Here is a 72,089-nt window from a genome sequence, read left to right on the forward strand (position 1 = left end):
GGAGAGACCATGCAAAGGATGGGCAGGGTCCCTCTCATTGGAAAGGGGGGGTAAGGGTAAACAGGGGGAGTTCTCTAAATGGCCCCAAACTGATTTCCAGGGTAAGGATTCCCAACCGCCCAGTGAGAAGAAGCCATGGTTCTCCAAAGGGAAGCCAGTGGCAGATGGTCCCTCTGCAACTGCTATGCATGTGACCAAGTGGGAAATGTGAGGGGGGACCTCAAATGCCCCAAAAGTACACTGGCACCCACTGGTGCGCCGTTCCAGGGTTTGGCCAGTGTAGCGCTTGGGGAGGAGCTGGTTTCAGGTGGGTGGGAACCAGCTGAGATGACCCTTGTCTCACTAGGGGACAGTGAGATGGTCCAGAGAACCCTAGTGCCTGAAAACACTAAGAAGTACAGGAGGTGGGTGACCATCAATGGAGAGAGGGTGGAGGCTCTAAGAGCCACAGGAGTCAGCGTGACTACAGTGAGGAGTCAGCTGGTGTCTGAAGAGCATATTGATCCCCGGGTACTTCACCAAGTAGTTGCAGTAGACAACTCAGAGCGCCTGTGCAGAGTGGCACAGGGTCCCTATGAATGGGGGGGGGTCAGGTTCCTTGAAGGTAGCTGTGAGTCCAACCATACCTCTTGATTGTTTGCTAGGAAATGACTTGGAGGATTCCCCTTAGAGGAGGTGGAACACAGGTCTCACTCGGAGATGTTGGGTCTGCCTGGGTGGGTATGCATATCCACCCGGTCAATGGCAGCCCATCAGGGTAATCAAGAGCCCCTGGAGCCTGAAACAGTGGGCCAGGGGACTGCCAAGAAGAGGAAGGGCAGGGGGCTCTGGAAACTGGCCCTAGAAGTTCCCACAGTCCGGGAGGAGGTGGAGCCTTAGGGTGACGCCCTGGAGCCTACAGGGGAACAGGTGGCTGAACTGGGGGAGGTCCCTGAGCTGTCACAGTGGCAGCAGAAAGGGGGCCCACCAGGGAAGCATTCTGTGTAGCACAGAAGACATGCCCTACTTTGGAGGGTTTGCGGCAGCAGGCTGCAGACCAGGCATCTGGCAAGGATCCAGGATCACACCTGATTTATTGGGAGGATGACCTCCTGTATAGTGATCCTAAGGTTCATCAGCCTGGGTCAGCCCATGTGCTGGCAGTAACCCAGTGCTTCAGGGCCTTCCTACTGGGGTTGGCTCATGATGTGCCTTCAGCTGGACATTTGGGGCAGGACAAGACCTTTGAGAGGCTTGTCACCCACTTTTACTGGCCCCTAATGTGCAGGCACTCAGATGCACATTGCAGGCCTTGTCAGACTTCCCAGGCAAGTGGCAAGAGTGGGGGGAAATGTAAGGCTTCCCTCCAACCTTTACCGGTTGTCAGTACTCCCTTTGAGAGGGTAGGCGTTGACATTGTGGGGCCTCTGGATCCCAAGACAGCCATGGGCAACAGGTTTATCCTGATCTTGGTGGACCATGCCACCAGGTATCCAGAAGCCATTCCTTTGGCATCAATCATTTCCAGTGTGGTGAGTCGTGCTTTGATGGGCGTTTTTACCCGCATTGGGTTCCCCAAGTAAGTGGTATTTGATAGGAGTACCAACTCCATATCCACGTATATGAAGTCTCTGTGGAAGGAGTGTGGGGTAACCTACAAGTTCACCACCCCTTACCACCCCCAAAGTAATGGTCTGGTTGAGAGATTCAACCGCACCTTAAAAGGCATGATCATGGGCCTGTCAGAGCCCTTGAGGCGGAAGTGGGACTTCCTCTTGCCATGCCTTCTGTTCGCCTACAGGGAGGTGCCTCAAAAGGGACTTGGGTTTAGTCCTGCTGAGCTGATTTATGGCCACCCTGTGAGGGGACTTTTGAGCCTGGTGAAGGAGGCTTTGGAAAAAGCTCTTAGTAAACCCCAGGATGTATTCAGTTACATGCTGGCTTTGAGAAACCAGACTGCCCACTTCAGGAGTCTCGCACAGGAGAACCTAGAAGCAAGCCAGGAGGACATGAAACGCTGGTATGACCAGAATGCCACTCTGGTCGAGTTTCAACCTGGACAAAAAGTGTGGGTGATGGCACCAGTGGAGCCTAGGGTGCTCCAGGATAAGTGGACTTGGCCATTTGAGGTGGTGGAACGCAAGAGTGAAGTCACCTACCTGGTGGACTTGCGGTCTCCAAGGAATCCTTTAAGGGTCCTGCATGTCAACCGCCTCAAACCTCACTTTGAGCGGACTGAACTGTCCATGCTCCTTGCAACAGATGATGGTGTAGAGGAGGAGAGTGACCCTCTTCCTGACCTCCTGTCTGCAGGAGAAAAAGATGGGTCAGTGGAGGGAGTGATCCTCTCCCCCTCCCTGACTGAGGAGCAGCAAGGTGACTATCGCCACGTGTTGGGACAGTTTTCCTCACTGTTTTCCCTGATCCCAGGAGTCACCCACTTGTGCACGTATGATGTGGACACTGGGGACAGTACACCCATTAAACAGAAGTTTTACAGGGTGACTGACAGGGTCAGGGCATGCATTAAGGATGAGGTATCCAAAATGCTTACTCTAGGGGTTATTGAGCACTCCAGCAGTCCTTTGGACAGCCCAGTGGTATTGGACCCAAAGGCTGTTGCACCTGGTGCCACTCCAGAACTCAGGTTCTGTGTGGACTACCTGGGACTCAATGCAGTCAGCAAGACTGACGCATACCCATCCCCTGAGCTGATGAGCTCATTGACCGGTTGGGAGCTGCCAAATACCTCAGTACGTTTGATTTAACATCTGGGTACTGGCAGATCGCCTTAACTGAGGGGGCCAAGGAGAGGTCAGTGTTCTCTACCCCAGATGGACACTTTCAATTTAAAGTGATGCCATTTAGGATGAAGAATGTCCCTGCCACCTTTCAGAGCTTGGTTAACCAGGTGTTGGCTGGAGTGGATGAGTTAAGTGGCGCCTACCTGGATGACATTGCTGTGTTTAATTCCACATGGGAGAAACACCTGCAATACTTCTGGAGACTGTTAGAGGCCCTGAGGAAGGCAGGCCTCACTATTAAGGTGAGCATGTGCCAAATAGGGCAGGGTTCTGTGGTGTACTTAGGACACCAGGTGGGGAGTGGCCAGGTGGCACCCCTACAGCCTAAGATTGACACAGTTCTGGCTTGGGAGCCTCCTAAGACCCAGACTGAAGTGAGAGCCTTTTTAGGTCTCACAGGATACAATAGGAGGTTTGTTAAGGGATATGGTACCATTGTTCCCCCCTTAACTGAGTTGACTTCAAAGAAGCAGCTCAGGAAAGTGATCTGGACAGAGGCTTGCCAGAACGTTTTTGATGCCCTGAAGGCTGCCATGTGCACAAAACCTGTTCTGAAAGCACCTGACTACTCCAAGGAGTTTGTTGTGCAAACAGATGCCTCAGAGCATGGTATTGGAGCAGTACTCTCACAGCTTAATGAAGAGGGCCTAGATCAACCCGTAGCCTTCATTAGCAGGAGGTTACTACCCATGGAAACTAGGTGGAATGACATAGAACGTGAAGCGTTTGCTGTGGCCTGGTCACTGAAGAAGCTAAAACCCTACTTGTTTGGGGCTCACTTCCGAATTCAGACCGACCACAGGCCCCTCAGATGGTTAATGCAGATGAGGGGTGAGAATCCAAAACTGTTGAGGTGGTCCATTTCCCTACAGGGGATGGACTTTACGGTTGAACACCGTCCAGGTACAGAACACGCCAATGCTGATGGTCTGTCCAGGTTCTTCCGCCTTAGTGATGAGAACTCCCATGAGGTTAGGTAGTTGCTCCCCACATTCAGCTAGGGGGGACACGTGTTAGACTTTTCATCCTTGACATGGTCTCCCTTAACTTTTTCCCTCTGTTTCCCAGGTTGTTCATGTGTGCTGGACTCTGATTTTGCTGTTTTTGTTACTTTGGGCACTTGACCACTGCTAACCAGTGCTAAATTGCAAGTGCTCCTTTACAAAATGTGTATGTAATCGGCTTATCCATGATTGGCATATTTGATTTACTAGTAAGTCCCTAGTAAAGTGCACTAGATGTGCCTAGGGCCTGTAAATCAAATACTAGTAGTGGGCCTGCAGCACTACTAACCTATGAGAGGGACAAGCCTTGCAACAGTGAAAAAAGAATTTAGCAATATTTCAATGTCAGGACATATAAAACACATTACCATATGTCCCACCTTAACCATACACTGCACCCTGCCCTTGGGGATACCTAGGGCCTATATTAGGGATGTCTTACATGTAAGAAAAGGGAAGGTTTAGGCCTGGCAAGTGGGTATACTTGCCAAGTTGAATTTACAGTTAAAAGTGCGCACACAGACACTGCAGTGGCAGGTCGGAGACATGATTACAAAGCTACTTATGTGTGTGCTGCAGGCCCACTAGTAGCATTTGATTTACAGGCCCTGGGCACCTCGAGCGCACTGTACTAGGTACTTACTAGGGACTTACTAGTAAATCAAATATGCCATTCATGGATAAACCAATTACATACAATTTACACAGAGAGCATATGCACTTTAGCACTGGTTAGCTGTGGTAAAGTGCTAAGAGTTCAACAGCCAACAGCAACAGGTCAGAATAAATAGGAGGTAGGAGGCAAAAAGAATGGGGATGACCCTGTATAAGCAGAAAAGTCCAACAAGGAGATAAGTAAGACAATACAGGATTTGGTAGAGGCAGGGGTAGTGGCACCAGTCACCACTGCTTGGAATTATCGTGTGTGGCCCTTGTGCAAACCTGGTGGGAGCTGGAGAATGACAGTCGATTACCAAAAATTGAACAAATGCACAACACTTTGACCGCTGCAGTCCCCGACACCATCAAATTGATTGAAAGGATACAAAAACACAAATGGACCTGGTACGCAACAATTAATATTGCCAATGCTTTTTTCACTATAACATTGGCCGCTGAAAACCAAGAGCAATTCAGTTTCTCATGGTTTGGGAGACAATTAAACATTTTAAAATTGCCTATGGGGTATGTACACAGCCCTACCATCTGTCACTGGCTGGTGGCAGAACACCTGACTGAAGTACCTGTCATTCCAGGCATGCAGCTGTCTCATTATATTGATGAGGTGATGATTCAGGTAGAACCACAAGAACAGGTGCAGCCTCACTTGGACAGGGCTGTGGAACATTTGCAAAGGGTGGGTGATAAATCCAGACAAGATGCAAGGACCCACTCAAAATCTGAAGTTTCTAGGAGTTCAGTGGAACCAGGGACATAGAGATGTGTTGCCGCAGGTGAGACAAAAGGTACTGGAAGTTGCAACACCCCGTAATAAGCAGGAAAATCAGCAATTCATTGGATTATTTGGCTTTTAGACACAGCATATCCCTCACTTGAGTCAGATTTTCACTCCTTTGTACAAGGTGAATCAAAAGAAACATGAGTTTGAATGGGGAGAGCAGTGTGCGTTTGAATTAGCAAAGGAGGTAATTCAATATGCTTTAGGCTTGTGGCCAGTACAGGGGTGAGATATTAAGTTGCATGTGACCGTCCAGGGGAAATATGCAAATTGGAATATGTGGCAAAAACAGGGAAGACAGAGAGTGTCCCTAGGATTTTAGACTAAGAAGTTGCCAGGTTCTGTAGAGTGGTACACTCCATTTGAAAAGCAGTTACTGGTGTGTTATTGGGCTCGGGTGGATACCGAGCAGATGACAATATGGCATAGTGTGATTCTGAGACCTGAGATCCCAATTTTGCAGTGGGCGATGAGTTCACCCAAAACTCACTGAATAGGACATGCACAAGAAGCAAGTATCATTAAGTGGAAATGGTACATAGAAGACAGGGCCCAAGTAGAACAAGCAGGAACCGTTGCGCTGCATGAAAAGGTGGCACAGGCCCCTGTGTAGGATGAAGAGGTGTTACAGGAGATGCCAGAGGTAGCAGAGTCACATGTGAGGTGGGGTGAGCCATTTGAGTCCAGGTCCCCTGAGGCTAGGAAGCATGTATGGTTCACTGATGGTTCAACAAAGTATGAGACATTGGAAGGCAATGTCATATAATCCCGTAACCAAGAAGCTGCTTTCCACTACGGGAGAAGGGAAGAATAGTCAGTATGCAGAATTGAATGCTGTATGTCAAGCTCTAAAACAAAATTACCTGGGAAATGTCACATTTACATTGAATCAAGATCTCTGCCAATGGGTTAGCCACCTGGCTCCCCACATGGTATGGTCACAACTTGCAATACATTCTAAGAAGGTGTGGGGCAAAGAATTGTGGCAAGAAATTTGGGAAATGCTAGAGCAAAGTACAGTCACTGTATATCATGTAGATGCCCATTGACTCACTAGAATGATGGTTCCATTCCCTTGCAGACGAAAAAGCCAAATTTTGGAAGCAGAAGTCGCAATACAGGATTCTGACTTGGTGAGGATGGCTAAATGGGCTCACCATAAATATGGACACCTGGGAGAGAAGGCCACTAACAGATGGGCAGAGATGAAAGGGGTGCCCATTCCCCTAGATGTGATAAAGACAGTCATCATGCAATGTCCTATTTGTCAATATACACAAAAGAGATCTGTTCCACAGACCATCGAAGGTCAGCTGGGGAGAGGGCAGGTATGGCAGATTGATTATCTTGGACCACTGCTGAATAGTCACAGGTGTCAATACACCTGCATTGTGGTGGATACTTATTCTGGCTATTTGATTGCATGTATATGTAAACGTGCTACTCAGTGCAATACGGTTAAGACACTAGACTTGTTGATGTTGTACAATGGGGTTTCACTCCAGATCCAAAGTGATAACAGATCCCATTTTAAAGGTAAGTTGGTGCAAGACTACTGTTCACAGCACAATATAGAGTGGATTATCATATTCCATATACCCACAAGCTGCAGGATTGATTGAGAGAATGAATGGATTGTTGAAATCTCAGGTGCACATGTTATCAAATGGTTCACTGAAAAATTGGAGAGCTCATTTAAATGAAACATTATAAATACTGAACAATAGACCTTTAACAAATGCAGAAACTCCTTTAATGCAGATGCGGACCCCAGCCTTACAGATACAACTTCATGTAATGACTAATGCTATTATGTATTGGGAGACAAAGACAGGGGCTCAAGCTGCAAATCTGCAGGTCTTGTTTTGCATGCTCTGAACATGTACAGATTGAAGCCAAGAGATATGGTACTCACTGAAACAGGTGTTGGGATATAGATCCCCTCAAAGCATTTCTGATTGATTGCCCCTCAATCTGGGCTGGCACTCAAGGGTATTCAGGTCTTGGGGGGAGTAATTGATGAGGACTACCAAAGTGAAATTAAGGTGCTATTACTAAACAGTGGAGACACTGATTTGATAATAAAACCTGGAGATAAAATTGCCCAAATTGTCATTATTTCAGTGTATGGAGGAGTAGTCCCAAAGGGAACTGCCCCAGCCCTTCTTACAGGGCGTGGAGAGGGAGGCTTTGGTTCCACTCACAAGAATTCCAGTGCTAAGGTGTGGGTAGAATCCCCAAATCGTCCCCCTGAACCAGCAGAAATCATAGCAAAGGGCAAAGACAACCAGGACAAGAAAAATGGGAACAAGTACGAGCTGATAAATGTTATTTGAGAGAATAATCATACTTGTCTCTTTTACAGATCATTCTACGAGGTGTCTTTGTGCTGATTGCGCTGTATGGAGCATTTTCGAACGTTTCCGAGCAGAGTTGGGAGGGACCGAAAGCCCGCAGCTCTGAAGTGACTGCCCGTCAGGCCGATCAACACCTCTGCTGAACCAGACGGAAAATGTCTGGATCTACCTAGTGCAAACTGTGCTTAACAGGTTGGATTTCTACATGACGAATATGAAAAGCACCACCAATGGTATTTCCACTTGCCTAGTTGCCATACTGACCCCTGCCAGTGTCTTGCTGCAAATATTCAAAAGTACAAACGCTGATGGGGTGGTGGATAAAAGTGATGTATTAACTCATCTATCTCCCTATGAGTACTGTTGGTTTAGCCAAGAAACTACTGACGATAAATGGAACAACCTAACACACATCGTTGCTTACAATGTCACCTCAGGTGACATTTGTAATCTAACAAGTGACTTCAAAAAGATCGGGAAGTGCACTCAAATGCGCCTCGAAGCGATACCGGTTTCCCTTCGAGAGATCTCAAGTGTTATGTCAGAAACGAACTGACAAAACCTGCAAAAATATAAATAATAAATAATAGATTTTCTTGCAAGAATATAGGTGGTCATTATGATCCTGGCGATGTGCCTCCTTAGATAATGATCCCTAAGCCTCCAGCCTTTCCCTGGCGGGTTTCGCCGCCAGGGAAACTCTGGCAGAAGGGGTGCACCGGGGCACCCCTAGGGTCCCCTGCACTGCCCATGCATTTGGCATGGGCAGTGCAGGGGCCCCTGTGCAGTGCCCCATCACGCAGGTCACTGCCCGCGCGATGGGTGCAGCTGCACCCGCCGCACAGAGGCATTGGCGGGTCAATGTCCAGGCCAGGCATTCATGTGGGCCGGCGGGCAGAAACCTGGCGGTATAGTGGAGGGGCCGGCGGTATGGCCGTGTCCAATGCACCACGGACATAAGACACTGGCGGAACACCGCCAGCCTGTTGGCGGTATTACCAGCAGTGTTCCGCTGGCCGCCAGGGTCGTAATGACCCCCAAAATATTTTCTGTTTAACTGGCTACTAAAGTTTCACAGACATACAGTTTTACTTATAAAGCTATATTGCACACAAATGTGCATTATTTGTGCATCACCAAGAAAAAATGTCTTAATTTGTTTTGATCCTATTAACATCTTTGCTTCCATCATGCTTCGTAAGTTTTAAAAATGTGCTTCATTTTTGCTGCACAAATTGCTGAATATGTAGAGTTATTATACAGTTTGTTGTATGTGCCCTCTCTGTACCACAACAAGATTGCCAATAATTTGCTTAACTTTTCTTTCTCTGACTGAAAACTGAGAGGAGTTTGTAAGCACCAATCCACATGTTAAAAAATAAGCAGGAGTTTGTCATAAGACATAGCCTGACATTTGACCTCTATTATTGAAGCGCAGCGAATGTAACATGCGCAGCACAGCTAATGTGTTACTTGGACTTTCCTGACCAATGCAAAATCGTCTCACACGGTTAAGATTTTTAAAATTTGGACTTTGTCACTTCTGTGGAATTAAAAAATCTCCAGTGGGACGAAGCTGCAGCCTGTAGCCAGCGAGGGTTCCATGAGGCCTGACAGTGTTGGTCAGAGGTCCTGCTGAACAGAATTTGCTGCTCTGGAGAAGAACGTTGTGGGAGCTACCAGAATGTCAGGTCAACCAGCGATACACCTCTGGCAGATCGGCGAGAAGGTAGGTTCAGGTCTCCTGTTCGTTCTCAGGCCACTTTCTGATGAAAACTTTTCTAGGTCCCAAGTTTCAGGTTTTGGCAGGTGTAGCACCTTTAGCAACACTTAGAAGCATCCAGGACTGGATGGCTACCACTTTGGTGGTCAGAAATCACTCAAGGTGGAGGCCAGGTACAAGGCGCAAGGTCCACAGAGCTTGTTACGCCCCTATAGCTCACACATGAGGCCAGCCAACTAGCCCTTGGAGTCACTCTAGTGTTCCAGAGTTCGAAGCAGTAAGGCTGGTCTCAGGCATCAGGGCAGCCCTCTGGTGGCAGCTGGACAGTCCTCTGAAGTACAAATCAGTCCATCTGGGGAACCTCCACAGGTCCAGGAATGTACTGAAGAGTTGGTTTTATGGTTGGAAATTTATAACTGACACCAGCCTTTAAAGTGTGGTAGACTTCTAGGTTACCCCCACATCTGGTTCTGGAAAATTCCTTTCTTCCTCTGCCCAGGCTCTAAGTAGTCTAGGTGGACAAAGGCCTGATGTCAAGGCCCTTTGTGAGTGTGCTAGAGGCAGCCCTTTAAATGAAAGTGAGGTAAGGAACAGCTCCGTCCCTTCCATCCTGGCAGGATGGTCCTTCATACCAGCAGCTAGCCCCCCTTTGTCTCACTGCCTCAGAGGAATACTCCCAAGCTGTTCCCAGTCATGTGACCCAAGGCACAATTTGCAGACACCCATTGGTTCAGGCAAGTAAATGCCAACCTTCTAAGTGTAGTATTTTTAAGAATTGTTACTTAAAATCCAACTTCATCATTAATGAGGATTTTAAATTACAATTAGTTTGAGATCAAAAATGACACTCCTATATCTTCCCAATCAAATGTTAGCACTTAATAAATGTCATAAGGTAACCCAATGTTATCCTATGGGAGAGGTAGGCCTTACCATAGTGGAAGACAAATTTGAGAGCTTTTCACTTTCAGTATATGTAAAACTTAAAAATGCATGTCCTACCAGTTATGTACAATGCACCCTGCCTTATGGGCTGGTGAGGGCCATCCTTAGGAGTGACTTATATGCATTAAAAAGGGAGGTTTAGGCCTGAGATAAGGTTTAAGTTGACCGATCGAATTAGCAGTTTAAAACTGTGCAAAGGCCACAAAGGCAGGCCTTAGACATGTCTTAAGGGATTTAGTGGGTGGCACAAAAAGTGCTTCAGCCCCACTGTCAGCATATATTTTACAGGCCTTGGGTGAACATGATTCCACTTTACTAGGGACTTATAAGTAAAGGTTGTTAGAAATGGGGTTTTTGGTTGGCAGTTAGGTTGCCCTCTGTCCAAGCAAGAACACTCACTCTAGTCAGGGTAAGTCACACACAATCCAAAATCAGCCTGTGCTCACCCTCCGGTAGCTTGGCACGAGCAGTCAGGCTTAACTTAGAAGGCAATGTGTAAAGCATTTGTGCAATAAATCATACAACACCATAGTATAACACCACAAAAATACACCACACAGTGTTTAGAAAAATATAGAATATTTATCTGGATAATTGTAGGTCAAAACGATCAAAGTTGCAATACGAATTTGTAAAGATATCACTGAAAAGTGATATTCAGAGTCTTTAAGTCTTTAAAAAGCAATAAAGTGTCTTTCAAGCACAGAGTACCTGGTTTCTGGTGGGAAATCTCCTCAGAGGGCCACAGGAGAAGAGATGCGTGGAAAAAGGGGTGTGTGCGTCGATTTCCGCTCAGCACACACAGACTTGCGTCGTTCTTTTCCACGCGGGGAAGTCGGGCGTCGTTTTCCGGCGCGCAGACAGTCTCTTTTTGTGGATCGCGAGGATTACCAGATGTCCCGGGTCTGTGCGTGGATTCTCCTGCTTATTTTCCGGCTGCGCGTCGTTCTGCGGGGCTGCGCGTCGAAGTTTCGATCTCACGGTAGGCGTCGCGTCGATTTCTCCTTGGAAGTCGGGCGGCGTTGTCCTTGCGAGGCCGTGCGTCTAAATTTTGGTCTCACGGCAGGCGTCGCGTCGATTTCTCCTTGGAAGTCGGGCGGCGTTGTCCTTGCGAGGCCGTGCGTCAAAGTTTCGCACTCACGGTAGGCGTCGCGTCGATTTCTCCTTGGAAGTCGGGCGGCTTTGTCCTTGCGAGGTTGTGCGTCGAAGTCTCGATCGTCCCGAGGGCGTCGCGTTGATCAGCGTCGGTGTGCGGCGTTTTTCTCGCCGCGAAACAAGCTGTGCGTCGAAATTTTCGGCGCACGGAGCGTCCACGTGAAAGGAAGAAGTCTTTTTGGTCCTGAGACTTCAAGGAACAGGAGGCAAGCTCTATCCAAGCCCTTGGAGAGCACTTTCACAGCCAGACAAGAGTTCAGCAAGGCAGCAGGGCAACAGCAAGACAGCAGTCCTTTGGAGAAAGCAGACAGGTGAGTCCTTTGAGCAGCCAGGCAGTTCTTCTTGGCAGGATGTAGTTTCTGGTTCAGGTTTCTTCTCCAGCAAGTGTCTAGTGAGGTAGGGCAGAGGCCCTGTTTTATACTAAGTTGTGCCTTTGAAGTGGGGGTGACTTCAAAGAGTCTCTAAGAAATGCACCACGTTCCCTTTCAGCTCAATCCTGTCTGCCAGTGTCCCAGTAGGGGGTGTGGCAGTCCTTTGTGTGAGGGCAGGCCCTCCACCCTCCCAGCCCAGGAAGACCCATTCAAAATGCAGATGTATGCAAGTGAGGCTGAGTACCCTGTGTTTGGGGTGTGTCTGAGTGAATGCACAAGGAGCTGTCAACTAAACCTAGCCAGACGTGGATTGAAGGGCACAACAAGATTTTAGTGCAAAGAAATGCTCACTTTCTAAAAGTGGCATTTCTAGAATAGTAATATTAAATCCGACTTCACCAGTCAGCAGGATTTTGTATTACCATTCTGGTCATACTAAATATGACCTTCCTGCTCCTTTCAGATCAGCAGCTGCCACTTCAACAGTGTATGAGGGCAGCCCCAATGTTAGCCTATGAAGGGAGCAGGCCTCACAGTAGTGTAAAAACGAATTTAGGAGTTTTACACTACCAGGACGTATAACTACACAGGTACATGTCCTGCCTTTTACCTACACAGCACCCTGCTCTAAGGGTTACCTAGGGCACACATTAGGGATGACTTATATGTAGAAAAAGGGGAGTTCTAGGCTTGGCAAGTACTTTTAAATGCCAAGTCGAAGTGGCAGTGAAACTGCACACACAGGCCTTGCAATGGCAGGCCTGAGACAAGGTTAAGGGGCTACTGAGGTGGGTGGCACAACCAGTGCTGCAGGCCCACTAGTAGCATTTAATCTACATGCCCTAGGCACATGTAGTGCACTCTAATAGGGACTTACAGGTAAATTAAATAGTCAATCATGGATAAACCAATCAATAGTACAATTTACACAGAGAGCATATGCACTTTAGCACTGGTTAGCAGTGGTAAAGTGCTCAGAGGTCAAAAGCCAACAACAACAGGTCAGAAAAAATAGGAGGAAGGAGGCAAAAAGTTTGGGGATGTCCCCGTCAAAAAGCCAGGTCCAACATGACCCCCCACCAGCCTAAAGCCAGGGGAGAACAATCACTATCCTGATGTACTTCCCTGTTTGAGGCGACAGAACAAGGACCCAGGCCCACAACAGCAGGGGCATGCTCCAGTTCTTCGCCTTCCTGACTCCAATTGGATCCCTCTGTCCATACTCTCAGGGCCCACTAAGCCCATCCATGGGGAACCTTTCTCCTTTCCTGCGGATCTCATCTGTGCAGCACCTAACCTTACATTGCTCACAGATGTATCCCAGGAGCAGGATAGTACCACCAGGACCAACCCAGTGGTGTTGCCCATTCTATCCCCGGGGTGTGACACTTGTCCCCTCCCCAGGGATAACTCTGTCCACCCGGACAGCAAGCCACTGTGGTTACTGACAGTTGTCAGGGATGAGAGCCAGGCCCCAGGCCTCTCAAAGCTCTCCCACCACTGTGGCTGTGGAGAGTGGGGGGCGGTAGCCCCAGGTGCTGGGCACCCTTTAACCACTCTCCCTTCCACCAGGTCAGGGATGACAGCCTGAACCGGGTCCTCCCCTCTGGGGCTCTGTACCCTCCCTCCTGGAGCGGTACCCCCCAGAGTCCACCATGGTCAGGGTGCTTATAGAAGTCGCCCTGTACCATTCCTCCACCAGTGCAGGGCTGTTAACCTGCAACTGGCCCTCCAACCTGGGGTCTGTACCTTCAGGTTGGACTAGGGCCCGGGGTGAGGCTTCCCTCCCCCTGCCCTCCCTTCTGGGGTCCAGCACCCTCCAACTAGGAGTGGCCTCCTCAGAAGACAATAGGGTAGGGGCACTGTTATCAGTAGCCCCTCTCTCCAGGTCCGGGGGGACACCCTGAACCTGGTCTTCCAGCCCAGGGTCTGTACCCTCAGACTGGATCACTGCCTGGCAAACCAGGACTTTCTGGGAGGCACACCTACCCCCCACCAGGTCAGAGTTTAACCTCTGCACCTGACCATTCAACTCAGAGTCGCCACCCTGAAGTTGAACAATTGCCTGGCACGCCAGGACTTCCTGGAGGGCACACTGATCCTCCACCAGGTCAGAGTTTAACCTCTGCACCTGACCATTCAACTCAGAGTCACCACCCTGAAGTTGAACAATTGCCTGGCGCACCAGGACTTTCTGGGAGGCACACCTACCTCCCACCACGTCAGAGTTTAACCTCTGAGCCTGGTTCCCCAACCCAGGGTCACCACCCTGAGGTTGGGCAATTGCCTGGTACACCAGGGCTTTCTGGGGGGCACACCTACCCCCCACCAGGTCAGAGGTTAACCTCTGAACCTGGATATCCAACCCAGAGTCACCACCCTGAGGTTGAACCATTGCCTGGCAGGCCAGGACTTTCAGGGAGGCACACCTACCTCCCACCAGGTCAGAGTTTAACCTCTGAGCCGGGTTCTCCAACCCAGGGTCACCACCCTGAGGTTGGGCAATTGCCTGGCACCCCAGGACTTTCTGGGAGGCACACCTACCTCCCACCAGGTCAGAGTTTAACCTCTGAACCTGGCCATCCAACCCAGAGTCGACACCCTGAGGTTGGACAACTGCCTGGCACGCCAGGACTTTCTGGGGGGCACACCTACCCCCCACCAGGTCAGAGTTTGACCTCTTCACCTGGTAAGCCAACCCAGAGTCACCACCCTGAGGTTGAGCCATTGCCTGGCATTCCAGGACTTTCTGGGGGGCACATCTACCCCCCACCAGGTCAAAGTTTAACCTCTGAACCCGGTTATCCAACCCAGAGTCACCACCCTGAGGTTGAATCTTTGCCTGGCATGCCAGGACTTCCTGGGGGGCACTCTCACCCCCCACAAGGGACACGCCGTCCCCAAGGGCCACACAAGAGTCTGGTTGGCGCAGGTCTCCCGACCTCTGCCCATCCGGCAGAGTCTGGGTTTCCCCCAAACCAGAAACGGTCTCACCTGGGTCATTCCTGGGGGGCTCTGCTCTCAGAGCTGACCCCTGACTTTCAAGATCCTCCACTGGGGTCTGCCACCCCCTCTCAACCCTATGTCTGGACTTCTGCACCCCCTCACTAGGAGTGGTACTGCCAGACACCAGAACTGTTGGGATGCTGTCTACAGTCATCCCCCCAAGTTCTTCTGACACTGCGGGGCTTCCCTCAAAAGGTGGCCCTACGGTACAGGTTAGGCTCTGAGACCTACCTGGGACACTACAATCCTCTCCCACCTCACTTGGTCGGGAACCACCTAGACCACTCCCTTCAGGAGCACCCCCAAATGCCTCTTCAGACTCTCTGGTACTCACCCAAAAGTCTGCCTCCACTGCAAGTTCCCTGGGGTCAGAGAACTCACACTCCACCTGGTGTTGGCGTAGCTCTGGAAAATAAGGACCAGACATATGCTCTCCAGCAATTACATCACTCTGCCCTTCACATGTATTAACCACAGTACCCTTCACCCAACCACCCAGTAACTCAACCTTGGAAAAGCACTCCACTTCACCCTCCTGAGACTGGTGAGACAGTATCTGTCTGTCCCTGACACTCAACCCAAACTCTTCTGGGATGTCTCTACACATATCCAGGACGTCCACCAGGGGGGAACCCTTTTCTCTGTCACTCTCTGCTAGAGTCAGTAAAGTGTCCCTCCCCCCAGTAGGAATATGACTCCCTGTGCCAGTTCCCCAATCCTTCTCCGGGACCCTGTGCATAACGGGAACTACCTCATACCCTTGAACTGCCTGGGGTGTGTCAACTCCCTTCTTCAAGTTGGGCACCACATCTCTGGGCTTGTGCCCTTCTTCAGCAGTACTAGATGCAAGATTTTTGCTGCCACCATCTGAACTGGACTCAGCCCTTCCGGCCTCCAGTTTCAGCTCTTTACAGCTCAGCTCTTGAGCTGCAATCTTTTCTTCTTCCAGGGCTAAGAGACTTGCTGCCTCAGCCTTTTCAAGAAACTCATCTAGCTCTTCCATCCACCGTGCTTGAGCCATGAGCCATTCTTTTTTCACTGGGTCTCTTTCCTCATCTGAGTCGTCTTCCTCCTCATGTGAGTAGTCCTCCTCCTCCTCTGAGGGGTACTTAGTCATTTGGTTTCTTGCTGTCTCTCTCTCTGCCCATCTGTCCTCCTCCCAGACTATGTAGGCATGTAGCATCTCTGCTTTAGTAGATCTCTTTGCTACAGGAAGGCCACATTCTCTGCAAAGCTTCCTTAGGTCAGCCTTAGTGAGGTGGTCAGTAGGCAAAAAGAATAAGTAGGTAAGCGATCCCATTCTGATAGGATCTTACCAGCAAAAACCAAAATCCAAAGTCCAAAATATCAATAGTATATCCAGGAGGACATCAGAGACCAAAAGTCAAAAGAGATGAAAAATCAAGTTGACCTTCAACTGTGGGTAGGTAGTGAAATACTCAGCTACTGTATGTCACTGCACAAACACAAGTCCTATCCTCACCGCTGATCACCAATGTTAGAAATGGGGTTTTTGGTTGGCAGTTAGGTTGCCCTCTGTCCAAGCAAGAACACTCACTCTAGTCAGGGTAAGTCACACACAATCCAAAATCAGCCTGTGCTCACCCTCCGGTAGCTTGGCACGAGCAGTCAGGCTTAACTTAGAAGGCAATGTGTAAAGCATTTGTGCAATAAATCATACAACACCATAGTATAACACCACAAAAATACACCACACAGTGTTTAGAAAAATATGGAATATTTATCTGGATAATTGTAGGTCAAAACGATCAAAGTTGCAATACGAATTTGTAAAGATATCACTGAAAAGTGATATTAAGAGTCTTTAATTCTTTAAAAAGCAATAAAGTGTCTTTCAAGCACAGAGTACCTGGTTTCTGGTGGGAAATCTCCTCAGAGGGCCACAGGAGAAGAGATGCGTGGAAAAAGGGGTGTGTGCGTCGATTTCCGCTCAGCACACACAGACTTGCGTCGTTCTTTTCCACGCGGGGAAGTCGGGCGTCGTTTTCCGGCGCGCAGACAGTCTCTTTTTGTGGATCGCGAGGATTACCAGATGTCCCGGGTCTGTGCGTGGATTCTCCTGCTTATTTTCCGGCTGCGTGTCGTTCTGCGGGGCTGCGCGTCGAAGTTTCGATCTCACGGTAGGCGTCGCGTCGATTTCTCCTTGGAAGTCGGGCGGCGTTGTCCTTGCGAGGCCGTGCGTCGAAATTTTGGTCTCACGGCAGGCGTCGCGTCGATTTCTCCTTGGAAGTCGGGCGGCGTTGTCCTTGCGAGGCCGTGCGTCAAAGTTTCGCACTCACGGTAGGCGTCGCGTCGATTTCTCCTTGGAAGTCGGGCGGCTTTGTCCTTGCGAGGTTGTGCGTCGAAGTCTCGATCGTCCCGAGGGCGTCGCGTTGATCAGCGTCGGTGTGCGGCGTTTTTCTCGCCGTGAAACAAGCTGTGCGTCGAAATTTTCGGCGCACGGAGCGTCCACGTGAAAGGAAGAAGTCTTTTTGGTCCTGAGACTTCAAGGAACAGGAGGCAAGCTCTATCCAAGCCCTTGGAGAGCACTTTCACAGCCAGACAAGAGTTCAGCAAGGCAGCAGGGCAACAGCAAGACAGCAGTCCTTTGGAGAAAGCAGACAGGTGAGTCCTTTGAGCAGCCAGGCAGTTCTTCTTGGCAGGATGTAGTTTCTGGTTCAGGTTTCTTCTCCAGCAAGTGTCTAGTGAGGTAGGGCAGAGGCCCTGTTTTATACTAAGTTGTGCCTTTGAAGTGGGGGTGACTTCAAAGAGTCTCTAAGAAATGCACCACGTTCCCTTTCAGCTCAATCCTGTCTGCCAGAGTCCCAGTAGGGGGTGTGGCAGTCCTTTGTGTGAGGGCAGGCCCTCCACCCTCCCAGCCCAGGAAGACCCATTCAAAATGCAGATGTATGCAAGTGAGGCTGAGTACCCTGTGTTTGGGGTGTGTCTGAGTGAATGCACAAGGAGCTGTCAACTAAACCTAGCCAGACGTGGATTGAAGGGCACAACAAGATTTTAGTGCAAAGAAATGCTCACTTTCTAAAAGTGGCATTTCTAGAATAGTAATATTAAATCCGACTTCACCAGTCAGCAGGATTTTGTATTACCATTCTGGTCATACTAAATATGACCTTCCTGCTCCTTTCAGATCAGCAGCTGCCACTTCAACAGTGTATGAGGGCAGCCTCAATGTTAGCCTATGAAGGGAGCAGGCCTCACAGTAGTGTAAAAACGAATTTAGGTGTTTTACACTACCAGGACGTATAACTACACAGGTACATGTCCTGCCTTTTACCTACACAGCACCCTGCTCTAGGGGTTACCTAGGGCACACATTAGGGATGACTTATACGTAGAAAAAGGGGAGTTCTAGGCTTGGCAAGTACTTTTAAATGCCAAGTCGAAGTGGCAGTGAAACTGCACACACAGGCCTTGCAATGGCAGGCCTGAGACAAGGTTAAGGGGCTACTGAGGTGGGTGGCACAACCAGTGCTGCAGGCCCACTAGTAGCATTTAATCTACATGCCCTAGGCACATGTAGTGCACTCTAATAGGGACTTACAGGTAAATTAAATAGTCAATCATGGATAAACCAATCAATAGTACAATTTACACAGAGAGCATATGCACTTTAGCACTGGTTAGCAGTGGTAAAGTGCTCAGAGGTCAAAAGCCAACAACAACAGGTCAGAAAAAATAGGAGGAAGGAGGCAAAAAGTTTGGGGATGTCCCCGTCAAAAAGCCAGGTCCAACAAAGGTAAATGTGCTATTTGGGTATGGGTCAATTTTACACACCTTAGCAGTGGTTAGCAGAGGGGAAGTGAACAGAGTCCCACTGCCAATGAAAATTAAATCCAGAAAACAGGATGGAAGAAGGCAAAAGTTTTGGGGAATTCCCCACCAAGGATCTCAGGTCTAAAAAGTTATGTTTCTGCTCATTTTATTTAAGTGGTATAGATTGACTATTGCAAATGTACTAGTAGTTCAGTAATGGAATGTGAACATATGGCTCTGTGTTAGAAATTAGGTTATTGATTGGAGTGTGAGCAATGGTCAAGCAACAGCCACAATCTCTTGCAGGGTGAACCACAAAAATCACTGAAAGAAATTGTGCTTTACCCTGGGTAGCTTCGCACAAAATGCAGTCAGGCTTAACTTAGAGGCAATGTGTAAAGTATTTATGCAACACACAGTAATGAAGTAAAAACACAAAACAAAATCAATCCACACCAATTTACAAACATGGAGTACATTTCAATACCACATTTGACACCAAAACAGCAAAAAAACCAATCATTAGAACTGGAGATATGATTTTCAATTTTTTTTAGTAAGAACTTGCACCTAAAAGGTCAAAGTGCCAACCGTGGAAATCTAATCATGTGAGACCAGGTCAAAGGAAAGGAATATGGCCAACTGCGATGGAGCGCTGTTTGAATACAAGAAGTGGGTTGGGCCAGGTCAGCGCTTATTTAGAAATAGAAATATTTTTGAGAAAAAAGTTCTTAGAAGGTAAAGTTCAGTGGGCAAGGCTCAGGAGGTGTCCGAGGAGGGAGCTTCATCGTCAAATAGCCTTGGGTCTGTGCCTTGGTGAAGATTTGAACATTTAGCCTCTGAAATGGAAGTCGAATATCTTCAATGGGACGAGGTAGACAAAAGTAGCCGAAAACAATTCAATGAGGCCAGATACCCCTTTGGAGAAGGACCACAGAAAATAATGTACTGCTGCAGAGATGAACATAGTGGGAGAAGCTGGGAAGGCAATCTGACTGGAGGTGCACCTCTGGAGGATAGGTGAACAGATTGGACCTGGTCTCCTCCTGGTTCGCAGAGCAGTTTTTAGCCAAAAAAAGTCTTAACTTCCCACTTTTGGATTTTGGCTATCTGGTCACCTTTAGCACCACTTCAAAGGGTCCAGGGCTGGGGGCACTCCTTTGAGGATTAAGACTCACTCAGGCTGGGTTCAAGTGTGGGAACAAGGTGAAGGGAGCCTTTTGTGTCCCTGAGGCTCAGATCAGGAGTCCAGCAAACCAGCCCTTTGGAGTCACTCTAGTGGTCATGGGCAATAGGGCAGCAGGGCAGAAAGAAAGAGATTCAGCAAGGCAGCAGCAGGTCAGAAGACCAGCAGAGTGGCAGTCCTTTCAGCAACACAGCAATCCTTTGTTCTGACAGAGTATCCACAGGTCCAGAAGTACACTAAAGTGTTGGTGTCTGAGGTCTTACTTTTAAACACTGATTGTTTTGGAAAGTGGGAGAGGCTTCTAGGCAGTGGCATTTGAAGTGCATGTAATTTCCTGACTCCTCTGCCCCGGATCTTAGCTGGCTGCAGTGATAATAGGTAGATGTTAGACCCTTTGAGTAAAGGGGCAGAGCTCTTCCTATTCTGTTGCAAGTGGGGTTGTGCTCAGCTCTGCTGCCTCATTCTGCTAGCAGATGGCCATTAAGGTACACCTAATCCCTCTATTCTTTGACTGTCTAAGAAGAATTCAAAAAGTTTGTCAATTACACCCAGTCATAGAACCCAGGACAGGCACAAAATGGCAGTAAAATGTCAACCTTTTAAAAGTGACATTTTCAAAATTGTAATCAAAACCCCGACTTTACGATAAAATTGGGTTTTTCATCACAATTCCAAAGACACCAAAATGGCATAACTATGAGCTCCCAATTGGAAATTACAGCTTATTAAATGTAATAAGGAATCCTCAATGTTATGGTATGGGAGGGGCAGGCTTCTCGGTAGTGAAAAATGAATTTAGAAATGTTTCACCACCACAACATGTTCTTAAAAGTAAGTCCAACCTTTTAATTACACAGTACCCTGCCCCAAGGACTACATAAAGCACACCTTAGAGGTGACTGATATGTAAGTAAAGGGGAGTTTAGGGCTGCAACAAGAGGGATTAATGCCAAGTCGATATGGCAGTTAAAAACTGCATTCAGGCTGCAGTGGCAGACCTGGGACATGTTTTATCGTGCTACTTAAGTTAGTAGCACAGTGAGTGCTGCAGACCAACTGGTAGAATTAAAATGTATAGGACCTTGGTATATGGTATACAACTCTACAAGGGACTTCGAAGTAAATTAAATATACCAATTGGGTACAAACCAATGTAACCATGCTTTAGGAGGGTGAGAACAAGCTCTTCAGCACTGGTTAGAAGTGGTAAAGTGCACAGAGTTCTAAGGACAATACAAATAAGTTCAGCAAAATGGAGGAGGACAGCCCAAACCTTTTGGGGAAGACTACACTAAGGCTGACAGGCCTAACTTACTTGCAGGCCATGCTCTCATGTTAAATAATAAGGCTGGACTGCAAACTGATATTAGTCATGATACAAATGCCCAAACCAGCCGCACAATGAAGAGGGTGGAGCTAGAATGGTGCAATGGGTTTAGTCATGGCAGCTGATCAAGCTCTGAAAGAGGCCATTTAGCCTGCAGCCATTGCAAAAACTATCCTGAGTGGCGGCAGTACATCCAGTCCTACTTTATGGAATAGTAGGTTAGCGGTGGAATTAAAGTTTCCTGCTGGTTGAAACTCGACTGTATTGGGCTAGTATTCCCCACCACGCCTGTTAAATAACTGTATCACAGTGATCTAATGGAGACTCAGTTTAGATCAACGACAATATGGTGGGCACACCCTAACCGCAAACAAAAGAGGGCATTTGTAACTACCGAGTTACAAGTATATTTCTTGTAATTCACACTTCACATGTGGCAAGGTTTTGCCTTCTGCAAAGAGGGAAGTGCATGGCAAAATACATATAACAAACGTGATTTTTTTGTTATATTTATGCTGTTTAATTTTGCGCAAATATAAATCATTAGTTTAGAGCCCAATCTACCTCAAACCTCCGTGGTTAATTTGGTGTGAGGTGGGGGTTAGGACGCAGACTGTTTGTATCACAAAGTCAAAATAATTGTGACGCTCGTTTTCGTAAAACTGCAGCACTACAAAATTGATTTCAGTAGTATTATTCGTTGTATCATTTTTTATAGTTAGGTTTGTCTTCTTAAAAATGTAAATGCTATTTTCTTGTCTTCAAAAAGACAAAAATATATTACGATTAATTTACAGCCATATGGTCCAGAAGGAAAACGAAAATAGCAGATGATGAATTTGCAAACAGTGCAAAGTATTGATGAGCCTGTGATAAATCAAGGGAGAAATAAAATAACATTCTGTTTACGAAAGCCTTCAGTGCCTGATCTCAGAAACGATCACAAAATCGACTGAACATACGTAAAAACAGATATCCGGATAGTCATGCCATACAGAAGAATAATCAGCATGGATCCCTTGCACTTCCTCATTTTTCATCAGTCATTGAGGGTGGGGTTGCATACAGATTTTGGAAAAGGTTGTTTTTGTCCACAGCGAATGTAATGACAAAATAGGGAGCATATGCTAAAGTGCCGTGAAAGTCCTACAAGAGAAGAGGTAAAGTTGATCATAGATTTTCTGCAGGTAGAAAACCTTTTCATAAGAAAATGGAAAAATGATCAAGTATTGACAAAACCAAAATGTTTGCCTTTTGTGGAGTGCCTGCACACAGAGGTACCTAGCATTCAGGCACATATGATGCCACGGTGTGCATGCATTCCACAACACAGGGGGTGAGGGGTGGTTCAATAAAAACATATATGTGGTAATTATCACATGGCAAGTTGACTTGTTAGAGTTAGGCATAAACTTTCTAATCTTTAGCATCCAATGGCATTATTCATCAGTGAAAAAATACAACAAATGTACTTAATGTATCAGGAGACAGTCATTTCAGCTTTTTTTTTCTGTACCTTGAAAGGCAAATTAAAGACATAAAAAATAATGGCTAATGCACAGAAACAATGAAAATAAGCATTAGCAAAACCAATAGGTTGCCTCTGACTTTTTAAAGCCGCAAGCTATTGGTTTTGCCGATACTTTAAAAAAAATTCTGGTAGGTGTGAAATGCAAACCAATGATTACAATATATGCCTCCTCCCATCATAGTCTTTGTGAAAATTGAACCTGTTGAATATCACGCACCAATGGCATAATTAAATGAACATGGCAACAGCTAAGTTCGCATGTCATACTCATCAAGCACCTGTAGGAGGCTGGCCTGGCTTGTAGTGGGTACCAAGGGGTACTTACACTCTGTACCAGGTCCAGTTATCCCTTATTAGTGTAGAAGAGGTGTTTCTAGCAGCTTAGGCTGATAGAAGGTAGCTATAGCAGAGCAGCTTAGGCTGAACTAGGAGACATGCAAAGCTCCTACTATACCACTGGTGTCATATGCACAATATCATAAGAAAACACAATACACAGATATACTAAAAATAAAGGTACTTTATTTTTATGACAATATGCCAAAAGTATCTCAGTGAGTACCCTCAGTATGAGGATGCCAAATATGCACAAGATATATGTACACAATACCACAAATATGCAGTAATAGCAAAAGGAAGTAATGCAAGCAATGTAAAGTTACAGTAGATTGCAATAGGAGCACATAGGTATAGGGGCAACACAAACCATATACTCCAAAAGTGGAATGCGAACCACGAATGGACCCCAAACCTATGTGAGCTTGTAGAGGGTCGCTGGGACTGTAAGAAAACAGTGAGGGTTAGAGAAATAGCCCACCCCAAGACCCTGAAAAGTAGGTATAAAGTGCACCTATATTCCCCAGAGAGCACAGAAGTTGTGATAGGGGAATTCTGCAAGGAAGACCAACACCAGCAATGCAACCAAAGTGGATTTCCAGACGTGAGTACCTGTGGAACAAGGGGACCAAGTCCAAGAGTCGCGACAAAGTCGAGAGTGGGCAGATGCCCAGGAAATGCCAGCTGAGGGTGCAAATAAGCTGCAGTGAAACCCCGGGAAAGGCAGTTTGGCAGTACCAGGGTCTGTGCTAGAGACTCGGGGGATCATGGAATTGTCTCCCCAATGTCAGGATGGCATTGGGGTGGCAATTCCATGATCTTAGACATGTTACATGGCCATGTTCGGAGTTACCATTGTGACGCTATACATAGGTAGTGACCTATGTATAGTGCATGCGTGTAATGGTGTCCCCGCACTCACAAAGTCTGGGGAATTTGCCATGAATGATGTGGGGGCACCTTGGCTAGTGCCAGGGTGCCCACACACTAAGTAACTTAGCAACCAACCTTTACCAGATAAAGGTTAGACATATAGGTGACTTAAAGGTTACTTAAGTGCAGTGGTAAATGGCTGTGAAATAACATGGATGTTATTTCACTCAGGCTGCAGTGGCAGGCCTGTGTAGGAATTGTCAGAGCTCCCTATGAGTGGCAAAAGAAATGCTGCAGCCCATAGGGATCTCCTGGAACCCCAATACCCTGGGTACCTCAGTATCATATACTAGGGAATTATAAGGGTGTTCCAGTATGCCAATGTGAATTGGTGAAATTGGTCACTAGCCTGTTAGTGACAATTTAGAAAGCAGAGAGAGCACAACCACTGAGGTTCTGATTAGCAGAGCCTCAGTGAGACAGTTAGTCATCACACAGGGAACACATACAGGGCACACATATGAGCACTGGGGCCCTGGCTGGCAGGGTCCCAATGACACATACACTAAAACAACATATATACAGTGAAATATGGGGGTAACATGCCAGGCAAGATGGTACTTTCCTACACAACCCCCCCCAAACGAAGGACAATAAGACTAGCCATGACCTGATGAGTCTTCATTGTCTAAGTGGAAATATCTGGAGAGTCCATCTGCATTGGAGTGGGTACTCCTAGATCTATGTTCCACTGTATAGTCCATTCCCTGTAGAGATATTGACCACCTCAACAATTTAGGGTTTTCACCTTTCATTTGTTTTAGCCAAAGTAGAGGTTTGTGGTCTGTCTGAACAATGAAGTGAGTGCCAAACAGGTATGGCCTCAACTTCTTCAGTGCCCAGACCACAACAAAGGCCTCCCTCTCCATGGCAGACCAACGCTTTTCTCTAGGGGTCAACATCCTGCTGATAAAAGCAACAGGTTGATCCTGGCCCTCAGAATTGAGTTGTGATAAGACTGCCCCTAATTCAGATGCATCAGTTTGAACAATGAATTTCTTGGAGTAACATGGGCTTTTTAGGACAGGTGCAGTGCACATGGCCTGTTTCAGCTCCTCAAAAGCTTTCTGACAGCTAGCTGTCCACAATACCTTTTTAGGCATTTTCTTAGAAGTGAGGTCATTAAGAGGGGCTGCAATGGAGCCATAGTTCTTAATGAACCTCCTGTAATACCCAGTGAGGCCTAAGAAGGCTCTCACCTGGGTCTAAGTTGTAGGGGGAACCCAATCCATGATAGTTTGGATTTTCCCCTGAAGTGGTGCAATCTGTTCTCCACCTACAAGGTGTCCCAGATAAACCACTTTCCCCTGCCCCATCTGGCACTTTGAAGCCTTGATAGTGAGGCCTGCCTTTTGCAGGGCCTCCAAAACTTTCCACAGGTGTAAAAATGTAAATTAGCACTTGTATAGCGCACTACTCACCCGTTAGGGTCTCAAGGCGCTGTACTCATACCGCTATGGAACCCCTCCTGGCTTTTCCCTGTGAGGCGCCCACTCCTGAGCACCTCCAGGGTGAAGCCAGGCATCCAAGCGCTGCAGGTGGACCAGGTGATCATCCCAGGTGGAGCTAAAGATAGCTATATCGTCAAGATATGATGCACTAAAAGCCTCCAACCCCTGCAGGACTGTACTCACCAACCTCTGAAAAGTGGCAGGTGCATTTTTCAAAGGGCATTACTGTGAATTGGTAGTGCCCTCCAATAGTCGAAAATGCAGTTTTTGCTTTAGCATCCTCTGATAACTTGATCTGCCAATACCCTGCAGTCAAATCAAAGGTGCTTAGATACTTGGCAGATGCCAGTGTATCTATTAGCTCATCTGCCCTGGGTATAGGGTGAGCATCAGTTTTAGTTACCTGGTTGAGACCTCTGCAATCTACACAAAACCTCATCTCTCTTTTCCCATCTTTTGAGTGAGGTTTTGGTACAAGCACCACAGAAGAGGCCCATGGGCTTTCAGAATGCTCAACCACTCCCAGTTCAAGCATTTTCTGAACTTCTTGTTTTATGCAGTCTCTGACATGGTCAGGCTGCCTATAGATCTTACTTTTGACAGGCATGCTGTCTCCAGTATCTATAGTGTGCTCACACCAAGAAGTGATGCCTGGCACAGTAGGAAAGAGTTCAGAAAACTGACCCAGGAGATTTATGCAGTTGTCTTTCTGCTCAGCAGTAAGACAGTCTGCCAAAACTACACCTTCCACTAGAGCATCTTGTTCTGTGGAAGAGAAGAAATCAGGGAGAGGGTCACTCTCTTCTTCCTGTCCTTCATCTGTTGCCATAAGCAGGGTGAGATCAGCCCTGCCATAGTAGGGTTTTAGGCGATTGACATTGAGCACCCTAAGGGGACTCCTGGCAGTGCCCAAGTCAACCAAGTAGGTGACTTCTCCCTTCTTTTCAACAATGATGTGGGGTCCACTCCATTTGTCTTGGAGTGCTCTTGGGGCCACAGGCTCCAAGACCCACACCTTCTGTCCTGGTTGGTACTGAATCAGAACAGCCTTCTGGTCATGCCATTGCTTTTGGAGCTCTTGGCTGGCCTGAAGGCTTTTACTGGCCTTTTTCATGTACTCAGCCATTCTGGATCTTCGGCTGAGTACATAGTCCACTATGTCTTGCTTAGGAGCTTTTAAAGGTTGTTCTCAACCCTCCTTTACAAGTGTTAGAGGACCTCTTACAGGGTGTCCAAATAGGAGTTCAAAGGGGCTGAAGCCCACTCCTTTCTGGGGTACCTCCCTGTAAGCAAAAAGGAGGCAAGGTAACAGGACATCCCATCTCCTCCTGAGTTTTTCAGGGAGTCCCATTATCATTCGTTTGAGAGTTTTATTAAACCTCTCTACCAGTCCATTTGTTTGTGGATGATAAGGTGTGGTGAATTTGTATGTTACACCACATTCCTTCCACATGGCCTTCAAGTATGCAGACATACAGTTGCTACCCCTGTCTAATACCACCTCTTTTGGGAAACCCACCCTGGAAAAGATTCCCAAGAGGGCTTTTGCCACTGCAGGAGCTGTAGTGGTCCTTAGAGGAATTGCTTCAGGATATCTTGTGGCATGGTCCACTACCACCAAGATAAACCTATTGCCTGAAGCAGTAGGAGGGTCAAGGGGGCCAACTATGTCAACCCCTACCCTTTCAAAGGGAACCCCAACCACAGGCAGTAGAATAAGGGGAGCCTTTGGGGTGCCGCCAGTCTTGCCACTGGCTTGGCAGGTCACAGAGGACTTACAAAAGTCTTTTGTGTCCTCTGACATCCTAGGCCAGTGAAACAGGGGGACAAGCCTTTCCCATGTTTTAATTTGACCCAAATGTCCAGCCATGGGAATGTCGTGGGCTAGAGTTAGGAGGAACTCTCTGTATTGCAGGGGAATGACCAATCTCCTGGCTGCTCCAGGTTTTGGGTCCCTTGCCTCTGTATACAAGAGGTTGTCCTCCCAGTAAACTCTATGTGAGTCACTGACATCCCCATTTTGCTGTTTGACAGCTTGCTGTCTTAGACCCTCTAATGTGGGACAGGTCTGCTGTGCCACACTCAGCTCCTCCCTGGCAGGCCCCCCTCCACCCAAAAGCTCAGCAGTGTCTGCTTCCAGCTCCTCTGGTGAAGGTTCTGCACAGGGGGGAAATTCTTCTTCCTCAGAAGTAGAATCATCTGTAGAGGGAGGGATAGTGGGTAGGGATTTACCCTTACTAACCCTAGCTTTAGGGAGCACTTGGTCCATTGTTCCAGGATCCAAGTTACCCTGTACTTTTTGCTTTTTGGCCTGAGTCCTTGTCAAAGCAAACATGTGCCCAGGAATGCCCAGCATTGCTGCATGAGCCTCCAACTCCACTTCTGCCCAAGCTGATGTCTCTAAATCATTCCCTAGTAGACAGTCTACAGGTAAATCTGAGGCAATCACAACTTTCTTTGGACCAGTAACCCCCCCCACAGTTGAGATTCACAACAGCCATGGGGTGGCTAAGAGTGTTGTTATGAGCGTCTGTCACTTGGTACTGGTGACCAAGTAGGTGTTGTTCATGGTGTACCAGTTTCTCTATTACCATAGTAACACTGGCACCTGTGTCCCTGTAGGCCTGAACCTCAACACGATTGATTAGGGGAAGTTGCTTGTACTTATCCATATTAAGGGGACAAGTAACCAAGGTGGCCAAATCAATGGCACCTTCAGAGACTAACACAGCCTCTGTGGTCTTCCTAACAAGACCAACCCCAACTAAATTACCAAAAGTGAGCCCAGCTACTCCCTTGGATTGGCTATTAGTAGGTTTGCTCCCACCACCACTGCTATTACTAGGGGCACTAGGTGTAGCAGTAGGGTTTGTGGTAGTGGGAGGCTTGGTGCTTTTCTTTGGACAACTGGCATCAGTTGTCCAATGGCCTTTTACTTTACATAAATAGCACCATGGTTTCTTTACTTGATTAGAAGAGGATTTGGACCCACCACCCCCACCAGAGTGTTTTTGTGGGCCTGATGAAGACTCATTTTTAGATTTGTCCCCACCCTTGTCTGAAGACTTACCATCCTTCTTCTTGCCATCCTTGTCACCCCCTGTATGAACTTTTCTGTTCACTCTTGTTCTGACCCATTTGTCGGCCTTCTTTCCCAATTCTTGGGGAGAGGTCAGATCTGAGTCCACTAGATATTGGTGTAACAAATCAGACACACAGTTATTCAGAATATGCTCTCTCAGGATCAGATTATACAGGCTTTCATAGTCAGAAACTTTACTTCCATGTAACCACCCCTCCAAGGCCTTCACTGAATGGTCAACAAAGTCTACCCAGTCTTGTGAGAACTCTTTTCTGGTTTCTCTGAACTTAATTCTGTATTGTTCAGTGGTTAAGCCAAATCCATCCAAGATTGCATTCTTCAAAACTGTCAAATTATTGGCATCACTTTCCTTCACAGTAAGGAGCCTATCCCTACCCTTTCCACTGAAAGATAGCCATATGATAGCAGCCCACTGCCTTTGAGGAACCCCCTGTACAACACAGGCCCTCTCAAGTGCAGCAAACCACGTGTTAATGTCATCCCCCTCCTTGTAAGGGGGAACTATCTCATGCAGATTCCTAGAATCATGCTCTTTCACAGGATTACTATCTGGAATACTGCTGCTGCCACCGTGGGGTCCTAACCCCAACCTCTGTCTCTCTTTCTCTAAGTCTAAAGATTCCCTGTCTAGGGCCAGCTGTTGCTGTTTAAGCTTCAGCCTGGACTCTTCCACTCTCAATCTATTGAGTTCCCTTTCTAACAATCTGTCATCAGGGTGGGTGGGTTGGGCATGCTTTGACACAGAAGAATGATGTGAATAAACAGAGGGAGACCTGTCCCTAACAGTTGGCACTCTAACAACCTGGCCTGCAGGAATAATATCCCTACTGCGATGTGACCTCACATTACTACCAGCTATGCTAGGTGGTCTGCTAAGGGGCAGGTTGGGAAGGTCACCTTCTAACACTCTTACTGGGGGTGCCCCTGAGTCTGAGTGTGAACCATCTCCTAACTTCTCAATGGATGTGCCAGCTAAGGCCTTATCATTCTCAATAAGCATGTTAGATAACAATTCTCTAGAGGGATTCTTTCCCACCCCTAAACCTCTATCAATGCAGAGACTCCTTAAACCCTTCCAGTTAAGCTGGTCATAAGCTGAGCTGACCAAGTTAGTTGAAGTTTCTACATCAGACATGATAGAAGAAAGGTTTAGGGACAGATAAAAGAGGGAAAAAGTTTCAGGATTTTTTAAGGAAACAGATAAAAAAACGTTTTCAACTTTTTACAAACTTTTTGAAAGTTTAGAGGTACTTTTCAGCACTTAGCAGATAGTGTAAGAGAAGAAAAGCAAAACTTTTTGGTTAGGTGTACATACACTGAACTTGTCTTGTATATTATTCTCTTATGAAAAGTACACAATGACAAAGTGGTAAGTAGTTGCAAGTACTTATCCCACCGCTGCACAACCAATGTAGGCGGCTGGCCTGGCTTGTAGTGGGTACCAAGGGGTACTTACACTCTGTACCAGGTCCAGTTATCCCTTATTAGTGTAGAAGAGGTGTTTCTAGCAGCTTAGGCTGATAGAAGTTAGCTATAGCAGAGCAGCTTAGGCTGAACTAGGAGACATGCAAAGCTCCTACTATACCACTGGTGTCATATGCACAATATCATAAGAAAACACAATACACAGATATACTAAAAATAAAGGTACTTTATTTTTATGACAATATGCCAAAAGTATCTCAGTGAGTACCCTCAGTATGAGGATGCCAAATATACACAAGATATATGTACACAATACCAAAAATATGCAGTAATAGCAAAAGGAAGTAATGCAAGCAATGTAAAGTTACAGTAGATTGCAATAGGAGCACATAGGTATAGGGGCAACACAAACCATATACTCCAAAAGTGGAATGCGAACCACGAATGGACCCCAAACCTATGTGAGCTTGTAGAGGGTCGCTGGGACTGTAAGAAAACAGTGAGGGTTAGAAAAATAGACCACCCCAAGACCCTGAAAAGAAGATATAAAGTGCACCTATATTGCCCAGAGAGCACAGAAGTCGTGATAGGGGAATTCTGCAAGGAAGACCAACACCAGCAATGCAACCAAAGTGGATTTCCGGACGTGAGTACCTGTGGAACAAGGGGACCAAGTCCAAGAGTCACGACAAAGTCGAGAGTGGGCAGATGCCCAGGAAATGCCAGCTGCGGGTGCAAATAAGCTGCCACCGGACGGTAGAAGCTGTGAATTCTGCAAGAACGAAGAGGGCTAGAAACTTCCCCTTTGGATGATGGATGTCCCACATCGTGAAGAAGCTTGCAGAGGTCATCCCACGCAGAATGACTGCAAACAAGCCTTGCTAGCTGCAAGGGTTGCGGTTAGGGTTTTTGGATGATGCTGTGGCCCAGGAGGGACCAGGATGTCGCCACTTGGACGAGGAGACAGAGGAGGCTCCCAGCAAGTCAGGGAGCCCTCACAGAAGCAGGCAGCACCCGCAGAAGTACTGGAACAGGCACTTGGAAAAGGAGTGAACCGGAGCTCACCCAAAGACACAAAAGGGAGTCCCACGACGCCGGAGGACAACTCAGGAGGTTGTGCACTGCAGGTTAGAGTGTCGGGGACCCAGGCTTGGCTGTGCATGAAGGAAATCCTGGAAGAGTGCACAGGAGCCGGAGCAGCTGCAAATCACGTGGTACCCAGCGATGCAGTCTAGCGTGGGGAGGCAAGGACTTACCTCCACCAAACTTGGACTGAAGAGTCACTGGACTGTGGGAGTCACTTGGACAGAGTTGCTGAGTTCCAGGGACCATGCTTGTCGTGCTGAGAGGGGACCCAGAGGACCGGTGATGCAGTCTTTTGTTGCCTGCGGTTGAAGGGGGAAGATTCCATCGTCCCACAGGAGATTTCTTCAGAGCTCCTGGTGCAAGAAGGAGGCAGGCTACCCCCAGAGCATGCACCACCAGGAAACAGGCGAGAAAGCGGCAGGATAAGCGATAAAAGGTTGCAGTAGTCAGCTTTACTACTTTGTTGCGGTTTAGCAGGCGTCCTGAGCAGTCAGCGGTCGATCCTTTGGCAGAAGGTGAAGCGAGAGGTGCAGAGACCCTAAATAGCCAGAAAAGGAGGTTTGGCTACCTAGGAAGGAGGATAGGCTAGCAACACAGGTAAGAGCCTATCAGGAGGAGTCTCTGACGTCACCTGCTGGCACCGGCCACTCAGAGCAGTCCAGTGTGCCAGCAGCACCTCGGTTTCCAAAATGGCAGAGGTCTGGAGCACACTGGAGGAGCTCTGGGCACCTCCCCTGGGAGGTGCAGGTCAGGGGAGTGGTCCCGCCCCTTTCCTTTGTCCAGTTTCACACCAGAGCAGGGCTGGGGGATCCCTGAACTGGTGTAGACTGGCTTATGCAGAGATGGGCACCATCTGTGCCAATCAAAGCATTTCCAGAGGCTGGGGGAGGCTACTCCTCCCCAGCCCTGACACCTTTTTCAAAAGGGAGAGGGTGTAACACCCTCTCTCTGAGGAAGTCCTTTGTTCTGCCTTCCTGGGCCAAGCCTGGCTGGACCCCAGGAGGGCAGAAACCTGTCTGAGGGGTTGGCGGCAGCAGCAGCTGCAGTGAAACCCCGGGAAAGGCAGTTTGGCAGTACCCAGGTCTGTGCTAGAGACTCGGGGATCATGGAATTGTCTCCCCAATGTCAGGATGGCATTGGGGTGGCAATTCCATGATCTTAGACATGTTACATGGCCATGTTCGGAGTTACCATTGTGACGCTATGCATAGGTATAGTGCACGCGTGTAATGGTGTCCCCGCACTCACAAAGTCCGGGGAATTTGCCCTGAACAATGTGGGGGCACCTTGGTAACTCCTCCCCAGCCCTGACACCTTTTTCCAAAGGGAGAGGGTGTAACACCCTCTCTCTGAGGAAGTCCTTTGTTCTGCCTTCCTGGGCCAAGCCTGGCTGGACCCCAGGAGGGCAGAAACCTGTCTGAGGGGTTGGCAGCAGCAGCAGCTGCAGTGAAACCCCGGGAAAGGCAGTTTGGCAGTACCCAGGTCTGTGCTAGAGACTCGGGGGATCATGGAATTGTCTCCCAATGTCAGGATGGCATTGCGGTGGCAATTCCATGATCTTAGACATGTTACATGGCCATGTTCGGAGTTACCATTGTGACGTCATACATAGGTAGTGACCTATGTATAGTGCACACGTGTAATGGTGTCCCCGCACTCACAAAGTCCGGGGAATTTGCCCTGAACAATGTGGGGGCACCTTGGCTAGTGCCAGGGTGCCCACACACTAAGTAACTTAGCACCCAACCTTTATCAGGTAAAGGTTAGACATATAGGTGACTTATAAGTTACTTAAGTGCAGTGGTAAATGGCTGTGAAATAACGTGGACGTTATTTCACTCAGGCTGCAGTGGCAGGCCTGTGTAAGAATTGTCAGAGCTCCCTATGGGTGGCAAAAGAAATGCTGCAGCCCATAGGGATCTCCTGGAACCCCAATACCCTGGGTACCTCAGTACCATATACTAGGGAATTATAAGGGTGTTCCAGTATGCCAATGTGAATTGGTGAAATTGGTCACTAGCCTGTTTGTGACAATTTAGTAAGCAGAGTGAGCATAACCACTGAGGTTCTGATTAGCAGAGCCTCAGTGAGACAGTTAGTCATCACACAGGGAACACATACAGGGCACACTTATGAGCACTGGGGCCCTGGCAGGCAGGGTCCCAGTGACACATACACTAAAACAACATATATACAGTGAAATATGGGGTTAACATGCCAGGCAAGATGGTACTTTCCTACAGCACTAGTCACAGAGACAACAGTTATTGATATGCACTAGGGGGATATATATTTAGGGTTTTGCATCACCATTATGAAACACAAGGGAAAGCAGGGCAACATAAAACCTATGATGAGATTTGCCAAGCCATGGCCCTATGTGGCTTGGTAAACCAGGGGTAATGCAAGGCAGCGCACATCACTGTCTTGCATTACTCTGCCTCAGGGAGGCGTTCTTTGGGTGAAGCATGGGTGTTCCCATGCATCCACCCAAGAGTTCTGAAGTATTCCCAAATTTGCCATTACTGGCAGACCTGGAATGTGTCAGAATGGCAGACATTCCCAGGGCAGGCGTCACGCAGAGAAATATTTTTATTCTCCTCGTTTTTTCTCTTTCATGTGCTGCAGAAAGCATCTGAGGATTGTTTTTGTGCAGGAAAGTGTCCCTTCCTACACAAAAGCAATCCTGCCTATAATGCAGACACCCTTGCACCATGGTAAAAGGGAGCCTGTGTGGCACTAGGCAGCAGTTTGTGCACCACAGCAGGCACAAAGCAGGAATGCCCCATATCTTGATAGATTTGGTGCATTCCTGCCCTCTCCCTGTCATGCAGCGCAGCAAGGTTTATTGATGTATTGAGTTGCGCAAAACAATGATAAATATGGTCTTATGTTTGGCATGAACACTGCTAAGGTAGCATTAATGCCAGGAATAATTTACTGGGTCTGGTCTTGAATGGGTTCCATCTACAACTGACACAAGGTGTTTAAAATATATATGGCTAATAACCACAGATAAGGCCTAGCCAAGAGCTTCTGATTACAGCCTTTGGTTGGATCGAGAGCAAGATAATTAAGAAAGGGACATGCTTTGTGGACCCCAGCTAGACAGTTAAGAGGCCCCACCCCTAAAGGGACGAGACCTGCACATTGAGCATTACAATACAATACAAAAATACTATACCATTCTGTGTATTAACTCAGACAAGCATTGCCTAAGGAGGCACGTTTTACACAGTGATACATATATTGCAATTTGCTGTGCATTTCACCTCTTCTGGTGACATAATGTGCCACTCTTACACTAAACAGTGAGTTGCGCTACAGTGTGCCCTAATTCCCTTTACAGAAACAAGCTAACTGTCCATGCCGAGGTGGAAATACACCTGAAGTATAACATGTGCCAGAGCAAAATTTCATTCTCCTACAGGTTAATTACCAGAGCTTTTTGGGTGTATGTGACCATACTGGCAGAGGTCGTAGTTCTGAATCCCCAGTGCGTGAACAACAGTGGTTCTGCAGAACCGTGTGTGCCTCATAGTAGTGGAGTAACAAGGGATGCAGGTGCAGGGTGCATTGTATTAATGGTGTGCATTGTCTGCACCTGTATGTTGTTAATGCAAATGTCTTAATTAGAAATTATTAATGAATGTTTATGTTTTGAATAATGAAAAATGTAGAAAATGACTAATGTAGAAAAATAATGTGCACATTTGAAATTGTGACCTCGGAGAGTGATCGCCAAGATTCACAAATTATATTAAAAGAATGACTAACATATGTGAAATATTGAAAATGTATTAAAATAACGTAGTAGCATGTCAGATTGAGAAATATAACTTATGTTTTGCATTATATTGTAGAGCTTAACTTAGCCAAAGTCGTGGCCTAGTTTTGCCAGGCCTCGTGCAGAAGCTGAATATTAGCGTCCAATGAAAAGATGCTGACAAATCAGACTAACCGTGAACAGCTCATTGTCTAATAAAATTTGCTTAGCAGAAACCTTTGCATGAACCGACAGACAGGAGACAATGGAACTAAACTGTAACAAGCAGTGTGTAAATCGCACAGAGCGTACTTTCCCAGGACTCGCACAATAGAGACACTGACTGGAGAAGAAGATGCAACATTTTCGATACCTGACGAGCCGGATGATGAGGACATCGCAAAGTGAACCAATCAACAATCTGAGAACTGTGTAATATTAGAATTCAGAGATTTGAATTGTAAAAACTATTGGTGAGAGTAAAATTGTGTGATTAATTGGCCAATTAGGACTTCGATATAACAACCGACAGAGGGGAGGGAGACAGAGACGGATGGAGAGAGATGTTAGGTGCAGACGTAGGGAAGACCTTATTCCAAAATTGATGCAAGATTGAAGAAGATTCACGATTCTGTCATTGGGCTCATGCTCTTGAGAGCCTGATGTGATGCTGAACGATTGATGATCTGAGGACGAAGACTGACTTGTTGCTGATCCATACCGAGGATAGGTAGGTATGACAATGTGACTGACAACTTGTGTGCCTTTTCTTTCTAGGTACCAACTGCGCTGTTTAAATAAGTTTTCTCTAAGCTAAATGTTTTTCCAAATTCATGTTCTAAACTGCTTTCGCATGAAGTCCCACATGCTGATGCTAATCTGGGTTAGGTGAGGTTCCCACCTTATGACATTTGAGAAACACAGAGACAAGTGATTGACAAACTGATTTGCTGAACTCTGCTACTTATGTTGACTTTTTTATTCCTGATTCTATTGTTGACTTGTGCTACTGCTTTAGAATGTACTCTGATGCAAGTTTTGATTAGGCTACGTTTTTGGCGCCTCTTAATGAATTAATATGGATTTGTTGATATGAAAAAAGTTTGAACTAAGTTTCATTTATTAGTAGTGTAACTAATAGGGAATAAAGCTACTAAAACGTATAGTGAGTTGTGGTTATTCATGACTGGAGGGTAATGGGGTGTTATGTTTCTAATTCATTGCTGATGATGACTAATGTTCATTGAATTGCATATTAATCATTAGTGTGACTGCCATTAGCCTAGCTAGGATATTCCATGCAAATCAAAATGTTCATCGACCTATACATGCCCCCTTGTAAGTTTACTCACTAAGGACCAGGCGCGCTAACAGTGTAAATATAAGTAATGCAACAATGGGGTGTCATGGTAGGCTAGTACTGATGAACCTGACAATGCTGGGTGTGTGCCCTAGTACAGAGACAGGAATGGGTGCTGGGGTCTGGAATAAGGTGACCAGCAATAGCTGCATGTCAACCCAATGCATTTATTTAAACTGTGGGGTGCTACAGACCATGATTTCTTTTTTTTCACATTTATTTTTATTTTTCATCATCAACAACAATAGAGACATTATGAAGGCATACATGTCATAGTCAAAAGCATACAGTGCATAAGTATATTACTTCATGTCTTCATACTATAAGCATTAACATCCAGTTAGGAACAAAAAAAGAAAGACAATGAAGGAACAGTCTTGGAGAAGTGAGGGTAGTGAGAACTGCTTAAGAAGCAGGTTGTGGGGTCTGCGATGTGCCATAGAGGAACAATGAATAGGCAGTGGTGCAGACATTAATACCAGTGAGTGCCTCAGCCCAAGCTTCGTGTCTGTTGGTAGTTGGCACTGGTTTAACACCATGCAGTCACTCACCATTGCACGTAAGCAGCTGAATCACCATGTGGTAGAGGAAAGCAATAGGTGTGTATCCATGTTATCAATGCGTGACTAGGTAAATAGCAACTCTGCGATGTTCCCCTCAGGGTGAGAGAGTGTCATTCTTGGCCTCAGTATTCACAATGTAGGTGCTCAAGCCCCTCTACAATGCCCGCTTGCCTAGTGCACAGTGAGTTTAGTGTGTTAGCCTCCGCCTGTGCTGATTGCTGCAGCATGCGTAGCCACTCAGGTGTCCGGAACAGAGGAAGCCTTCTACTTTATTGTAATTTGCCATTTAAAGACTACAAATGCAAGGTCTATGAACCTATGCAAGTGTTTGTCTCCCTTGGCTGTGAGGCCCCATTACATGGCTCGGGAGTGTGCACCAAGATGTGTCCTACCGGTTCCTCCATGGAAGACTTTACCTCCGCCCAGGTCAGTTGTAGTGGCGGGCACTCCCACACCATGTGGTGAAAACCAACATCAACCAATTTACACTTTGGCACTCAGGTGTGTACGCAGGGAGCATATGCATAATACACTGGGGGAAGAGATTTGCATGGTGTGTGTAATTAAATTGCATAAAACAGAATCTGGAATTCCTGGATACCTCCCTGTTGGACCTGGCTTTTTGACAGGGTCATCCCCAAATTTCTTGCCTCCTTCCTCCGATTTTTTCTGACCTGTTCTTGTTGGCTTTTGAACTCTGAGCACTTTACCACTGCTAACCAGTGCTAAAGTGCATATGCTCTCTGTGTAAATTGTACTGTTGATTGGTGTATCAATGAATGGCTATTTAATTTACTTGTAAGACCCTAGTAGAGTGCACTGTAGGTGCTTAGGGCCTGTAGATTAAATGCTACTAGTGGGCCTGCAGCACTGGTTGTGCCACCCACTTCAGTAGCCCCTTAACCTTGCCTCAGGCCTGCCATTGCAAGGCCTGTGTGTGCAGTTTCACTGCCACTTCGACTTGGCATTTAAAAGCACTTGCTAAGCCTAAAACTCCCCTTTTTCTACATATGTCACCCCTAATGTGTGCCCTATGTAACCCCTAGAGCAGGGTGCTGTGTGGGTAAAAGGCAGGACATGTACCTGTGTAGTTTATATGTCCTGGTAGTGTAAAACTCCTAAATTCGTTTTTACACTACTGTGAGGCCTGCTCCCTTCATAGGCTAACATTGGGGCTGCCCTCATACATTGTTGAAGTGGCAGCTGCTGATCTGAAAGGAGCAGGAAGGTCATATTTAGTATGGCCAGAATGGTAATACAAAATCCTGCTGACTGGTGAAGTTGGATTTAATATTACTATTCTAGAAATGCCACTTTTAGAAAGTGAGCATTTCTCTGCACTTAAATCTTTCTGTGCCTTTCAATCCACGTCTGGCTAGGTTTAGTTGACAGCTCCTTGTGCATTCACTCGGACACACCCCAAACACAGGGTACTCAGCCTCACTTGCATACATCTGCATTTTGAATGGGTCTTCCTGGGCTGGGAGGGTGGAGGGCCTACCCTCACACAAAGGACTGCCACACCCCCTACTGGGACCCTGGCAGACAGGATTGAACTGAAAGGGGACCTGGTGCATTTCTTAGCCACTCTTTGAAGTCACCCCCACTTCAAAGGCACAATTTAGTATAAAACAGGGCCTCTGCCCTACCTCATCAGACACTTGCTGGAGAAGAAACCTGAACCAGAAACGACATCCTGCCAAGAAGAACTGCCTGGCTGCTCAAAGGACTCACCTGTCTGCTTTCTACAAAGGACTGCTGCCTTGCTGTTTGCCTGCTGCCTTGCTGAACTCTTGACTGGCTGTAAAAGTGCTCTCCAAGGGCTTGGATAGAGCTTGCCTCCTGTTCCCTGAAGTCTCAGGACCAAAAAGACTTCTCTTTTTCATTTGGACTCTTCGTGTGCCGAAAATTTCAATGCACAGCTTGCTCTGCGGCGAGAAAATCGCTGCACACTGACGCTGCTCAACGCGACGCCTACGGGGCGACCGGAACTTCGACGCATGGCCTCGCATGGACAACGCCGACTTCCAGAGGGGAAATCAACGCGACGCCTGCCGTGAGAAAGAAAATTCCACGCACAGCCTTGCGGAATGACGTGCAGCCGGAAAACAAGCCGAAGAATCCACGCACAGACCCTGGGGCATCTGGTAATCCTGCGATCCATAGAAGGAGACGGTCCGCGTGCCGGAAAACGACGCACGTCTTCCCCGAGTGAAAAATAACGACGCAAGTCCGTGTGTGAAGGGGCGCAACCGACACACACACCATTTTTCCTCCCGTAGAACGACGCACGTCTCCCGGCGTGAAAAATAACGGCGCAAGTCAGTGTGTGAAGGGGCATAACCGACGCACACACCATTTGTCCACGCATCTCCTCTTCTGCGGCCCTCTGCAGATATTTTCCACTCCAAACCAGGTACTTTGTGCTTGAAAGAGACTTTGTTTGCTTTTTAAAGACTTAAGACACTTCATATCACTTTTCAGTGATATCTTTACAAATTCATATTGCATCTTTGATCGTTTTGACCTGCAAATACCCAGATAAATATTATATATTTTTCTAAACACTGTGTGGTGTATTTTTGTGATGCTATATTATGTTATTGTATGATTTATTGCACAAATGCTTTACACATTGCCTTCTAAGTTAAGCCTGACTGCTCGTGCCAAGCTACCAGAGGGTGGGCACAGGATGATTTGGATTGTGTGTGACTTACCCTGACTAGAGTGAGGGTTCTTGCTTGGACAGAGGGTAACCTGACTACCAACCAAAAACCCAATTTCTAACACTCCTTCACATGCCAAAGCGCTTATGACAAAGCCTTATCCATCAATGTTTGTGGGAGGATGCTGTTCCACCTAGCTAGTGCCCTCCCCGTATCCTTTAGCTTGCCAGTCATCAGTGCTAAGTGTAAAGTGGAGATAGTTCATCGTATGCCACAATGTGTGAGGAATGGGTGAGGGACGATTCTGACTTTCCGGCCTCCCAAGTAGTCCACACTATTCACTGGATGGCGTGGTATGCCAAAAAGTGGCCTGCACCCACGGTATATGTCTCTAATGTCCTGGAAGGCCATTAGGACTCCCTCATGAAAGAGATCACCTAATCTGTCAATCCCCACCGTTCTCCACCCACAGTGTCAAATCATGTCTCTCAGAAAATTGCCTGATGCCCGGCAAATTCCCAGTACTATTGATGGTGAGTAAGGAATATAGGTGTTCTTACCAGGGTGGATGACCAGCTCCTGAATCTTCCAGTCTTGTGCATGTATGCCCAAGCGGCAAGCCAATAGTTCCATGGCTATCACGAAGAGCAATGATGATAACGAGTATCCCTGTCTAGTGCCATTTGGATGGGGAAGCTGTCTGAGAACAACAGACCTGTCCTAACTCTAGCCATTGGGCTCGAATACAGTGTGCGAATCCACCCTAGATACTTCATGTCCAAATCCCATGTCCAAAAATTCTAAGCTCAGGGCATCATACGCTTTTTAAATGTTGAGATAAACCACAACCATGCACCTCCAGTGGGGTACTGTGGATGAACTGCACGAGACCCCAGATATTGAAGAAGGTACTACTCCTGGGTTTGAAACCCGGTTGATCATCATGCACCAAATTGTCAACTATAGGAAGCCATCTGGTTGTGAGCGCCTTCCCCAAGACTTTACAGTCAGGGTTATGGAGGGATAACGGGCAGTATAAATACACTTCTAAGGGGTTGCGTCCTGGTTTGGTGACAATCACAATCAACGCCTTGCGCAATGAGTCTGGAAACTGCCCGTTTGACTTAGCTTCATTGAATACATCCAGGCGGTACTAGGAATCAGGGTTGAAAACGTGGTGGATTCTCAAATGGCAGCCCATCTGTGCCTGGTGTATTGTTCGGGGCAATTTGTGGATTGTCCATTCTTATCTCTTCCAGCTGGATTAGATCATCTAGATTGGCCCTCTGTACCGGGGACAAGTGAGGCAGTGGCAGGCAATTAAAAAACATCATGAGCATGGGCGCCCCCGGCTCCGGACAGAGTGTGATAATAGCCCTGAAAGAAATCACTCATACCAGTCTGCACGATTACGACCAGTGAACCATCTCCATATCTAATGGCTCCAACTGAAGCGAGCTGCTGATCTTCCTTAACCAGCCACACCAGCAACCTGTGCAACCAGTTTCCCTCTGCATCAAACATGGTCAGGCAACGCCTTCTGAATTGTGTTTCCGCCTACCTATACTGTTTATGGAGTTGCCGGAGATGCGCAACCCCCATCAAAATATTGAGTGATGCATTTTGATAGATGATAGATCTTCCCTACATGGGGCAATTAAGCAGCGCTTTAGTCTGTCGCCTCCAGGTGAGGATTCTCAGGAGTGTTCTGACCTTTTGCAAAACTATTTGCAATGGACAATGGTCAGATAGAGTACAGACTAGCTACTCAGATCTGGTAACCTGCGTCCCCAGCTGGTCGGGTCATAGAATTAAATCTAATCTGGTGTGGAGGTCGTGGACCAGGGGATAAAACAAATATTTGTGTTCTGCCGAGTGCCCCCGGTGCCACATACTATATAATTGCCTTTGGGTCATCCAGTTGTGGAAGTGTTGTTCTGATAAATGTCCATTGCTCAAGGAAGGGAAAGAACGGACCAGTTCACATCTGGCACACAGTTGAAGTTCCCAACCCAAAGGCCTGGCGCATAGGGATCCTGACCCTTGGCGGTAATGGTCCCACCATCGAATTTTCAACTGAAAACCTGACCGCCGCCACAATGGTCCACCCGCCACATTTAGATGTTGACTCCCATAGACTAAAGCACACATTCAAACCAACGTCTCCACTGAGAAATCCCACTTGCGTTGACAGCGCCCTCGGGAAAAATGGCTGATGGTGGAACCCCAGACACCACTCCTGGCATGCAGATTTGGATGTGCCATACTGCTAAGAAAAAAGTGGTGGTCTGATCTCCATGTTTGAGTTGGCGGATGGGGGTAAAGGGAGTGAAAACTCATCTTTTTTCCCCATTCCAACCCTGTCTTCGACTGGATAACACCTGCAGTTACTGTAGCCATTAACCGATGAAGAAAACACGACCCCCTGTTGCCGGACTCAAAGGTAGGTACGCCACATTGCCAGGGTACATTGGGCGGGCACTGCATGGGAGGTCGGGACCACTAAAAGCATATAAATGTCACAGGAATTTATTTAAATTACTGTGACATGAATATCTTGGGATGACAATTGTGTCACACATGGCTAGGGGCACGGGCACACCACGCATATTGAACACATACGAACTGCTATTGTGGTGTCATCATTTATTGCTAAATTAATGCTGGCACCACAATAAGGGTACATTCACACTGGACAATGGTGTCCATGTGTGCACATTGCAAGGGGACCTGAATCAGTAGGTTTGTGCTATTTGTTGTGTATGTGTGTCTGTACGCACTTGTGTGTCTGTGTATTGCCTGTTTGAGATGAAGAGAGCTGGAGTGGGTGATGTGGTTGTGTCTGTATGTGTGTCACTTGCACATGAGATCGATGATGTTGTGCATGTTGTGGTGCTGTGTGACATATTCAGGTGAGTGTTGTTTATTGTGGGGCTGACATTGTTGTGATATGTGTAGTTGTGCTTGTGTGTGAGTGTGTTGTGTAGTTGTGTTGGTAGTTATATTTGTGTTATGTGTGGTGCAGTGTCAATGGCATGTGTATGTTGTGTCATGGATGTATATCAATGTGAGTTTTCGGCATGTAAGGGTTGTGTTGTTTTGGAATGGCAATGTGTTATTTTGTGTATGCTGTGTGCTGTGTATTGTGTAGTGCAGGATTACACATATGGCTAAGGGACAGTGTATGTATGTCACTTACTTCTCTTCCATAGCCTCTGCCATTATACGAAGTTCCATTGAGTCCCGCCGCCGTCTCCCTCCGTCAGCAATCCATCGCCTGTTGATTCCTTTGCAGAGCTGTAATGTCTAAATACTGCGGGTGGAACACAGTGGGCTTGACAGTCTTTGGCGGTCTGCCGTTGACCCAGCTTGGCGGTGTGAACACTAGGATCTAAATCAGGCCCTAATTGTCCCTCCATTATTACATATCTGGCCCCGGTATCTGCACTGTGATGATCCACCATGTATGGGACCCCTGTCCCAATGACATGCAATTGCAATGTGTGCTCCATCGAATGAGCTGTGCCCCAAGTCTTCATGCAACCTATGTCCATCACATCTGCACACTGCAACACTTTCTGCAACTGATATACATGCTAGATATGGCTGACTGAGTACAAATGCTCATAAACGCAAACATAAAACAACAAAAACGACAGCAACTTGACAATTGCCCCATCCCCCACATCAGGTGACATTAGAGTCCGGCCATACGCCCTCAACAGGTAACCAATACAGAAGTAAACTGGTCAATGGGCGAAACATGCCCACTTAGGAGTCTCTGTGAAGTGTGGAAAAAGTAGTGCCCAGCTTCTCTGTGGCGTGAGCCCGATTTGGAAGCATCATCATCCAGCCTGCTCAAATCTTAGTGGCTTACCTTGGCAAGACCCAGTTGTGCTAGCTGTCAAAGTCTGGGGGTATATGCCCATGGGGTTCAGACAGGTCTGTGCTACAAGTCATCAGCTGACCACGGTGAGATTTACAGTCCCTGGTGGACACCAACTGTTGAAGACCCAGAATCACCTGTGTCCGAGCCAGACTCCAATGATTGCTCCATTCGCAAAAGGGCAAAGAGATTCATGTTGTGTTTCAAGGCCTCTTTCACCACCCTTGTCTGCTCTGCCACCACCTGATCACAAGAGGGTTGGGTTTTGATGGATTTCGGATTTCGTCATTGAGGTGGGGGCATAAACCACTCCCCTGGCAGTTGAGTCCTCTGGTGGAGTCTGAGCCAGTTTCTTGGAGTAGAGAAAATATGGGTCATCTCACCGTTGACTACTCTGAGTTTTCCTGGGAATTAAAGTGTATATTTAAGGTTCAACTCTCAAAGGCGTTGTTTGACCCTTACATAGAAGCTCAGAGAAATTGCACTTACGCTGTAAAGCCGGGATTTGTTGTGATCACAGCAATCTCATATTGCCAGGGACCCTTCACCTGAAACTGTTGCAACACCGAGTCTCGTCACGAAAATTGAGAAGTCAGGCAATGATAGGATGAGGTGGAGTAGCCGGTGGGGGAGGCCTGCCCAGAGTGCCTTCTCCACAGAGAACAATTGAAGCACTCTGTCCTCCAGTACCATTTCCATTAGCCATGTTTCTATGAATAGTTCTGCATTTTGGCCCTCCGATCATTCAGCAAATTAGGACATTGTTGTGCCTGGAGCTCCCCTCTACGTCTTCCACTTTGTGGTATAAAGAGGCTACCTCCTCATTCATTGTTTTCGATCACACCTGCAACTCTTGTATTGTGGGTCTGAGGGTGGTCAGGGTAAACTCTGCTTCGTCCACCCGGGCAGTCAGCTTTCGATGATCGCCCCTTAACAGATTCACATCTAGGGAGACGGTGTCTCTAAGGTTGTTTTAGAGTCCAGCACTGCTTAAATCATTTTTTCAAATTTAGTCGAATGTGCGTGAAGAGTAGCTTTGAGTTTAGTCAGAGTCTCTATAGAGCCCAGGCTGCAGGAATAGAGGGTGTTAAAAGGCCACTAAGGTCCTGTGGCAAAGGCTGAACAGACTTAGGTTTCACCCTCATTATATCCTTCAGCGTGGCCTTTTCAGATGAATTAAGACAGCAGCGGGTGCTTTGACTCCCTACTCTCTACAGCAGCACTCACCCAAAGTCCAGTAGCCGGGGAACCGGAAGTGGACCTTTGTCCTCAGTTACAAGTGCTCAGGCTCAGGACGTTTTCAACTTCTGGTGGAGCCTGTGGTGCCATGTTCTGTAGCAGATCCTGGACACCCACAGTTGGGGATTCAGAACGGCGGGCCTCCGGCCTATACTCGTGTCAATATCCCCTAATCTAATGTGCAATGTGACAGGGACAATCCGAGGATGGCCTGGTCGAGGCAGTCACTCCCCCTTGATCTATCAGGACAACTTTGGGCACCACAGGGGCTCTCTAGACCAAGAAAGTAAAAAGTATGTGTGCCTGCGCTGGGGGTAGCTGATGAAAGATTCATGTGTGCAACACTTCTGCCCATTAAGCAAACTCCTGGACGATCAGGCACCAAAAGGGACAAGTGGTGGCAAAGAAAGCAGTAGCACTCCGTGCTGCCTTAATTTAATGTAGGATTGCGGAGGCTGTCACCTCTCAGTATGCCCACATCCATCTATAAGCCATCAGGGCCCATGAAAGAGAAAGGTGTAGGGAGGCCTCTGAACCAGCCTGCCTCCATAAGGTCTATGGCCAGGCAGACAGATAGCAGATCAGTCAAAGGGAGTTGTGAGGTCTTCTATGGAGGACACAAGTCTCAGTGGGTTAAAAGCAGGGAATATCACTGCAGGGAACTTACTGAAGTGTCCCCAGGGAGGCCCACACCAAAGTCACAAGTCTCCCAATCTTCTTTTTGGCCGAGCTGGCTTGTTGTTCCTTTTCCTATTTTGCTAATTTTGCTTGTGGCAGCGTATGTCCTTGTATGGCACGGTGTGCTATCAGGCCCATGCGCCTCTCCCTCAGTGTATGGCAACTCTCTTGATTCGTCCGGCTGGGTCCGACTGGGTGCCATTGCCCCCCAAATTACATAGGCATCTGCGGCCTTTGGTAATTGAGCAGGGAGCATCTGCTTAGTGCAGCGCCTCGCATGAGTCTTCACAGGGCCCAATCCTTGACAAGCTAGGACTCTCACACATATGGGGCAATGATCAGCCTCCCTGGAAGCCACAAACAGGTTGAAGGGGGCCAACCATCCTCACTGCTCCTCGCGCCAGCTTCCTCTCATCGCACTCCTCATAGGGCAATAGTACTGCGCCTCCAGAGTCCCCATAGTAGGCAGCACTCCTCAAATCACCAAAACAGAGGTAAAGCACATGTGCCTCTTCTTCAGTTTGTGTCCTCCGATAAAGCTGGCAATCGGGCAACAAGTATCAATGAGTTGTAGCTCGATGTGGAGGATATGGAGGATTATGCATGGGCCAGCACCGGAAGTTGCTAAAGTGCATCTGATGCAGCCACCATCCTGGCCACGCCCAGCTACAGACCATGATGCTTTAAAAGAATTGTGGGCCACAATAGCAGAATAGCAAGGTGTACTGCAGGCTCAGTGTGTGGTACTTTAATGTAGAAGTTGTGTGTAAACCACAGTACTGGAACAAAAGGGGTTCATCAGTTAACCTCTAAGTGAATGTCTGTACTACAATTGTATGAGGCTTGATAATGTTTGTGGTGTGTGCCAGGTTTGAGGTGAATTCAACAAGTGTATGTAACCAGTACTCAAATATATGTGGCAATGCATTTAAGGATTGAGGTGATTTGAAAGGGATGTGTGTAACCAGCCCAGATGGGCAACCCAATGACCCCCCCCCGGGTCTCTTGCCTCCGCTCCACCACCAACCATCAATAATGCTTGCAGTTTGGGGAGGTGTAAAAAGTGGCCACAGTTTATTAGCAGTAAGTCATAGTCCACATGATAGGTCATAAAATCATCATAACAGTGATCAATCATTAATCTGTACACAATGAGGAAATAGCGTCAGCCATAAATCCTTTATGTCAGTTTTAAATCATTGATCCCCAATCTTAAGCTGGTGGATAATCATAAATCATCTTTTGCTTTACTCTTCGACTCAGTTTGAGTCCGGGCGTGGAAGCCAAAGCCCCCTGCTGTTACGCGTTGCAGTTTCTTGGCGTCCCTCGTTACTGAAGTGTGACATTTGCAGCACTCTCTGGTCATGCCCCGGGATTCAAGTGCTGTGTTCACTCTGCAGCTATCCCCATTTTTGGTTCTTCCTTTACCCTTCAGCATCCCTGTCATGTCCCTGACATGCTACATCTCAAAAACATCAATAATTTGCCTTACTGTGTTATTAATACTGGTTTTTGATGCTGCCTTCGCTAAATAGCCCCAATCCCCGAGTGTTGTGGCTGCAAAACCTGCATCCAGATATGCGTGGGTGGGGAGGTGGTTCAATGTTCATGGTCAACAGATGACTGTTGCCCACACAGGCCTCCACTGTTGGCCTGCAGGTTGCCACGCCTTCTCTTCAACATTGGTCACTTCAAGCCATTGCGACTCTTGCCACAATTTGATTTTCCTGGGCTGCGGCTGTGCACCAGTCCATGTGTTCTGGCGCCCTTCTGGTCATGTTAGCTGGGGAGTGTTTAGGGTCTGGCTTCACCTTCCCGGCCTGCTCTTCAGTCCTTTGTTTTACAAGAGCATGTTATGTGGATATTAGGTGCTCAGGACCAACAGTGGGTTCAAAGATTTGAATAGCAGGGACCAGAAAGGATGGATAACTAGCATTGCCAATGCTGTTGTGGTTTGTTATTGGTAATAGAAAGGCGGGGGAACTGCATGTTATCGTGGAGGTACCCCTTGAGGATTTGCACATGGCAGGAGAGCTGAAGGTGAAATTAGATGTCCCTTTGTGGAGAAATATATTGTACACCATGTCCAAATAGCACCTGCAGACCCATTTGTTTCTCAGTTCTAGTTTAGCAGGTAGTGTAACATGTACTTTTGATGTAAGGTGCATTGCTACAGCTGTGTTTATGTCACAGTGCACAGATACAGTACATTGGTAGAGCTGTGTGTGGTGTTCGTTGCAGAAAATGGCCTCCGTAGCCCTCTCTTGGGCAACTGAATAGGGGAGCTGGAATGTTATATCATCTAGACTCTCAGGATGGGGTGATCAATGAGGGCACAATCAGCAAATATGTTGTGAAAGGAGCAGAGGTGGATATTAATAGCACTTTTAAAAAATAGGCTGTACACACATAAAAAGAAAACAAATCTGAGAAGCTGCAGTATGAGAAACATACAGTTTAAGGACATCTGCATGCAGTTAGCAAAACTTTAAATAGTCTGTGAATGGCTAACTATCATAGTAAAGTTGAATAGAGCATACTGTTCATCTCAGAGGCATGGAATACTCTATAGACTCACTAGAACCTCCATGTCATCAAAAACATCTTCAATTGTTATTTTATCCCCATTAGTACATGAGCTTGAACGCCCAAGCTTAAATTGGGAAAAACTAAAGCATAAGTCCCCAAAATGTGAAGTGTTATTTATTAGAAATCTCAGGCAAGCTAAAGATGACCTTGGTCGCATGAGTAAATGTGCATGGGTCAGAGGTTGTGGATAGGTGAAAGATACAGCTGAGGGTGGATCGGGGACATTGGATGGTGAAAGATGCCTGGGAAAGGAGTGTTGATTATAAAATAGAAAATGAAGGGTGAAGGGAAATGCAGGTCTAACTGAGATGTACACAGAAGGGTAGGTGTTGACCCATAAAAACACCAGGGCTCACCCGGATTATAGACAAACATGTGAAGTCAGAAGTAGGAAATAAGTCTACAAATTAGTTCACAAATTATGTTTATATTTTTGCTTGTCCGTTTTAACAGAACATCAGCTTTGCCACGATTGACACATACATTGCCCAACACGCAGAAAGCTCAATACATTAACTAAAGCAAGGTGCTCTACCAACAACATCATTAAGTTCCAACACCCTTGGAGGTCCCACTTTTATTTCACTCCACAGAAAAGTGCAATGTCATCAACCTGTTCTTCAGTGAAAAAAAACCCAGAAGATCCTACTGCACATCAATTCCCATAGAATTCTGCAATGAACAGCCTTCTAAGACCTATCTTCCTCAGATCTCGCCAGCATACTCAACTAACTCAAGCCACTTTCTATATTCATGAAAGCTCTCCCTGGGGATGCTCTCTCACCCATACTCATCATTGTTATTGACCCTTTCTCTTAATCAAGGCATCTTCTTGAAGCTCTCAAGATTGGTCAGATCCTCACACTGCTAAGAGAACCTACACTAGATCCTAATTACTGCATCAACTACCAGCCTATCACTCACTTATCAGTCATTGTCAAGATGCTTAAAAGAGCAGTCTATGTTCAACACCGAGATCACATTAATGCTAACCGACGTCTGCATAACTAACAGTCTGGTTTCAGATCACACTGCATCACAGCGACTGCTATCTTAAACATTGTAGTCAAAGCCCTCCTGACCAAAGATGAATATTACCTCTGCTCCCTGATATTGCCTGATCTCTCAACTACCTTTGATATAGTCGAACTTCCCACCCTTACACGCATCCTGGAGTTTTGAATGTGATTCACTGCCAATCTCTTTCACTGGTTCTCCACCTAGTTTTTAAATTTGCCACCAATTTGATCACATGGGCACCTCCAGGTCCCAAAGATCCCTATCACATGAAAAGTCTCCCAGGGTTCCATACCTTCCCCAGTATCTTCTACCTGTACATGAAGCCTTTCGGTACTCTACTCACAGAAAATAGCATCAAGATTCACTGATACGCTGATGATACACAATTCTACTTGAAAGTCTACTTGAAAGTCTTCTCTGCTCCAGACATGCAATGCCTCACACACTGCCCACACACCAACCAGACCTGAATGTCCAGCACCTATCTGAAGCTCAACCCAACCATAACATAATTCCTGTTATTGTCCACAAACAAGAAACAATACAAACCTGCCTCAATGACATGAATCTCAACAGATTTAAATGCCAACTTTCACTGAAAGCCAAGCCATTTGACTTCACCTTAGACACCAACCTCACCATCAAGTAACTCATTGACAAAAAATGCAAAGCTTTCCTGGTGTCAATGTCAGCCTGAAAATGTGAATTTGTCCTGGTCTGGCATGACCAGATAACCACAGTTGGCATTGTGTGCTTTTAGGCACTATTTTAACTTAAATCTTTAAAATGTTATATCTCCGGTTCTATTGATTGAATTTTTGTTATGTTGCTGTCAAATAATTTATTAAAGTTTACTCTATTTCTCTAAGTCAGTGTGGGATATTTCTTGTTTTTTGTGCTTTCACATTATTACTGTTTGAACTGCTGCATAAATAATTTACACCTTGGCTCTAAATTAAGCCTGGCTGCTTTGTTCCAAGCTACCAGAGGGCTGAGCATAGGTTAATTGTGAGTTTACTTATGGCTTCACCATGACAGTAATTGTGGTTGCTGCTTGAGAAAGGTTTCACCCCCCTTTAAGCAATAATCTAATTTCCAACAAACTGTGTTCTAGAAACTGATTTCTGACCTTCTATTCAAACCTTTATACTCTTGCATCTGGATGGTGGTAATGCCCTGCTCCGTGGCCTCAGCAATTTCATATTGCACAGCACATTGTACCATGGGCCTCAAGAAATTTGATCCCCATCAGTATGGTGGATCTCCATTGGTTCTTGGCATTTGTTTATCTGTAGCAGGACAGATCTCGAACAACATCCTTGCATCCATAAGGACTACCTCAGTGCTAATTCAGTTAAGGAATGAGTAGAAGGCATTTACTGTCCACAAACCAGAAACCTCTTCGAACACTTAACTCCATGCTTATCTTTGACCCTGTACAGTGCTCCGCTAGCTTTGGTCTAGGCTAACGGTATAGAAATTCCACACACATGCATGCATACATGTGTGTGCAGTTGTCGTCTACAGTTGTTTTGTCTTTCCATTTTGGCAGTTTGCTTTTCCAGACAAAGTTATACATGTGCGCCTCTACTGTTTGCTTACCTCGCCAACAAAATACTCACTTACAAAAGCACTTTTTTCCCCATAACGTTGCTGTAGCAGTCGAGTCTGAATGTGTACTATTTTGTGTTGCCTGTGTATTAATTGACACTGTTTTAGTGGCAAACAAGCGGTAGCAGCTGCCTCGGTCTGTAGCGGTTTTCCATGCAGGACATAACGGACTACAGTGCATATTTGGAACCGGGTCTTAGACTTTGAAAAAGATGAACTGTTTGTCGACGATATAACAAAGAAGCATGTGTTCACAAACAAACATCAATAGTTCAAATAGATGGTGTAGAGGGTGCAATTGGATATTATCTGAGAGATAATCCATTTTTAGGTTGAGCATGCAAGCGCTTCCCACCTGTTGTATCTCTGTTGGGCTTTTATCCACGACCGTGTCACGCCCATCACTTTCATTGGTTCGTTGGCTTGACTTTTAAAATTTCCTTAAATTAATTTGGGAAAGGGATGCGTATGTCATGCCTTTTCCAGTTTTTAGCCCTCCTCGAGTGCACCAGCCACCTACTGAAAACATACAAGGCTACATGTTTTCTGCATGGTTTCTGGAGTACTTCTTTTTATTTCCTACACAATACGATCTCGCTGGGCAGTAATCAAGCACTTTTGCATGACTACCAGTTTACTTCTATTGTTTATACATGCACTCCTTGGTAAATTCAAGGTTTTACACAGCGGGAATGCACTCGTTTTTTATATTATTAATTTTTTGTAATCATCCGCAATCCCCGCCCCTGCCCACCCCTCCCCATGAGATTTGCGGTAGCTGCTGCTGCACATACGCATTGGCACACGCCATCTAGTGTGATCATGCTTTGTTTCTTGTGTACATAAAACAACGTTCGTGGTTTTGATTTGAGTTGGTTCTCAAAAGAAGGTCAATGGAAGTACTTTAGTTATATACAGGGCCACTAGAACTATATGGCAGGAAAAGACGAAATTATGAGGCAAGGTTGACCTATTTATGTGGCAAGAAAAGTCCTGTTGTGAATTTACACTGCCAATGGCTCTAACTCAACAAAATGCGTGACCTATTGCATTTCAAATTCTTGTTTCTCAATACTTCTGATAAGTTTACAGAGTAGAGATTTCTCGATGTCACCATCCTGTGCATTCAGCGGGCAAACCGACCCACACCTAAACAGTTATAATTAGAAATGAAAAGGTAAACTATGCGTGTTCTCTTTTTTCAACTGTTCACGCAGAGAATAGTAGACAATGTTGTTTACTTTCTCCGTGCTCCGTCTGCAATGCCTACGATCCTCTCACCACGAGAATATACTAGTCAAAAGTGAGCAGAGAGTACATTAATGTATTCCCCTCCGCCACTTAAGGCCGTATATTTCCTACTGTGTTACGGTGTCAACACTGTGCTCAGAAACTGGAATAAAACTGCATTAGTGCGACTTTGGGGACAGACAAGCCAGCAGGGACCCCGCTCATTCCGACTAGAGGCTTCTGACCTACTTAGAGTTTCTGCTACAGAAAATGTAGTTTGAAATATAAAATGGGTTTATTCCCAGAACTTCTGCTAGACTGGAATTCCCAAGGCTTTTTTGACTGATTCACAAAAACCCTGCACGAAAGTGGAGGTACAAATTAGAGCGGTGTGAATCCACCAAGAGAAACGTGTTTTTTTTAATTTAGGAAGAGTGAGACTCGTGAAAAATAACAATTTGTGGAAATCAAAGGCCTAAACTGACATGCCTCTTTTCACAGACTTAGCCTGCTGTACTGACCAGTCTTAACAATGCTGGCCTATTGTGTATCACGGTGTTTCTTCATTTATGAGCTTTGGCGTAGATAGCTCTTTGGATAATTGATGTTATAACAGTCCTTCCTGATATACCAAGGCTGAGTCCGGCCAAGCTTGTACTTTCATTTCACAGACGACGTCTCTAGTGTATTGTCTCAGGGTTATTGGATTAAAAGTAGACCTGAGGAACAGCTGCTTTATTCATTCAACTAGTATTTACAAGGTACCCGATGTAGCTGATACAGAAAATGGAGCTGCACAGGAAGTCATCTGTTCTGTGTGGTGGATCCTCCCTTTCTGTCACAACTCGACATCTGGTAGTTGTTAATCTTGAGTGTATTTTCTTTGTCCTGGTATCCTTGCCATTGTTCCCCACTAACTTTTTGCCTTCAGTCCTTTTACTGACTTTGCTTTTGCTGGTCCTAGGACTCTGCACACCTTCCCACCTCTGGCCAGTGTTAAAAGTGCTTGTGTTCTCCTCTTAAAACAGAGATTGGCTTATACCCATTTGGCATTTTCAATTTGCTTATGAATCCCTAATAAAGTAGCACTACATGTGCCCTGGACTTGTAAATTAAATGCTGCTAATGGGACTGCAGAACAGATTTTGGACATTTTGGTCTTGTTTTATTTATGAAAAATTGCTCTATTTTTATAACTTGGTGAGGGATCCTTTTAGTGTGGCGTTTCACTTTATTATTGTTTAAAATATTGCATAAACCACCCACTTACATAGCCACCCACCTAAGTACCACTTAAGTACTCACTTAAGCAGCTCTTTTAAAATGACTCAGGCCTGCCATTGCAACCTGTGCATGTGCAGTTTTAAACTGCCATTTTGACCTGGCAAAGTTACCCTTTGGCCTGACCCAAACCTCACTTATTAATACTTTTAAGTCATCCCAAGGGTAGTCCCTAGACAGCCCAGAGGGTAGGAAGCAATGTATCTAAAAGGTATGACATAAGCTTTAAGTTTTACATGTCCTGGTAGAGAAAAACTCTTAAAGTAATGTTTCACTACTGCAAGGTCTACTTCACTGTTAGGGTAATATTGGAGTCACCTTATTACCTGTTGTTAGACCTGACAGCCTTAGGGTAGTCACCCCTAACTTTTTGCCTGCCTCCCTCCACTTTGTGGACACTGTTTTTGCTGGTTTTTAGACTCAGCACACTTTACCACTGCTAACCAGTGCTAAAGTGCATATGCTCTCTCCCTTAAAACATGGTAACCTTGAATCATACCTGATTGGACTATTAATTTACTTTTAAGTCCCTAGTAAGGTGCACTTTATGTGCATAGGGCTGGTAAATTAAATGCTACTAGTGGGCCAGCAGCACGGGTTGTGCCACCCACTTAAGTAGCCCCTTTTCCTTGTCTCAGGCCTGCCATTGCAAGGCCTGTGTGTGCAGTTTCACTGCCACTTCGACTTGGCATTTAAAAGTACTTGCCAAGCCTAGAACTCCCCTTTTTCTACATATAAGTCACCCTTAATGTGTGCCCTAGGTAACCCCTAGAGCAGGGTGCTGTGTAGGTAAAAGGCAGGACATGTACCTGTGTAGTTATATGTCCTGGTAGTGTAAACCTCCTAAATTTGTTTTTACACTACTGTGAGGCCTGCTCCCTTCATAGGCTAACATTGGGGCTGCCCTCATACACTGTTGAAGTGGCAGCTGCTGATCTGAAAGGAGCAGGGAGGTCATATTTAGTATGGCCAGAATGGTAATACAAAGTCCTGCTGACTGGTAAAGTCGGATTTAATATTACTATTCTAGAAATGCCACTTTTAGAAAGTGAGCATTTCTTTGCACTTAAATCCTTCTGTGCCTTACAATCCACGTCTGGCTGGGCTTGGTTGACAGCTCCTTGTGCATTCACTCAGACACACCCCAAACACAGGGTACTCAGCCTCACTTGCATACATCTGCATTTTGAATGGGTCTTCCTGGGCTGGGAGGGTGGAGGGCCTGCTCTTACACAAAGGACTGCCACACCCCCTACTGGGACCCTGGCAGACAGGATTGAACTGAAAGGGGACCTGGTGCACTTCTTAGCCACTCTTTGAAGTCTCCCCCACTTCAAAGGCACATTTGGGTATAAAACAGGGCCTCTGCCCTACCTCATCAGACACTTGCTGGAGAAGAAACCTGAACCAGAAACTACACCCTGCCAAGAAGAACTGCCTGGCTGCTCAAAGGACTCACCTGTCTGCTTTCTACAAAGGACTGCTGCCTTGCTGTTGGCCTGCTGCCTTGCTGAACTCTTGTCTGGCTGTGAAAGTGCTCTCCAAGGGCTTGGATAGAGCTTGCTTCCTGTTCCCTGAAGTCTCAGGACCAAAAAGACTTCTCTCTTTCACTTGGATGCACCGTGCGCCGAAAATTTCGATGCACCGCTTGTTCCGCGGCGAGAAAAACGCCGCACACCGACGCTGATCGACGCGACGCTCTTGGGACGACCGAAAATCCGACGCACGGCTTTGCAAGGACAACGCCGCCCGAACTCTAGAGGAGAAATCGACGCAACACCTGCCGTGAGATCGTAATTTCGACGTGCAGCCCCGCAGAACGACGCGCAGCCGGAAAACAAGCAGGAAAATCCACGCACAGGCCCGGGACATCTGGTAATCCCAGCGATCCACGAAAAGAGACTGTCCGCGCACCGGAAAACGACGCACGACTTCGCCGCATGGAAAATAACGACGCAAGTCCGTGTGTGCTGGGGAGAAATCAACGCACACACCCTTTTTCCACGCACCTCTTCTTTTGTGGCCCTCTGAGGAGATTTTTCCACTCCAAACCAGGTACTTGTGCTTGAAAGAGACTTTGTTTATATTCTAAAGACTTAAAAAAACTGTATATCACTTTTCAGTGATATCCCTACAATTTCCTATTGCAAACTTTATTCTTTTCGACCTACAATTATCCAGATAAATATTATATATTTACTCTGTGTGGTGTATTTTTGTGGTGCTATATGGTGGTATTGTATGATTTATTGCACAAATACTTTACACATTGCCTTCTAAGTTAAGCCTGACTGCTCGTGCCAAGCTACCAGAGGGTGGGCACAGGATAATCTTGGATTGTGTGTGACTTACCCTGACTAGAGTGAGGGCTTTTGCTTGGACAGGGGGTAACCTGACTGCCAACCAAAAACCCAATTTCTAACATTGGTGATCAGCGGTGAGGATAGGACTTGTATTTGTGCAGTGACATACAGTAGCTAAGTATTTCACTACCTACCCACAGTTGAAGGTCAACTTGGTTTTTATCTCTTTTTGCAAATCCGTTTTTTTTTCCTGACAATTTTCAAAAACTAAATCCTCACTCAACATGTCTCTGACTGGGTCTCAGACAGGGGACTTTGACCTAGTCCAGTTGGAAACATATACGGTCAAACAACTAAGAGGATTCTGCAGGGCATTGAGGGTACCCACCCAAAGGGGCCTCCAGAAAGGAGGACTTTCAAGTGGCGCTGAGGGCCTGGTCAGAAGTCCATTTAGAGGATGATGACGAAGAGGAGCCAGAAAATGGCCCCTCAGAGGAATTTTCACTATCTGTGGATGGTGTTACCACTGCAATTGTGCCCCCTTCCAGACCAGGGAGCAGTGTCTCTGTGCAAAGCCTGACCGCAGAGGAAAGGAGAGAAGAAAGGGAGTTCCAATTGCAAATGGCAAAACTGAAAATTGAGGCTCAACAGGAGGAGAGAAGGGCAGAAAGAGAAGCCAAGCAAGCTGAGGCTGAAAGAGTAGCCAAACAAATTGAAGCCGAAAGAGAAACCAAACAGGTGGAGGCTGAGAGAGCTTTGGCTGAAAAGAAACTATTGTTGGCTCATGAACTGAGTCTCAAGGAGATGGAGATCAAGGCAAGACAGTCTGAATCCAGCAATAATGGTGGCAGCATACTGACAGGACCTGCTGGAGAAAAGAAGGTTCGTATACCCAAAAATGTGGTGCCCAGTTTTGTGGTGGGAGATGACATAGATAAATGGTTAGCTGCTTATGAAGTTGCACTAAGGGCTCATGAGGTTCCTGAAGGGCAATGGGGGGTAGCTATGTGGGGTTATGTACCGCCATTGGGGAGGGATACACTCCTCACATTGGATCAACCTGATCAAAACACATACCCACTTCAGAAAGCCACTTTACTTGCCAAGTTTGGGCTGACCCCTGAGGGATACCGTCAGAGGTTCAGGGACAGCACCAAACAAACCACACAAACATGGGTAGATTTCTTTGACTTCTCCAGTAAGGCACTGAATGGATGGGTGCGGGGCAACAAAGTAGCTGATTATAAAGGTTTATATGACTTGATTCTAAGAGAGCATATGCTTAATACTACTTATACAGAGTTGCACCAGCACTTAGTGTATAGCAAGCTGACTGATCCCAGGAAGCTTGCTGAGGAGGCGGACCTCTGGGTTAGCACCAGAGTGTCCAAGAAGGTACCTGGGGGGGACTCCCACAAAGGTGGTCAGGGTTCCCAACAGAAGAAAGAGGGGGGAGATAAACTTGCAGATAAGGAACTCTCCAAAGGCCCCCAAAAGAATTTCCAGGGAGGGGGTGGCAACCCTTCCTTTTCCAAATTTGGGAAAAAGCCAGGGACATATGACAGGTCAGGGAAATCTAACCCCAAATGCATGGAGTGTTACCAGTATGGTCACTATAAAGGCGATCCCCAGTGCCCCAAGAGGGCACCGTCCAATACCGGACAGGCACCTGGGTTGACTAGTGTAGCGCTCGGGGGGAGATGGACCCAGATAGCTTTGGGGAACAGGTAGAGATTTCCCTAGTGTCCCTGGGAGAAGGAGAAATGGTGCCCAAGGTCCACATGCCCAAAAATACTTCCAAGTACCGTCAGTGGGTCACCATTGATGGGCAGAAGGTGGAGGCTCTGCGTGACACAGGAGCCAGTATGACTACTATCAAGAGTCAGCTGGTGTTAGCAGAGCAGGTAGTACCTAATACATTCCACCAGGTCATAGTCGCTGACAATCGCGAGAGTCACCTACCGGTGGCTCTGGTTCCCTTTGAGTGGGGGGGGTCTCTGGTACTCTGAAAGTAGCTGTGAGTCCTGCCATGCCTGTAGATTGTCTGTTAGGCAATGATCTTGAGCATACTGCTTGGAAAGAAGTGGAGCTCAAGTCTCACCTGGAGATGTTAGGGTTACCTGAGTGGGTCTGCATGACCACACGGTCCATGGCTGACCGAGAGGGAAGTCAAGGGCGTCTGGAGCCTGGAACGATGGCCCAGAGAGTTGCCAAGAGGAGGGACAAGGGGCGCGGGAAACCGGCCCCAGAAGTTCCCGCAGTGGCTGACGGGGCTCCTGAGGAGGAGGCTCCCGAGCCAACTGGGGAAGACATTGCCACCCTAGGTGACTTACCTGAGCTTGATGGCTGGCAAGTTGAGGGTGGGCCCACCAGGGAGGAATTCTGCAAGGCGCAGAAAGAATGTCCCACTCTGGAAGGTCTGAGGAAACAAGCCTCAAACCAGGCAGAGGGTGACACCTCTGGCGATCACCACCTATATTGGGAGAATGATCTCCTCTACAGTGAGCCTAAGGTTCCGGCCTTTGGGGCAGCACGTATGCTGGTGGTCCCCCAATGTTACCGAACCTTCCTACTGGGTCTGGCTCACGACATTCCCCTGGCAGGACATTTGGGGAAAGGCAAGACCTTTAACAGGCTTGTCACCCACTTTTATTGGCCGAAAATGAGGACACACTCAGATAAGTTCTGCAGATCTTGTCCTACCTGCCAGGCCAGTGGTAAAGCAGGAAAAAGGGTTAAAACCCCCCTGATTCCACTTCCTGTCGTTGGCACCCCCTTTGAGAGGGTGGGCATCAACATTGTTGGTCCCTTGGATCCCAAAACTGCCTTAGGCAACAGGTTCATCCTGGTTTTGGTGGACCATGCCACCCGTTACCGAGAGGCAATCCCTCTGAGGACCGTAACTGCACCGGTGGTGACCAGAACTCTGATGGGGATATTTACCCGTGTGGGATTCCCCAAGGAGATAGTGTCTGACAGAGGCACTAACTTCATGTCTGCATACATGAAGTCTCTGTGGGATGCGTGTGGTGTAACCTACGAGTTCACCACACCCTATCACCCCCAGTCTAATGGTCTTGTGGAGAGATTCAACAAGACCCTGAAAGGCATGATTGGTGGCCTCCCTGAGTCCATGAGGCGTAAGTGGGACGTCCTCTTACCATGCCTTCTCTTTGCTTACAGAGAGGTCACCCAGAGGGGGGTAGGGTTCAGTCCCTTTGAGCTTCTCTATGGGTACCCTGTCAGGGGACCCTTAAGCATTGTCAAGGAGGGATTGGAGAAATCTCCAAAGGCACCCCCTCAGGACGTGGTCAGCTACATGTTGGCCCTCCGCAACCAGATGACCCGCTTCTGGAAAGAGGCCCAAAGTAACCTTGAGGCCAGTCAAGAGGTAATGAAACACTGGTATGACCAGAAGGCCACCCTGGTAGAGTTTCAACCTGGAGACAAAGTGTGGGTAATGGAGCCAGTAGAGCCCAGAGCTTTCCAGGACCGCTGGTCTGGCCCATTTAAAATAAAGGAGCGGAAAGGGGAGGCCACTTACCTAGTGGACCTCCAAACCCCTAGGAATCCCCTAAGGGTGCTCCAAGTGAACCGACTAAAGGCTCATTTTGAGAGGTCGGAGATCAACATGCTTCTGGTCACAGATGAAGGAATGGAAGAGGAGAGTGAACCTCTCCCCGACCTCCTCTCTGCCCAAGAAGGTGATGGGTCAGTAAGCGGGGTCATTCTTTCTGACTCCCTGACTCTAAACCAGAAAGGAGACTGCTATGAGCTGTTGGAGCAGTTCTACCCCCGTTCTCCCTTACTCCTGGACTGACCCACCTCTGTGTTCATGATATTGACACCGGTGACAGTCTCCCTGTGAAGAACAAAATTTACAGGTTGTCGGATAAGGTGAAGGCCAGCATCAAGGAGGAGGTCTCCAAGATGTTGACTCTAGGGGTCATCGAGAAATCCAGTAGTCCCTGGGCCAGCCCAGTGGTGTTGGTCCCTAAGGCTACTGCCCCAGGTGCGAAGCAAGAACTCCGGTTCTGTGTGGACTACCGGGGTCTCAACTCAGTCACACGGACTGATGCTCACCCCATCCCCCGAGCGGATGAGCTCGTTGACAGGCTGGGCGCTGCCAAGTTCATGAGTACGTTTGATCTTACTTCAGGGTACTGGCAGATCGCCCTGACTGAGGGGGCTAAGGAAAGATCCGCATTTTCAACCCCTGATGGCCATTACCAGTTCCGGGTGATGCCGTTTGGATTGAAAAATGCCCCCGCCACCTTCCAACGGTTGGTTAACGGGGTCCTAGCTGGCAAGGATGCCTTCTGTGCAGCCTACCTGGATGACATAGCTGTCTACAGTTCCAGCTGGGAGGAACACCTGCTTCACCTCAAGGAGGTGCTTCAGGCCCTGCAACAGGCAGGCCTGACCATCAAGGCTAGTAAGTGCCAGATTGGGCAGGGTTCCGTGGTGTACTTGGGACACCTAGTGGGTGGTGGCAAGGTGCAGCCACTCCAGGCCAAGATTGAAACTATCAAGGCCTGGCAACCACCTCGAACGCAGACTGAGGTGAGAGCCTTTTTAGGCCTCACAGGATACTACCGCAGATTTGTCAAGGGCTATGGTACCATTGTGTCACCCTTGACAGAACTCACTTCCAAGAAACAACAGAGGTTGGTGAATTGGACAGAGGCTTGTCAGAAAGCCTTTGACGCCCTAAAGGAAGCCATGTGCACGGCCCCCGTGCTCAAGGCCCCTGACTACTCCCAGGAATTTATCGTGCAGACAGACGCTTCAGAGCATGGCAGAGGGGAAGTTCTAGCACAGCTAAATGAGGAGGGCCTAGACCAACTGGTAGTCTTTATTAGCAGAAGGCTATTACCACGGGAACAGAGGTGGAGTGCTATTGAGAGAGAAGCTTTTGCTGTGGTCTGGGCACTGAAGAAGCTAAGACCCTACCTGTTTGGGACTCATTTCCGGGTTCAGACAGACCACATGCCCCTCAGATGGCTCATGCAGATGAGGGGTGAGAACCCAAAACTCTTGAGGTGGTCCATTTCCCAACAGGGGATGGACTTTACGGTGGAACATCGCCCAGGGGTTGACCACGCCAATGCTGATGGTCTCTCCAGGTACTTCCGCCTTAGCGATGAGAGCTCCCAGGAGGTCGGGTAGCTCTCCCCACTTTCAGCTGGGGGGGACACATGTTAGACCTGACAGCCTTAGGGTAGTCACCCCTAACTTTTTGCCTGCCTCCCTCCACTTTGTGGACACTGTTTTTGCTGGTTTTTAGACTCTGCGCACTTTACCACTGCTAACCAGTGCTAAAGTGCATATGCTCTCTCCCTTAAAACATGGTAACCTTGAATCATACCTGATTGGACTATTAATTTACTTATAAGTCCCTAGTAAGGTGCACTTTATGTGCATAGGGCTGGTAAATTAAATGCTACTAGTGGGCCAGCAGCACGGGTTGTGCCACCCACTTAAGTAGCCCCTTTTCCTTGTCTCAGGCCTGCCATTGCAAGGCCTGTGTGTGCAGTTTCACTGCCACCTCGACTTGGCATTTAAAAGTACTTGCCAAGCCTAGAACTCCCCTTTTTCTACATATAAGTCACCCTTAATGTGTGCCCTAGGTAACCCCTAGAGCAGGGTGCTGTGTAGGTAAAAGGCAGGACATGTACCTGTGTAGTTATATGTCCTGGTAGTGTAAACCTCCTAAATTCGTTTTTACACTACTGTGAGGCCTGCTCCCTTCATAGGCTAACATTGGGGCTGTCCTCATACGCTGTTGAAGTGGCAGCTGCTGATCTGAAAGGAGCAGGGAGGTCATATTTAGTATGGCCAGAATGGTAATACAAAGTCCTGCTGACTGGTGAAGTCGGATTTAATATTACTATTCTAGAAATGCCACTTTTAGAAAGTGAGCATTTCTTTGCACTTAAATCCTTCTGTGCCTTACAATCCACGTCTGGCTGGGCTTGGTTGACAGCTCCTTGTGCATTCACTCAGACACACCCCAAACACAGGGTACTCAGCCTCACTTGCATACATCTGCATTTTGAATGGGTCTTCCTGGGCTGGGAGGGTGGAGGGCCTGCTCTCACACAAAGGACTGCCACACCCCCTACTGGGACCCTGGCAGACAGGATTGAACTGAAAGGGGACCTGGTGGATTTCTTAGCCACTCTTTGAAGTCTCCCCCACTTCAAAGGCACATTTGGGTGTAAAACAGGGCCTCTGCCCTACCTCATCAGACACTTGCTGGAGAAGAAACCTGAACCAGAAACTACATCCTGCCAAGAAGAACTGCCTGGCTGCTCAAAGGACTCACCTGTCTGCTTTCTACAAAGGACTGCTGCCTTGCTGTTGGCCTGCTGCCTTGCTGAACTCTTGTCTGGCTGTGAAAGTGCTCTCCAAGGGCTTGGATAGAGCTTGCCTCCTGTTCCCTGAAGTCTCAGGACCAAAAAGACTTCTCTCTTTCACTTGGACGCTCCGTGCGCCGAAAATTTTGACGCACCGCTTGTTCCGCGACGAGAAAAACGCTGCACACCGACGCTGATCGACGCAACGCTCTTGGGACGACCGAAAATCCAACGCACGGCTTCGCAAGGACAACTCCGCCCGACCTCTAGAGGAGAAATCGACGCGACGCTTGCCGTGAGATCGTAATTTCGACGCGCAGCCCCGCAGAACGACGCGCAGCCGGAAAACAAGCAGGAAAATCCACGCACAGACCCGGGACATCTGGTAATCCCCGCGATCCACGAAAAGAGACTGTCCGCGCGCCGGAAAACGACGCACGACTTCGCCGCGTGGAAAATAACGACGCAAGTCCGTGTGTGCTGGGGAGAAATCGACGCACACACCCTTTTTCCACGCACCTCTTCTTTTGTGGCCCTCTGAGGAGATTTTTCCACTCCAAACCAGGTACTTGTGCTTGAAAGAGACTTTGTTTATATTCTAAAGACTTTAGACACTGTATATCACTTTTCAGTGATATCCCTACAATTTCCCATTGCAAACTTTATTCTTTTCGACCTACAATTATCCACATAAATATTATGGGCCTGATTCCCGCCGCCCGCCCGCCAAGCAGGAACCGCCAGAAGACCGTACCGCGGTCAAAAGACCACGGCGGTCATTCTGGGTTTCCCACTGGGCTGGCGGGCAACCGCCAAAAGGCCGCCCGCCAGCCCAGTGGGAAACACCCTTCCCACGAGGAAGCCGGCTCCGAATGGAGCCGGCGGAGTGGGAAGGTGCGACGGGTGCAGTTACACTGTCGCGAATTTCAGTGTCTGCAAAGCAGACACTGAAATTCTTTGTGGGGCCCTCTTACGGAGGCCCCTGCAGTGCCCATGCCATTGGCATGGGCACTGCAGGGGCCCCCAGGGGCCCCACGACATCCCATACCGCCATCCTGTTCCTGGCGGGCGACCCGCCAGGAACAGGATGGCGGTATGGGGTGTCAGAATCCCCATGGCGGCGCAGCTGGCGGATTCCCATGGGCAGCGGAAAGTCGGCGGTACACCGCCGGCTTTCCGCTTCTGGCCGCGGCGTCAGAATGCCCGGCGGAGCACCTCCAGCCTGTTGGCGGTGCTACCGCTGACCCCGGCCCTGCCTGTATTTACGGCCAGGGTCGGAATGACCCCCTATATATTTTTCTAAACACCGTGTGGTGTATTTCTGTGATGCTATATGGTGGTATTGTATGATTTATTGCACAAATACCTTACACATTGCCTTCTAAGTTAAGCCTGACTGCTCGTGCCAAGCTACCAGAGGGTGGGCACAGGATAATCTTGGATTGTGTGTGACTTACCCTGACTAGAGTGAGGGCTTTTGCTTGGACAGGGGGTAACCTGACTGCCAACCAAAAACCCCATTTCTAACACCTGTTATAAGTGTAATTTCCAAATGGGAACACACAATCAGTTTAAGTTTGGTGTCTCTGGAATTGTAATGAAAAATCCTAACCTATAGTAATGTCGGATTTGAAGTATAATTTTGAAAATGCCACATTAGGAAAGTTGGCATTTTCTTGCCTTAGCCATTTGGTGCCTGTTAGAAATGGGGTCTTTGGTTGGCAGTCAGGTTACCCCCTGTCCAAGCAAGGATCTTCACTCTAGTCAGGGTAACTCACACACAATCCAAATTATCCTGTGCCCACCCTCTGGTAGCTTGGCACTGAGCAGTCAGGCTTAAAGTAGAAGGCAATGTGTAAAGTATTTGTGCAATAAGTCATACAATAACACCTTATAGCACCACAAAAATACACCACACAGTGTTTAGAAAAATATATAATATTTATCTAGATAAATGCAGGTCAAAATGATTAAAATGCAATAAGTATATATTGAGATATCACTGAAAAGTGATCCAAAGGCCCTCACTACAACCCTGGCGGTAAATCCCGCTTACCGCCATGCTGAAGGCCGCCAACATACTGTGGTGGAAATCCGCTACAGGTATTACGACCCACATCTCGTAATCCGCCACAAAACAGACACCCACACAAGTCCGCCACACCAAAGGTCAGTGATAAACTGACGATAGCAAAATCCACACCATCACGGCAACAAGAATACGGCCACCTTATCATGACCCACAAATCAACGCGGCGGTCTTTCAACCGCCGTAATCCATTGGCAGTACGCACCGCTGCGCTCAAAATACACACACATTTACAAAACACAACCACATTGGACAATTCTAAATACACACACCTGATGCACATACACACACCACACCAACACACTCACAACACTATAAAACACACACCCACATTACCCACAACCCCTCACAATTAAATTTTTGTGAAGAAACAGAGTGAGAGAAAAACAAACACAACACCAGCATCCACAAGCACACAACACCATCACTCATACAACATCCATGCACCTCAAACAACACACCCCAACACAACACATCACACAGCACAACAAACATCACCTCACACATTACCCACACCACATCATGGCACGTCAAAGACACCCCAGGTTTTCTGAGGAGGAGCTCAGGGTTATGGCGAAGGAAATCATCTGGGTAGAGCCACAGCTATTCGGATCACAAGTGCTGCACACCTCCAATGCTAGGAAGATGGAGCTATAGCGGAGAATCGTCGACAGGGTCAATGCAGTGGGACAGCATCCAAGAACACGGGATGACATGAGGAAGAGGTGGAATGACCTACGGGGGGAAGGTGTGTTCCGTGGTATCAAGACACCAGGTAGCCGTACAGAGGACTGGCGGTGGACCCCCACCTCCTCCCCCACTAACAACATGGGAGGAGCAAGTCTAGGCAATACTGCATCCTAAAGGGCCTCGCAGGAGTAGCAGGAGGACTTGACTCTGGTAAGTCATATCTTTACTACTACATCCCTCCCCACCTGCATGCCATCACGTACCCCCACCCTCACCCCCATCACCCCAACACCTCACATATGCTCCACCATCACAAACCACCCATCCCAATACCAAGCCCTGCATGCAACACCTATGCATGGACCCCCATCACCAAAGAATGTCCAGTACAGATACCCACCCAGACCCCAAAATCACTAATCACACAAGGGCAAACACAATAATGCAAGCACAGGAGTAGAGGGTAACTCACCCATTGCACAAGATGGCACACACAGATACAATAACTATTCATTTACACCCCAACAAGACCCATACCCAACGTCACCGTACAGGAGGTGCCAGACATATCCAGTCCCCCCACAGAAGAGGCCCACAGTGATGACAGCAGCTCTGCACGCCTGGATCAAGATGACCATTTCAGCCCATCAGGGACCTCTGGACATTCGGTTCCCCTGCCACTGTCATAAACCACCACAGAGCCTCACCCCTCAGGAAACACCACCACAGCACTCACCCAGTGGGCCCATCCCTCTGTCCCCAGGACACGACAATCAGCAGGGTGTCTACCACTACAGGGAACCCAGGCAAGACCACCAACCCAAGACAATCAGGGACCTGGGGTCAGGGGCAGTGGGCACACGGTTCAGGGGACAGAGGCACGGGACAACAGGGAAACTGGGAGGACTGATGTGCGACAGGGGGAGGACAGGCCCAGGGAACCCACTCTCTATGATGCACTCTCCAACATCATGGGAGCATACCATCATTCCCAGGAGACCATGGGCACGGTACTGGCCAAGTTTCAGGAGACCCAGCGGCTGCAGGAGGAACACTACCTGGGGATCAGGGAGGACTTGAAGTCCATCAACACCACCCTGGTCACCATTGCAGGAGAACCAGCCTGCAAACGGTCCCTGAGATCCAGGAACAAGACAGAGAACATTGCCAAGAAATAACACTCTCCTGATTGTCACCCTTTTGTCCCACTTTGTCACCCTGACAACTTTGAACTGTCATTACTGCACTTCCTATGCCCCCTTGGACAATGCACCTGTGAGACCAAGAGACTGGACTCTACCATGGACATTCCTCCACCATCACCCCAGCCCATTGCACACACCCTCCACTTATTTGCACAGAAATAAACACCATTGAATCACAAATCAATCTGGAGTCAGTCTGTACTTTCACAAATGTGTAATTGCTACCTCTCAGAAATATAGCAATGTCAATGTTCATCTTCACATACCAATGTTACACAGTTGTTGGCAGCAGTAAACATAGCAGAGGGCACAAAGTGGGACCCAGATCTGTGAAATGGAAAGGCAAAGTGACATGTCAGGGTCCATACACAGAGGTAAAAAGGCAGATTCATGCAATGTCCTACTGTAGTATGATATGTGAGAAGCAGTGCCATCCTCTTACCTGTGTCTCACTGGAAGTATTGCATGATGATGTTGTTTCGGTTGTCTATATCTTCTTCTTCTGCCTCCTCTTCTTAACTGTCCACAGGCTCTACAGCTGCTACAAGACCAGCATCAGGCCCATCCTCCTGCAGAAAAGGCACCTGGCGTCGCAAAGCCATGTTGTGCAACATACAGCATGTCACGATTATCTGGCACACCTTCTTCGGTGAGTAGTACAGGGAGCCACCTGTCAGATGGAGGCACCGGAATCTGGCCTTCAGGAGGCCGAAGGTGTGCTCTATTATCCTCCTAGTTCACCCATGTGCCTCATTGTAGCATTCCTCTGCCCTTGTCCATGGCAGGTTGGGGTAACCAGAGTCACCTGCAAATATCGAGGGACAACTGTTAGACATCCTCCAACCCTTAGAGACTCTCCCATACCCAGACACCTATGTCAACTGTATTGGGACCTTGGGCTCACCTATTAGCCACACCCTGTGCCTCTGGAGTTGCCCCATCACATAAGGGATGCTGCTATCCTCAAAATGTAAGCGTCATGCACTGAGCCAGGATACTTGGCATTCACATGGGAGATGTACTGGTCTGCCAAACACACCATCTGCACATTCATAGAATGGTAGCTTTTGCGGTTTCTGTACACCTGTTCATTCCTGCAGGAGGGACAAATGCCACATGTGTCCCATCAATGGCACCAATGATGTTGGGAATATGTCCCAGGTCATAGAAGTCACCTTTCACTGTGGGCAAATCCTCCACCTGAGGGAACACGATGTAGCTGCGCATGTGTGTCAGCAGGGCAGACAACACTCTGGACAACACGTTAGAGAACATTGGCTGTGACATCCCTGATGCCATGGTCACTGTTGTTTGAAAGGAACCAATGGCCAGGAAATGGAGCACTGACACGACCTGCACTAGAGGGGGGACTCCTGGGGGATGGCAGATAGCAGACATCAGGTCTGGCACCAACTGGGCACACAGTTCCTGGATTGTGGCACGCCCAAGTCTGTAGGTGATCATGATGTGTCTGTCTTCCATTGTCGACAGGTCCACCAGGGGTCTGTATACCGGAGGATGATGCCATCTCATCACCTGCCCCAGCGGACATGCCATATGGGGGAGAAGAGTGAGCAGAGGGTTATACACCACATAAGTTTCACAAGGCTGTTTAGCACAATTGTGATATAATCGGTGTGTGGCTTTGTCTGTCCGTATTCCTAGCCAAAAGTGCTGTGATGCAGTTAGTTGGCCTGCCATGTGGCCCCCTGAAATGGCGGCTGCCTGACCTGTAAGGAGGGACAAGGGGAAATGAGGTAACTGCACTGACGTTGTGCAGCGTTGCGGTAGGCAGACGAAAACCGCTGCGCAATTTAGCATTGGATATCATTGGGCCCTATGGATTCCAGGAGCCAATGACGATGTACGCCGGCGGTGACGGTACGCACCGCTGCGGACGTGACCGCCATTTTTTAACTGTTCAATCACTTGATACCTGACCTTCAACAGGAGAGGACCTACAATGCAAGGGCTGCTGTGACCTGAGTCTGGAAGCGACAATGGCTACAGTGTCTGGGGAAAGGGCCCCTGCCTTCACCGCAGAGGAGTTGGATAACCTGGTGGCTGGGGTCCTCCCCCAGTACACGCTACTCTAAGGTCCTCCAGACAAAAAGGTGAGTACACTGTGAGCATGATGGATGGGACATGAATGTAAGGAGTGGCGTCAATGGAAGATACAGTTGGGGGGGGGGCAGAGGCCAGCATGTGAGGATTGTCAGTGTATGTGTTTTTGGGCCAGGGTGGGAGGTTGTGGCCAATGAGTAAGATGAACCGGACGGGGAGTAAAATCCATTCTTTCTTTACTTTTCCTCTAGGTCAGCGCCCACCAGAAGAAGGGGATTTGGCATGCCATCGCCAAGGAAGTGTGGACCCTGGGGGTCTACCATAGACGGAGCACCCACTGCTGCAAAAGATGGGGGGACCTGCGCCGCTGGAGCAAGAAGACGGAGGTGTCAACATAAGGACAGTGCGCGCTCTACGGGTGACGTAATGCAAAATGCCAATCCTTATATAATGTAATAATTCATGCATTATGTGTTAATGCAGTATGTTAACCTTTTGCATTGCAGAGATTCATATTGAAACATCATTAATGCTGTTTGCAATGTATTGCTCATTTTCAAGACTTTGCTGCAGGACTACAGGGTGTGGTTAGGGTGTGGTCCCTATTCTAAGCCTTTCTAGAAACCTTTCCTGTAGCCTGGCTGGGGGTGGCACGTGGGTGGGCCTGGCTCTATTTAGGGGAGCCAGCCCAGCTCCACGTGCTCACTATTCAGAGGTCCCGGTGCAGAGCAGCAGCATTTTCCTGAGCTCCTGTTCCGGAGGCCTACCTAGGATTTCCAGGCCCTGTCTTCATTTACTTGGTGATCTTCAAGCAGGGTGGTAAGGCAGAGGTCGGGTTAGGCCCCCTACTCCGTTTTCAGAAATACTCGAGTTTTGGGCCTTTTTGTCAAATCGCGTGTGCAATGGTTTTCTTGCCAGTTAATACTTGCAGTTCGGATTGGCCGTGTGCACGATCGTATCTTGGCATTTAAACCTTGATGGTTGAATCAGCAGCAGAGTGCACAATTCATTCTTGGCATTTAATTCATACAGTTTGGATCAGCAGTGCGCGCGATCCTACCTTGACATTTAAACCTTGATGGTTGAATCGGCAACAGAGTGCACGATTCATTCTTGGCCTGTAACTCTTGCAGTTTGGATTGGCAGTGTGCGCAATCGTATCTTGGCATTTAAACCTTGATGGTTGAATCGGCAGCAGAGTGCACAATTCATTTCTTGGCATTTAACTCTTGTAGTTCGGATCGGCAGTGTGCGCGATCATATCCTGACATTTAAACCTTGATGGTTGAATCAACAGCAGTGTGCGTGATTCATTCTTGGCATTTAACTCTTGTAGTTCAGATCGGCAGTGTGTACGGTCATGTTTTGACATTTGAACCTTGATGGTCGAATCGGCATCAGTGTCCGCGATTCATTCTTTGCAATTAAAACTTGCAACTCAGATCGGCAGAGTGCGCGATCGTATTTTGGCATTTAATTCTTGATGGTTGAATCAATGGCAGAGTGGGTGAGTCATTCTTGGCATTTAACCCTTGTAATTCAGATCGGCAGATTGCGCAATCATTTCTAGACATTGAAATCTTGATTCACAGTTTGATATTCAAAGTGTATAATAATTCCTAAGCAATTGAATCTTGAAAGTCCAGTAAGATTGTATTCTACAAAACTCTCAAATGAAAGCTTGCATAATCCTTGTTTATTTTCCAGGTTCTCAGAGTTAATAAAGTCATGATATAGGAAAGCTCTTGATCATTCATGTTATCAGTATATAGATATTATGAACCAAGCTTATGAAAGTCAATGTGAATAATCTGGCTATTGTGTTCTTAACTTTTACTTACACAGGTCTCCTTCCCCGCTGTTCCCAACCTAAAACCCCATCCCCCACTTGGCCATTCTTTAACTCTGTGCTATAATAAGAGTTTGGAGCTGCCAAGAGGTGGACATATTGAGAACAGGTGCAAACCCTGAGGATCCGGACTCCCTGACAGGCAGAGGCCCAGCTTGGGATTGCCTCCCACCGTGGAAAGGGTGCCTGTTGCACCATGACCCCCCTGATGTACCGGATACTGGTGGTGGCATATTCTGAGTTGGATGGGCGCTTGAGGGCATCACAGCAGCCACAAGGGGGTGAGTACAGTCTCATTCAGCTGACTCTGCGCGCTTAATGAGGTTTTTGGGTGGGGGAAGTGGGCTGTGGGTTCCCCTAGGCCAGGGCATACGCGCCAAGGTAGATCCATTGTTTTGCAGGCTCAGTGCCACTCCAACCCCAAAAGTGGTAGTGGCCATCTACACCTAGTCAGGCTCTTGTGGGTTCCAGGTGTGCATCAAATGGGTCTAGGCAGAGTCCCCTATGGGCATGTGCTTTTCCCCTGCACTGTTAGTGCATGGGCTAGTGCATAGGGCTGCTCCCTGTGTGTTGTGTCCGCCAACGGTGGTGGTGTTGCAGGCATTGACCCTGTGTCTCTTCTGTCTTTCCTCCCCTTTTTGTTTTGTCACCCTGTCCTTGTGTGCATTAGCATCATCTGGTGGAGGAGCATTGGCACCGGAGGCGGAGGGAGCTGCAACCCACATGGCCCAGGAGGGTGAATTTATGGAGTCTGAAGGCACCAGTGGGACGGAGGGCGAGGGGAGCTCCACGACAGGGACAGGAGCAGACACCAGCAACAGCGACTCCTCCTCCGATTGGAGCTCCCTTGCGGTGGCGGGCACCTCTGTGCCCACCGCAACAACAGGTACACCCGCCACCACCCCCCACCAGCACCGCCCTCCCAGCAGCCCCTCATTGAGTTTCCCGTGCCCGTTCACCCAGGAGGGTGGGCATCTCCTTTGCCCCAGGCACCTCAGGCCCTGCCCCAGTCAGTCCTGCTACCCTCAGTGAGGAGGCTATTGACCTCCTGAGATCCTTCACTGTTGGGCAATCAACCATTTTGAATGCCATCCAGGGTGTCGAGAGTCATTTGCAGCAAACAAATGCATACGTGGAGGGCATTCATTCTGGCATGGCAGCCCAACAGAGAGCACTTCAGGCTCGGGCCTCAGCACTGATGGCAGCCATTGTCCATGTGTCCAGCCTCCCCCTCCAACATCCACTACCCAGACCCAATCCCCTCTACCTCAGCCTATCCCAAGCACACCATCAGAACAGCATGCACACTCATCAACACACAAGAGTGGACATGGCAAACTTAAGCACCACACATCCCACAGGCACTCACACAAGCACCAGACCCATGCAGTCACACCAACATCCACTGCCTCCACTGTGTCCCCTTCCTCCACGTCCTCCTCCTCCCTCCCAGTCTCGTCTCCACTCACACCTGCATGTACTACATCCTCAGCCACTACCTCCATCACCAGCACGCCCATCACCACACATCGCTCACGTGCACTCATCACCCCCACTACAATGCACACGTCCCCTGTGTCCTCTCCCAGTGTGTCTGTGAGCCCTCCTCCCAAATTACACAAACGCAGGCACACACCCACTCAACAGCCATCCACCTCACAACAGCCTCCGGCCCATGCACCTTCACTCAAATTCAGCAGACGTACACCTCCTACAACCACTACCTCTTCCTCCACTCCCAAACCCACTCCATCTTCCAGTCCCAGTGTGTCTAACAAACGTTTCCTGGCTAACATTGACCTCTTCCCTACACCTACACCCCCGTCCTTCCCTTAGGTCCAGGATGTCTAGGTCCCAGCCCAGCACCTCAGCCACCAAATCCTCCAGCACTGTGGTCCCAGCAAGTCCTGTAACATCGCGGGCGGCACCGATCAGGCCTGCCAGTGTGCCACCTAGCGAGGCCAAGGATCAGCCCATCCTGCCACCTGCCAAGGTGAAGAAGGGGCCCACATGTCGTAGTGAAAAGCCGCACCAACCACTCAGCAAGGCCTCCTTCTCCAAGCCAAAAGGGGACAGTGCCAAGGGCCCAGCAGTGACATCCAAGGTGGGGAAGGGACACAAGGCTAAGGGGAAGTCAGCACAGGGCACGGACTCTCCGGCTGAGGGACTGGTGTCACCCCTTCTGGCAAACAGAACAGCAACATGTACGGCGGTGGACACCGCCACCTGCACTGCCACCTGCACCACCACCTGCATGTCTGCTGCCTCAGCAACAGTCCCAGGCATCATCCCCAGTGGGCAGCCGTCCAAAGCTGCAGGAGACGTCCTGGTGTCTCCCTCCACAGGCGTTGACACATGCACCACTGGCAGCATCTCCGCCACAGACACCACCGCAACCACTGCCACCAGCCCAGCGATGTGCACAGACAGTGCCACCACAGCCAACATGGCAAACATTCCCAGTGGACAGCCATCCGAGGCTGCAGGAGACGTCCTGGACCCTGCACAGCGTCCATGAGGCACCACATCCAGCACTGTTAGTACCAGCAGGTGGCAGGCAAAGTCGCAGCAGGGTGGAGTGTGTCTCTGACTCCATGGAGTATCATGCTACCTGTTCCCAGGCAATCTTGTGGCACACACACCCAGGTGAGGGAAAGGGACCTGCCACACTGCATGTGCAGCACTC

This window comes from Pleurodeles waltl, chromosome 1_1, assembly GCF_031143425.1.
Source record: "Pleurodeles waltl isolate 20211129_DDA chromosome 1_1, aPleWal1.hap1.20221129, whole genome shotgun sequence".
Lineage (NCBI taxonomy): Eukaryota > Metazoa > Chordata > Amphibia > Caudata > Salamandridae > Pleurodeles > Pleurodeles waltl.